This window comes from Rutidosis leptorrhynchoides, chromosome 3 (genome assembly GCF_046630445.1).
Source record: "Rutidosis leptorrhynchoides isolate AG116_Rl617_1_P2 chromosome 3, CSIRO_AGI_Rlap_v1, whole genome shotgun sequence".
NCBI classification, from domain to species: domain Eukaryota; kingdom Viridiplantae; phylum Streptophyta; class Magnoliopsida; order Asterales; family Asteraceae; genus Rutidosis; species Rutidosis leptorrhynchoides.
In genome coordinates, this window is record NC_092335.1 from 79,959,363 (window position 1) to 80,031,451 (window position 72,089).

At 35.1% G+C, this 72,089-nt stretch overlaps 1 protein-coding gene across 3 annotated transcripts; it reads right to left on the reverse strand.

The window, feature by feature from the left end:
* Positions 1 to 23,489: 23,489 nt before the first annotated feature.
* LOC139896397 (exocyst complex component SEC6-like) lies at positions 23,490 to 36,618 on the reverse strand. Of its 3 annotated transcripts, none has more exons than XM_071879032.1 (25): positions 36,487 to 36,618; positions 35,347 to 35,480; positions 35,051 to 35,089; positions 34,847 to 34,935; positions 34,615 to 34,705; positions 30,080 to 30,169; positions 29,902 to 29,978; positions 29,488 to 29,580; positions 29,189 to 29,215; positions 28,815 to 28,940; positions 28,579 to 28,714; positions 28,458 to 28,502; positions 28,296 to 28,351; positions 28,106 to 28,214; positions 27,850 to 27,990; positions 27,563 to 27,739; positions 27,291 to 27,374; positions 27,008 to 27,139; positions 26,851 to 26,929; positions 26,673 to 26,742; positions 26,504 to 26,591; positions 26,298 to 26,387; positions 24,143 to 24,250; positions 23,991 to 24,053; positions 23,490 to 23,853 (listed from the first exon to the last, which is right to left on the reverse strand). In XM_071879032.1, exons 2-25 carry the CDS (start codon positions 35,473 to 35,475, stop codon positions 23,719 to 23,721), a joined length of 2,274 nt encoding a protein of 757 aa, XP_071735133.1. In that variant the 5' UTR covers positions 35,476 to 35,480; positions 36,487 to 36,618; the 3' UTR covers positions 23,490 to 23,718. The 3 variants fall into 3 exon arrangements, with proteins under 3 accessions (XP_071735133.1, XP_071735131.1, XP_071735132.1); XM_071879030.1 differs by having other exon boundaries at positions 26,504 to 26,600; XM_071879031.1 differs by lacking the exon at positions 36,487 to 36,618 and adding an exon at positions 36,403 to 36,464 and having other exon boundaries at positions 26,504 to 26,600.
* Positions 36,619 to 72,089: the final 35,471 nt, after the last annotated feature.

Genomic DNA, 72,089 nt, shown 5'->3' on the forward strand with positions numbered 1-72,089 from the left:
CATTATCACCTCATAATTGTCATGAAAACATTCCTATTGTTATTTATGACAACCTCTACCAAATTTCGAGGACGAAATTTCTTTAACGGGTGGGTACTGTAACGACCCGGAAATTTCCGACCAAATTTAAACCCTAAACTCTATATGGTTCCGACACGATAAGCAAAAACCCTAAAGTTGAGTCTAGAAAGTTTGAAATTGTTATTCGGATGATTAGTTACCCTTTGACCATCTATTTGTCCGACGATTCACGAACATCATAACTTGTATTAATTATATACTTATGTATATATACGGATATATATGGATTATATCTATCTTGAATATATGATAATTAAGTATCTCATTAAATATATTAACAATGGATTATATACATAAAATTGGACTACTAACTTAAGGACTTCGAAACGATATATATATATATATAAAGCTTAACGACGTTATAACTTCTAAGTTAAAATAAATATATATGTATTGTATTAAGATGTATTTACTATTGGAATATACTAGTAGGAAAACATCATTTTCAACCTTTTATCATGGAAAATGACATCTTTGTCATTATATATGATTCATGAAACATCTTTATATATTTTATACCCGTATTATACTCGTACTATACACAGCTTCTAGAAGTATTTACTATTGGTATATACCAATAGAAATCTTCAATTATTGGTGTAATATGTCATTCATGACATAATATATTTTAACTTATCTTAGATATTTTCACTAAAAACCAAATTTTCAAGCCTATAAATAAGCACCATTTTTAACTCATTTTTACACATTCATTTTCCAAATTTTACTTTCAATTTTCACACACACTTGCAAGAACTCTCTCAAATTTATTTTACTACTTCTTTCCAGCAACTTTACATTTTAAACTTAAGGTAAAAACTCTACTTCAACTCTTGTTCAATTCATATGTTTATAGTTATCTATATAAGAATTTATAAACTAGAACATAGTTTGAATGATTTCAAACTTATTCGCAAACTAAATAGATCCTTCTAACTTAACTTTTAAAACACTTCAAGACCTGTAATATATCATAATGATATGCTAACTTAACAAGATACAACTTGTTTTTACAAAGAACACCTTAAAACTGAATTTACGGCGTCGGAGTGTAACCGGGAGCTGTTTTGGGTTGGATAATTAAAAACCATCTTGAACTTTGATTTAGAAGTTCATGTTCTGGAAAAATGATATTTCTTATGAATATGTTAACACATAAAAATTTCATGGTTTAATTCAAAGTATAAGTATTTTTAGAAAAATGACCATTAAATGTTGTTTTTATGACAAAAATGATTACTTTCATAAGATTCACCTAGAGTATGGACTATAACCTGTGATCACGAATATAAACCATGGTATTTACAGTTCATATTATTAAATTTTGACTCGATCCAAGGAGATGGCAAGTTGAATCAACAAAAACGGAGTTGTAACGAAGAAACTACGACTAAAATAAGATCGGGTGTCCAAAGCTTGTTTAACAACGAAAATAATTGGAGAAAAATTAAATAAATCATATCTTTCCTAATTAATATGATATTTCATATATATTTACTCATGATTTAATTTTATATATTTCAGGACCACCCGTAAACAACACGAGAAGATTAATCATAAGACCTCATGAACGTACGCAACACGTCATTTGACAACACCGGTACTTTATGTACGCAATACGTCATTTGACAACACGGTACCATGGGTCAAGATTAATCTCGACCAATACATATACGATGGGGGTTTTATTTATTTCATTGGGGGTTTATTAAACAACTAAATATGAACCATTAAAATTGAATTACTAACATCGGACTGCTAACTACGGACTAAGGAATTATTAAAAGTATTATAAGTATATATATGTGACGATTGTTTAAAAAGAAAAGGTATTGATATATTATATATGGATAGGTTCGTGATATCAATCGGAGACCAAGTCGAAATTACATATCTTCAAGACAAAAGTGAGTATATAGTCCCACTTTTAAACTCTAAGTATTTCGGGATGAGAATACATGTATTTTATGTTTTACGTTATGGACACAAGTAACTGAAAAATATATTCTACGTTGAGTTGTACCACTGGCATACTTCCCTGTAGCTTGGTAACTAATATTTACAGCGGTATTGTAAACGCGAATCCTGTTGATAGATCTATCGGGCCTGACAACCCCAACCGGACTGGACGACCAGTATTCAACGGTTGCACAGTACTTCGTTTCGTGACTACACTTGGTACAGTGTAGTAAGATTTTATATTAAAGGGAATATGCGACGTGATTAATTGTTAAGTATGGTTACCAAGTGCTCAACCACTTAGAATATTTTTATTAAAATGTTTATATATGAAATCTTGTGGTCTATATTTATATCGCTGTCGACATTAAACCTATATCTCACCAACTTTATGTTGACATTTTAAAGCATGTTATTCTCAGGTATGAATTAAGTCTTCCGCTGTGCATTATCTCGTACTAAGGATACTACTTGAGGCCATTAAGGACTTATATCATAAGGCGTTGCATTCGAGTCATTGAAGTTCATAGAGACTATTATTAAGTAAATGGCGGTTTAGGTCATTTGAATATTATGAAATGTCAGGCGAATGTGTCAATTATGGATGTAACTATAGATTGTCTTTTAAGAATAAATGCAACGTTTGTAAGATGTATCATATAGAGGGCAAGTACCTCGCAATGTTATCAACTATTGTAATTCGTTTGTAATCAATATGGACAACGTCCGGATGATTAGTTTCGGATCCTTTCACTAGACGCCGTCTAGGATATCAGGACGCCGTCCCACCCTTCATTGTGGGACGCCGTCTAGCCATTTGGGACGCCGTCCCATTGTACTAAAACTGGCTGTTTGCTTTGGTCATTTGACATGAAAATGTTTGCTATGCTACGGACCTCCGATTAACATGAAACTTGGCCAACATGCTCATATATGATTATATAACTTAGAAAAATTGTCGGATACCCAACCCGACCCCGTTGACTTTTCCGTTGACTTTGACCCGACCAAGTTGACTTTTAATCAAACTTAACCAAATACTTATACAACCTTTCTAACATGATTATTTACTTGTATCTTGCATGAAACTTGACTAGTTGATTCACATGCTAATATAATCGAGTCGTAACGAGCCATAGGACTAATTGAACATCTTTACCCTTCGTGACTATCGTTATTGATACAACCTATTTGTTTAGGTCAAGACTAGCATTGTTCTTTGCACACGTTACTTGTCGAAGTACTTTTTGGTTCGTACATACAAGGTGAGATCATAGTCCCACTTTTACTCTTTTTGAACTTATATTTGGGATGAGAAAACATAAACAATTCTTTTGAACTAAGTGAACACAAGAACGGGAAAACAAACATTCTACATACGAGTTTAGAACAAAAATCCTCAATTCGATTATCATTAGTTACACTTGCCGGGTGTAAGCGAGAACTTATGTTATATGGCCATATGGGTTGACAACCCTCATCCCTGACGGTTCGCTACCGTCTACGGATGAAATATATTTTCGAGAATCAGTGTTTGTTCTAGCACTAATTGATGGGGTATACAATGGAAGGAATGTTAAGCTTTGATAATTGGGTGCTCGTGAATATTAACTTTTAGAATGTGTTACTATTATTTCAACTTTGCAAACCTTGTGGTTCGACTTACTTACTTTTACTCACTTACTTACTTAAACCTATGATTTCACCAACGTTTTCGTTGACAGATTTCTATGTTTTTCTCAGGTCTTGCACGATATGTGAAACATGCTTCCGCTTACTATTTGATACTTGCATCCGATGTCGAGTATACATGCATTTCATGGAGCGTCTTTTGACTTTACTTTAAACCGTGTCGCCTAAATTTCAATCGTACTTATAACGTTGTAACTTAACTTTTGGTTGAACAATTCTTGTAAACTTTGAAACAATCTTTATTTTGAAATGAAGGCGACATATTTTGGTCAAACGTTATCTTAAAGACTTATAATCAGGTAATGGGACCCACGTAGCCGACGCCGTCACTTGACGATTTGTCGGGGTTGCTACAAGTGGTATCAGAGCCTTGGTTGTAGGGATTTAGAGTTCATTTGTGTCCACCCCGAGTCATAGGGTACATAGGTGAATCTAGACTACAACCGGCATATAGACTGAAGTAGGAATTATTTGACTAATTGTGCATTTATACTCGAACTCTTCTATCATATCTAACTCGTATTCGATCTTGATCTTACGTTGATAAATTTTGTTGATGCGCCACCTTGACTTTATGAAGTAATGTTAAATGCACATGAGAATCAGGGTAATATGATTTCCGGGATTATATTACGGTGATTCACATGGACGTTCCGACATTATGACATAAAGAATTTAAGGCGAGTCAAGGAAAAATTTTCTCTCTATCCTTATTCCATATCACGGTTAGTATTGTTAAGAATACTAATCAACGGTATTCTTGTGTCATGAAGGAACAATGGCTCACCAAGGTCAACACAATACCCCTCTCGAAACTCTAGAACAAGCTCTTCAACGAATGATAACCACCGCCGTGGGTACGGCCGTGGCCGATCACTTTTCTAACAACAACAATCATGGAGCCGGTAATTCAATCGAAGGTTGCTCCTACAAGAACTTCATGAAGTACAATCCTCCCACTTTCGATGGAACCGGAGGACCGGTTACTCTCACCCGATGGTTTGAACAAATGGAGACCGTTTTTAACACAAGCGGTTGTCAGGACCAAGATAAGGTCAAGTTTTCCACCCTCACTCTTACCGGTATCGCTCTCTCATGGTGGAACACGTATGTACAATCAGTGGGTACCGATGAAGCCCTTACACTCTCTTGGACCGAATTAAGAGAAAGAATGATGACCGAATACTTCCCGCGCGATGAGACTCGAAGGCTCGAGCAAGGGCTAAGGAATTTAAGAACGGTCGGGAATGACCTCGGAGCTTATAATCAACGGTTTACCGAACTAGTCTCAATGTGTCCAAATCTCATGACTCCCGAATCCCTAAGAGTCGAACTTTACATGGATGGCCTCCCTAAGAGCATTCAACACGGGGTAATGGCATCCCAACCCACTAACCTACAAGAGGCTTTAGCAAAGGCCCACCAAACTTTGAAAACGGTGAATGAAATGGAAGCACCGGCACCAATGGTCGAGAACCACCCGAGTAACAACAAAAGAACATGGGAAGCCTCTCAATTTAGCAACCACAACAATAACAACAACCCCGCCAAGAAGCCTTTTACCTCCAACGACAAGAAAGGCTATGCCGGAAAACTACCTTTTTGTAACAAATGCCACAAGCATCACTTTGAAGGATGTGGCAGGTTTCGCCACCGGCGCCAAGGACCCGTCGCTCGAAAGATGCCCAACGCACACAGAACGGGTGCTTGCTTCGAATGTGGTCAAACGGGTCATTTTAGGAATGAATGCCCAAATAAGAAAATCAACCCCAACGCACGCCGTTGAACTTTCAACATCAACGCCTAGGATGCCCTAGACGACGATGGACTAGTCACGGGTACGTTTCTTCACAACAAACTGTATGTTTCATACTTATTCGATTCAATTACCGCTAGACGTTTTACAACCAAGACTTTGACTTGTACTCATTACCTCCCATTTTTTTTTCCCTTAGATACTATTTAGGCGATTTAAGCGACCAACGGAAAAATATTGTGTGCCTATAAATATTATCGGAGAATATACGTTAAGAAATTGAACTCGACACCATTAGAACTAAGGAACTCAAAACCTATTCATTAAGGAGAAATTGTTGCCCTACATTTATGTATAGATTATTGTGAACTAAGAAATTTTCGGTAGGAAACCGATACCCTCTCCCTCGCATCCATGACCTCATGATTATTTGCACGAATCCCGTATGTTCCAAATCGACCTCCGTTCCGGTTATCATCAATTGGGGGTTAAGTGAGACGATGTCTCCTAAGCCATTTCCGAACTCGCAACGTTAGTTGTAAATCTCTCTTAGTACCATTTGATTTATTTAGGACTCCGTCCGTATTCATGAACCTCCTAAACCACGTATGCAACTTATCTAGACAAATCTGTTATCATATTTATAGATGACATCTTAACTTATTCAAGTAAAGAAGGCAAACGAACAACATCATCATCTTACGCTCGAACTTTGAGAAAAGAGCAACTCTATACCAAATTCTCCGAGTGAGAATTTCTGTTAAACGAAGTCAAATTTTCTAGACCATGATGTTAATGGTCAAGGCATTACAATCAATCTCGAAATCAAGCCACACGTAATCATGAAACTCTCTCGACTCAGACTTGTATTCGTAAAATCTTAGATCTCGCCTGTTATCACCGAAGATTCATTTCTGACTTTTCTCGTGTTACCCGACTTTTAAACTCGTTAACTCACTAAGGGAAAACTTTAAACCTCTCCGTGTTCGAACCTTGAGCGTGATTCTTCACACCAACATTTCTAGTTAAAATCGTATAGCAACAGATGGAACTCAAACATGGAAATATTTCTACATGAACGCCGAAAGGCATACTCTCTCGACTCAAAATTTACGTAACTAAAATTCGTTATTTTGCACGAAGAATTCGAATACTAAACTGTAGATCCGATCAACTTTCTCGTCATCACGTACCACACACATACCTCTGTTATTTCACCGTTACTGTCTGATATTACTGGAATTTAAGATAACACACAATCCAACGATACTTTACTCTTCTTTGACTTAACGTTCTTGTGTTTCTGATAATCGGCCAACTATTATTCAACCCCGAACTATACAATTACGTGTACTATCTTGTTTCTCTTCCAGACTTCAATTTTCGACAACTAGAGGCACGTTATGGCAACCTCGAGATGTAAGCTCATCCTATTCTCAGTCCTCATTTCACTCCTATCTTTATCGCTCGCATTTCCGTTTAAGGAAACTCCTTGTAACATTTCTCCATGGATAGAGGAACTCCTCACATTACATTAGTATTCGCCACGAGGGTGAATAGTCCTAACGAACATTTTTTTTTTTTTTTTTTGAACCCTAACTAACTTGTTCAAACATATCTTAAGAGATTCTATTCCAACACGGTGTATCCTTATCAATTATTCCGTATCAAAATACTCGTTTCACTTCTAGTTTTACAAGAAACCCTGGAGACCCGCTTAGACATGAGTACCACGTACCACCCACAAACCGATGAACCGAGCAAACGAACGATTTACGTCTTGGAAAGACATGTGACAAACTCGTATTGTCACCTTTAGTAGATCACTCGTACAACAGTAGTTACCACTCGTGTGTTCACCCGCACTTTCCGAAACCCTATATGACCGCTAATGTCGTACCCCTGTTCATTTAACCAACAAATGTGGCAAACAAAACACAGAATCTGAACTCAATCAAGAAACAACAATTGAGATCATTCAAGTCCGAGAAGGGCTCGAGACAACCCATAGTCACCAAAAGAGTTATACCAAACTTAGATGAAAACCTCACAAAATCCCTGTAACAGTGTAATATTGAGAACCCGCACCTTGGAAAGGTGTAATCCGTTTCGGGAATCAGGGAAAGTTAAACTCGCGACACGTTAACCCTTTTGAAACCTTGGGGAGTATTGGAACCGCTTCCTACCGTTTGGAACTTCTGACTCAATTAAGTTTCCGCTTACCCTGTGTACCATGTAACAAACTTGGAAACGTGTCCTGCGGAACAGGAACGTGCAATCCTGCTAGATACATCAACTATCGATGACAAACTTCTCTTCATAGGAAAACCAGTTGAAACCAGGGATCGTAAAAACCGAACCTTAATACAACGAAATACCCTAACTATCCAAATTCATGAGAACACTCAAGGACGTGCCTTCACTTATTCATAACATTGACAACGTAAAGTCTCGAGTAAGAGATATCGACTACTACTTCCAACTAAATTTCGGGACGAAATTTCTTTTGAGGTGTGGATAATGTAACATCCCGCATTTTTCCGTTAAATTATTTTTAACACCGTCTTTTTCTTTTTAGATAATATTCCTCGTATCTAGATTCGTAACCTCCGTTAGCTAACATTCTAAATATTCTCGTTATCGGATTTTAATATCTCCCGTTAATACGCGTTTTAAAATATTCCGTTTAGGTATTTTCCGCACCCGACTACAAACTCGAGGGACTAAAATTGACACGGGGCAAACTAGTTGACTAGGTCACCTAGTCCACCCCAATCACCACCATTCAACCATCTCCCTCTCTCTCTCTCTTTCTCTCTAGCAAGAACACACCCAATTTCCAAATTCATTCATTCATCATCTAAATCCGGATTAGGGAGCTAGCAACCAAATAAATTACATATTCGTGATCCTCTCTTCATCCTCTTCGATTTGGTACCAACTTCATCTTGTTTGGGTAACATTTCTAAAACACTAGTTTTCTTTAAATTTGTGTTCTTGACTTATAAAGTTGTTAATTAGCGTCTATGGCTCATTGTGATGTCGTGTATGTAATTTGTATGCTCGATTCGATGTTTTTGGTGTAACTAGTTCAATATGAAAATTACTTGCTAAATCCTTGATTTTGGATGATCAAATGTTGTTAGATTGTTAAAGTGCATGTTTTAAAAGTGTTACTAGTATCATTAGCTTCGTTTTGATGTATAGGTTGATTAAGGAAACTCCAAGAACATGATTAGTGATTTTGTGAACTTGGATTAGGGTTTGATAAGCTTTACATGAACTTTTGATGCGTCAAATGCTATGAGATATTGTTGTTAAGTGTTTTGTTGCAATGTGTGTTTGATCACCTTCGAAACGGCATATCATACATGTAAAACGGTTGCCCGAATCATGAAATGCATATTTGGAACTTGAACTTTGATTATGGACGTTTAAATGCGGTTTTGGGGTGTGTAGGTGTTGAATTGCTTGATGAAATGTATCTAGGTGTTTTCCTCGTCAAATTACCTTTCCGGTGATATAAAATACATATTCTAATTGTTTGCGGTTTGTAATTTGGGTTGGTTTGATTGTTGGTTCGTGCACTTAGAGTTGCAGCAAACAGGGCCTGGAAACCAACCAGGACGCCGTCCAGAAACTCAGGACGCCGTCCCACCTTTTGAACCTAGACGCCGTCTAGGATATCAGGACGCCGTCCCACCCTTCATTGTGGGACGCCGTCTAGCCATTTGGGACGCCGTCCCATTGTACTAAAACTGGCTGTTTGCTTTGGTCATTTGACATGAAAATGTTTGCTATGCTACGGACCTCCGATTAACATGAAACTTGGCCAACATGCTCATATATGATTATATAACTTAGAAAAATTGTCGGATACCCAACCCGACCCCGTTGACTTTTCCGTTGACTTTGACCCGACCAAGTTGACTTTTAATCAAACTTAACCAAATACTTATACAACCTTTCTAACATGATTATTTACTTGTATCTTGCATGAAACTTGACTAGTTGATTCACATGCTAATATAATCGAGTCGTAACGAGCCATAGGACTAATTGAACATCTTTACCCTTCGTGACTATCGTTATTGATACAACCTATTTGTTTAGGTCAAGACTAGCATTGTTCTTTGCACACGTTACTTGTCGGAGTACTTTTTGGTTCGTACATACAAGGTGAGATCATAGTCCCACTTTTACTCTTTTTGAACTTATATTTGGGATGAGAAAACATAAACAATTCTTTTGAACTAAGTGAACACAAGAACGGGAAAACAAACATTCTACATACGAGTTTAGAACAAAAATCCTCAATTCGATTATCATTAGTTACACTTGCCGGGTGTAAGCGAGAACTTATGTTATATGGCCATATGGGTTGACAACCCTCATCCCTGACGGTTCGCTACCGTCTACGGATGAAATATATTTTCGAGAAATTAGTGTTTGTTCTAGCACTAATTGATGGGGTATACAATGGAAGGAATGTTAAGCTTTGATAATTGGGTGCTCGTGAATATTAACTTTTAGAATGTGTTACTATTATTTCAACTTTGCAAACCTTGTGGTTCGACTTACTTACTTTTACTCACTTACTTACTTAAACCTATGATTTCACCAACGTTTTCGTTGACAGATTTCTATGTTTTTCTCAGGTCTTGCACGATATGTGAAACATGTTTCCGCTTACTATTTGATACTTGCATCCGATGTCGAGTATACATGCATTTCATGGAGCGTCTTTTGACTTTACTTTAAACCGTGTCGCCTAGATTTCAATCGTACTTATAACGTTGTAACTTAACTTTTGGTTGAACAATTCTTGTAAACTTTGAAACAATCTTTATTTTGAAATGAAGGCGACATATTTTGGTCAAACGTTATCTTAAAGACTTATAATCAGGTAATGGGACCCACGTAGCCGACGCCGTCACTTGACGATTTGTCGGGGTCGCTACACTTTTCGCGTTTCGGGCTTCCAAAAGCCTTGATTAGTGATCGCGGTACACACTTTGCAAATCAACTACTCGAGAAGGTGCTTAAGAAGTATGGAGTAACCCACCGTTTCTCCACGGCTTACTACCCTCAAACGAGTGGCCAAGTTGAGAATACTAACCGCGCACTAAAACGCATTCTTGAAAGAACGGTGAAAAACAATCCTAAGATTTGGAACCGGAAGTTGAATGACGCGTTATGGGCATTTCGAACTGCGTATAAAACGCCCATTGGTACTACACCATTCCGTCTCATTTATGGAAAAGCGTGTCATTTGCCGGTTGAAGTGGAGCATAAGGCGTATTGGGCACTTAAACAGTGTAATACGAACCTTAAGGAAGCGGGAGAACATCGGTTTTTGCAAATTCATGAACTTGAGGAATTGCGAAACCATGCTTATGAGAATTCGCGCATTTATAAGGAGAAAACAAAGTTATGGCATGATGCGCGTTTGAAGATGAGAAAAGAATTTGAACCGGGCGATAAAGTTTTGTTATTTCAATCTAAGTTCAAATTCTCCGCCGGAAAGCTTAGGTCACGATGGTCCGGTCCATTCGTGGTAAAGAAAGCTTTTCCGGCCGGGCACGTGGAATTGTTAGATAACGAGGGTAGAAGCTTTAAAGTGAATGGTCATAGGTTAAAATTGTATCATGAGGCATTCGATAACACCGAGAGGGAGGACCTCACCTCTACCCGAAAGACGCATGAGCATGGCCATGAGTCGAGAAAACGACTCGTTAAAAATCAATCTTGTAGAATTTGTATTTGTTAGGTAATGTGTGTATTTTTGTTTTAATTGGTAAACCATGAAAAATCCAAAAAAACAATATAAAATCTGGAAAAAAAAAAAAAAGTCACCGAAACGCGACAAACACCACCAAAACGCGACAGATTGATCAGCCCGGACCCCATATGTTGTCGCGTTTGGGTCTACCTTATCGCGTTTGAATACAGCGTGTCGCGGAATGCGACAACTTGTCGCGAAACGCGATAGTTGCAGCAGGTCGGGGTATTTTAATTGTTTCCAGCCTGATTCATCACCACCACTCTTATATTTTTTTATCTATCTCGACTTTTCTGCTCTCAATACACTAAAACCCATCCATTAATCTTCGATTTACTCACGATTCTTCATCTAATCAACACTAACATCATGGCTAGGGTATGATTTAACCTCTTCTTGCTTGTTTTTCTTTCTTCCTCATGCTTAATTTTAATTTTCATTAGGGTTTTTGTGAAAAACAAGTGTGGGGGTGTGTTTATGTGTTATTGTTCGATTTTTTGTTGAAGATTATGTATGCTTAACATGTTATTGCTTCGATTTTCATGCCTATTATTCTATAATTTCATTCTTTGATTTCTAGGGTTCTTAGGTATGATTAATTGGGGGTTTTGAATTTGTGAGTTAAATTGATATGTTTTGAATGTTGTATGATTGTTAGCTGAGTATGATTACCATGAATTCATGTTTAAATTGTCTAGATTTTGATTTTGAATTCTAGGGTTCATGTGTAATTGAGGATTTTGACTTGATTGACTAGGTTTGACTCAGTTGACTTTTGGGATTATGTTTATCATGTGTTGATGATATGTATGCTTTAACTACATGTTTTGATTGTTGAATTAATTGGTTAAAGTTACATATATTGTTGAGAAGATGAAGTTTTTGAATTGAGTCATGTTAGATTGATTTATTTGGTTGAAGTTACATAATTACTATGAGGATTGTCATGATGATTAATGATGTTACATGGTTTTGTATTTATGAAAGTTGGGAAATTTGTTCTAAGGGCATGATAATTGTTTGAGCTTTATATGATTTATGCTTTTGGAATGTTTTTAAAGTGACCATTGACATTATGTGCCTTAGGTATAGTTTTGAAAGAATGCAGGTTATCGCTAACGCTAACATGTCCTTTGGGATATATCTTTTTGTTTGCCATTGTGTTTGTTTTTCAGACAGGAGGACGTGGTAATGCTAGGGGTGCTTCAAGTTCCGGTACTGCAGCCGGTGCAGCTGAGGAGGTTCAACCGCAACCTCCAATTCCTCAAACAGAGTTACATGTGAATTTACGGTTTAATGGTCGATCGGAGGTTATTAAGCAAAGAAAGGCGGATGTTCAAGAATTGATTCGGAAAGAATTTGAACCGCATCGGGTGGTTGATTGGAATGGTTTGCAAAGGGGTGGTTTACATGCTACGGTTATGGAGTATTTGCAGTTGGAATGGCGTGGTAATGTGTATAATGATTGGGTTGCTTTCTTTGGGATTCATGAAGTAGTTTACCGGGAGTTGGTTATTGAATTTTACGCTACATATGTGATGAACCTTCACCCTGAAAACGTTGATGATCCAACATTTATGACTTTTCGTTTGGGTGGGGTTAACCGCTCTATGTCATTATTTCAGTTGGCTACTTGTTTGGGAATTTATACCGATGAAGAACGCACACGAGTTAGTTTTCGAGATTATCTTTGGGGTGCTGAAAGGGTAATTGATATGATTGATCCTCGTGAATTTGATGCAGCTAGAGTTTGGGAGGATATTGCTTCTGATTCTGAATGGAGCCCGAGTAACTGTCCTTGTGTTCATATCATGGATCTCGCTCTTCGTGCAATTCAACGAATGGTTGCGCATACTATTACACATCGAAGAAGTGGGAACGAGAAGGTCTCTTTACCGGACCTTTGGTATGTGAACCAATTCCGAACCAAGACACCTACTTCGGTTGATTATGGGGTGGCTTATTTTCTTAAACATCAGGGTAGTGGACTTCGTTCTGCGGGAAGTCCGATTCGAGGTGGTCATTTTATCACGAGGATTGCGTCGGTTTTTGAGATTGATAGATCGGATATGGAGCGAATTGTTACTGAGGCGGTTGTGTTAGGAGAAAATGTTTTTCGAGGAGCAAGAGTAATATCTATTGAGCACGGTCAGGTTATTCCGTATAGGGTTCGTCGTCGTCGTCACCGAGATGCGCAAGGGGCACAGGAGGAGGATGAAGAGATGGCCGAGGGTGGTCAAGATGTGGGTCAAAGTGTCGGGGGTCAACGTTTTACAAACCGGGATTTAATGGAACAGATGCGTAATATGCAGCTTTATAATGAGGAAACCCGAGCACGCTCGGAAAGTCAGATTGCATATGGCATTAGTGAGGTTACGTATCATCACGATTGGCATCGACACAACATGGAGCTTGTTTCTCCTAATACCATCTTTACTCCTTATGGCACTCGTGTTCCATGGACTCCGGAGTCGACAGGTCCTTATCGGGTGTATGATCGCACAGCAGCTCAGGAAGTTTGGGAGGATATGGTCCGGCGAAGAGGAGCGGGTTCTAGTTCTCAGTATGATGAAGGTAACCAGGAAGGTCAGTCAGGTGGTGGAGGTCCTTATGGTGGGCAGTATGATGGCTCTTATGGAGGGTATAACCCTTGGTGATTGGATGCGGTGGTGATCGTGTGGTGACAAGCAAAACAATAACTTTTTAATATCGTTTAGTTGTTTTTCTATTTTAGATGACTGTAATCTTAATTAGGATGATGGTAGTTGTTAGTGTTTAAACTTACTACTTTGGATTTTTAATGGGGCGTTTCGGTACCATGGTGGTACCACCCCATTAGTTATGGTTTATGGTATGTATGTTTCGTTTCAGGTTCCACGGTGGTTATGCTTTAATTTTTCAAAGTCTGGCATTAAGTTCAGCAACTTACTTGATTATGATGTTTTGGTGATCGAGTGGATGCCGATGTTCTTATGCTGGCAGTAGGTTCAGCGCCATCGTGCACCGTCTTTTCGCGATTTACGGATCTAAAAATTCGGGTTTTTCTTTTCTTTTCCCTTTTTCACTATTTTGTCCTCTCGAATTTATTTTTGATTTTTTGATTTCATGTAAATGAGGGCATTACATGATCTTAAGTGTGGGGGGAGAGATAAATTCTCGCGGATTTTTGAAATTTTTGCATGTTTTAATTGCCTAGTGGTCAAAATTTTTGGAATTTTTAAACTTTTTAAGGTTATAATTGAGATGTTTACCCATGAGAGCACCCGTAGTGATTAGGGATTGCCTTGGAATTTTTGGTTTTGGCCGGTGAGGTTTATTAGTTTTAAGCAAATTGTTAGTGGTTTGTTATTTATTAAGGACCTTTTTGATCATGACTTAGGAATTTTGAGTATATAAGTGCTTGAGGAAAGATAATTGATGAAAGGTGAAAGTAAAAAGGGATAAATGTTGGATAAATTTGGTTAAAAATGTTAAAAATTTAATCTTATCTTATCTAGTTTAGTTTTTGTTTCAAAGATGACAATGCAACTTATTTGTGTCAAGAAATGAAGAATAACGGTATTTAGGGCTTTAGGGTAAAATGCGAGAAAAATGGTTAAATTAGAGATTAGGATATAAATGGCTTCATATTTTGTGTTTATGGCTTTTTGACACTCTTAAAGAAGTGTTATACTCATAAGTGCTAGGTATGTAAGCTTGAAGAGGAAAAATCATAAATCTCTGACTCCAATGGACCCTTTAAGGGGTGGCTGTTACCAAGTATGGTGTGAATGATATTGCTTTATGTCATGAGTTAAAGATTTCCTACAACAAATCATTCATCATCATCGATCACATCATATATCCATCCGCTACATCATATATTGCGGGTTCTACAAAGTCACAAATTGAAGACGAGGAAGACATTCAAGGAGAGTACTATTGCAGTTTAAAAAAAAAAAAAATATGCTTATGAGATCCGAGCTTAAGTAGTAGTTTCTAAGACTCGAGCCGATAGATCCTTTGGGGTGCTAGATCACCTAACCACCTAAGACCTTTTTCCGGTTTGGGATCGGTTGGTTGAAGGTTCGCTACACGGGTCGAGGACGTTACTATCTCAAGGCAAGGTGATCATCTTTAGGTACTCGTCTCATACTTATGCAGCAGTGATCATCTTTGGCTCATGATGTGGGAAATACCTAGTAAGACTAGACCTTGGGAAGAGTTACCTTTGCGGGGTACGTTGGATAAGGGAGATGTGACCAGTATGTGGATAGCTTGCATATTTAGAAATTATCAGCATGAAATGGAATCAAGAGAGTTAAAAAGTTAAACGGATTTTTCTACATAAACACAGGTATGAATTTATTTATAACTGGATCTTTGATTAAATTGTGAAGTATTGGTATTTGCAATAGCGCCTTAAATATTGTTAGTAGGCTATCTTGATGCGAATAAGGGTCATGATTACAAATACTAAACCTTATAACGTAAGATTGTTTTTACCATTTGTAATCATTTTACACCAATTGTATTTGAATGTTTATTGGTGATTAGTTATTGAGGTTGGAAAGTTAGGTCTTAAGGGTTGATTGATGCAAAGAAAAGAAGGATATTGAAAGCCTAGTAATGTGATTTTTAGGGAAATTTAAGTGAAAAAGAGTTTAGGCTTTGAGATGAAAAGGTTTGTGTTAAGAAGTAAAGTTATGGGAATTTTTGAAGTTTGAGTTCTCAACCCAAATTGTCTTTACATCTCAATTCATGACCTAGAAAAAAATGTTTATTGAAACCATCAAACCTTAGGATATTATTGAGGAATTGTTTGCGATAATGGCCACTTAGGATATTATTTTTGAAATGTGTTTGAATGAAAATGGGGGGAAGAAGGGGGGTGCGTTTGATGGTTTGTATGTTGTTTTTTTTATATAAGTGACAGGAATGTGAGGAATTGTTTTGTGAGGAAATAAGCTTATTCGTGAAAAGATGAAGAGTACGAGAGCTTGTGGAGGATTGGCTTGAATCTTGCGAAATTTTGTTGAAGATTATACGTACAGTTATTGGTTCGAGATTGACTTGCTTGAGGACAAGCAAGGTTCAAGTGTGGGGGATTTTGATAACGCCATTTTCATTCATATATTTTGGGCGTTATCTTGTTCCATTTGTTGGTATTTTGAAGACTTTGATGGAGATATCGAGTTATTTGAGTTTAAATTGAAGAAAGTGTCAAGATATGGTTCGTTGGCTCATTATTGTTGATTTTATTGAAGATATAGCCAAAACGAAGTTAGAGTTGAAGATAAACGTGCCCCGGGTGAAAAAGTCAGTTTCCATCGCTTCAGGATGAGTTTTATCGCGTTTTGGTCATCATGATACGTGATGAAGTGCATCAGAACACGACATGGAAAAGGGGCCGTTCTGACCATTCTGTCGCGTACTAAGCACCTTTGTCGCGTCCTGTTTATCGCGTAACGCGATGAGTTTGTCGCAGATCGCGATGGTGTGTCGCGGAACGCGACATAGGTCGGTTTCAGCTGTTTTCTCAGCTTCTATAAATAGACGAATTTTACCCCAATTTAGGGTATGCAGTTTTTATTCCGAACTTTAGCCTACAACAACTTTAGTTACGAATTTCTTTGTCTTTCTTCATTATTTTACAAGGGTTAAACTACAATATCATTCTTGGTTAGTTTAATTACTTTTATTTAATTTGTTCTTCATTCAATTCAATGATTATGTTTAATTGTTCTTCTTATTTATTTGTTCTTTGCTTTACCATGAGTAGCTAAATATTTTAGTATTCACTTAGATGCATGAACCTAGGTGATGGATTGCGATCTTTTGGTTAATAACAATTAATTAAAATTACACAAGTTTATATCTAGCTAAGATCCACCGTTATTAAAGCTTATTGATTGTTAGATCACGGAAGTTATTGATTAACTAACGACAGTTAAATTGATTAATAGCTTTTACTAGATTATTGAACGTGAATAATTTAGGAATACGTGAGATTTTATGAGGGACACCGATAATAAAATTAATCGTATAGTGGTTGAGCTTGAAATTAGTTGCAATAATTGTGAGGTTGTAAGAGACACCAAACCAACCTAAGTTAGATTATAATCTTGAGTAATATCATTGTGAATTGGTTAGTAACTCTAGGTTAACGACAGTTATACTTAGGTTATTAGTCTTAAACGGTAGGAATCGACAGATAAATACAGTGTCACATCATTGTAATTGTTTAATTAACGGGTTTTAAACGAGCAATCCTAGCCTAGGGAATTGTAGCTAAGTGGATACCTTTGTTTCTTATTGAGTTAAGTTTAGTTTACTTTCGCGTTTAATCAGTTTTACAACAAAACCCCCCTTTTAAATCTTAGAATAATTAATCGTTCAAGTTTTCAATTGACTGCTCTCTGTGGAACGAATTGGTCAAATACTTGTTTATTTACTACACGAACTGGTTATAGTTGCCTGTATTGTGTGATAATTGATAGGTATTTAGCTAATAATTTAAAGTACGAAATTACACATCAGCAATAATTCCAGTAACATAACATACTGTTATTACTATCTTTTTAGCTTAATGTTTTGTTACATAATGTTTTCTTTAATGATTTGCTTATTTACAGTGAATTATTTAGTGTGTAGGTGAGTTTTGACCCGTGTCCAGAAACAAAAACATTGATAAAGCCGCAATCACTTATTTAAGGTATTTACTCTTTTAGTCAAACGATTGTTATATTCATTATCATGGATGTTGTAAACATGGTTGAGTATGGTCTTCTAGAGCGGTAGACCCACCTAAAATAATGAAGAATCTCATTGTCAACAACTTCTTAGAAAATATAATAGATGGATTTGAAGGTTTCCTCCCTTTTGATAGATGTTTGACATTTACACTCCTTGAAACATTTCAAACTTTATAGCACATACAACCTGTTTAAGGACATATGTAGTAAACAACTCGATATATCATGAATTTTATGTAATTCGTATTAATATCAAACACTGATGTTGCAACTTGATTAGTAACAGTTATAGATTATAATGATTGCTTCATATGTTATATAAATATTATTTGCTTTCGTACTTGCTCCGTGTGTTTATTTTTTCTCTACATCTCATATTGTGCAAATCCTTATGTTACTTCTTACTTTGTATCTTATAAACTGACACCGTTGTACAAGTTACCGTGTGACATGAACAAGCCGTGAATTTTAACATGGAGGATTTGTGCGTCTACATCATCTAATTATGCAGAAAATTTGGTACTTGAAGGTATGTTGACTAATTGAAAATTGTGTGTTCGTTTTTTGTACATAATAATTGAATTTTATTAACGCACACTTTATCCAACTAACTTTTGTGAACTAACTTATACTTTTGACGGTGTTTTGTAGTTGATGGAAGGAAAGTTGCAGACCATCAATCCAATTTGATGCACATCGTAACCGAATTTATACGTGTGACATTTGTACTAACACATGTATTAGCAATTATGTACCAACAACAATGCAATATATGAAAGGGTCCGTCTTTTTAAAGAGAGAAAGATGGAACAGGAAGAGGCTTAAGAGACCAACGATTGCTTTTGTTTCAACCAACGGTACATGGATCCAGTAAGTTTACTACGATCTATATGCAGAAATATACACCTATTTTGACTTTTTAAGTGTAACTTAGTGGGTAATATTTATGGAAAATACATGTTTTGACCATCAAGTGCAAAGTTTTGATAACTTTTGCAACGTACTAAAGGCATTTCAATCAGTAGATCTTTGCCAAAAAAAAAATCTAAAATTATCATTTAGTCTTTACTTTCATAGTGTTAAAGTAAAGGTGGCAATTTCAACCCATGTTTTTGTATAACTGAGACATGGAAGCCTTAGGTTTTATGGCTGTTTAAAAGGAAATCATGTTAGAAACGTCGTTTTTGATAATCGGCTAAAGTTATCTGTAAGTTTATTAATTTTATTTTGATTATGGCCTTTAAGTTTGGAATTGAAGCTATCTATTAGTAAAAAAATTTATTCTGGTGTATTGTATGTTGTTTACATTGTTGGTGAATATTATGTATCATAATCTTGGTGTTCCATACTTTCTAAAGTGGGACTTCAATTTTCTGGTGTAGTGTAGGTTGTATCCACTACCCACCATGTTCACTACCCACCATGTTCTGACTAAACAATTGTTACATCCATTTCCTGTTATCGAAAATCAGTTTATTCACCTGTTAACCAAGTGTGGTATGCTTTGTGATTATATACAGTTTGTTATGGTTAAAAGTGATTATTTGACTTATAATTTTTATTTATCTAATGTTTTCAATATGTGTTCAACATGTGTGAACAAGTCAAAGAAAAAGAAAGACTAGCCCAGCAATAACCAACATTTTGTAGAAACCATATTATGCTCACAACAAGCAATGTTGCCAGGTCTTTTGTATCGAGGGTTTATATTGTGGTTTCGATGAATTTCAGGCCGAAAAATGCGTAACCATATAGTAGCGTTAAAATGACACTAATCCGCTGCGAAGCGCGGACCACAAACCTAGTTAAATATATATTGTGTGTAATATACTAATATATGTAAATGTATGCGTCGTCATTTGTAAAATTGATGCATGGCTGAGTAAAGATTTAAAATCATATACATTATATGCATCCTTGTCGTTACTCGTTGTAGAATCTCGTGGAGCAAACGTATTAAATTAATTGAGCCACTAATATAATTAAGACAAAATTTTATTCCCCGTCCCTGAAGTTTATATCGAATTTGACTCCATGTCCTTTTTCTTTTTTTTTGCATTCCTCGTCCCTAATGTATCACAATTCTACGTCACTCGTCCTCCCGTCTAGATTCTGTCAATTTCAGCCGTTTGTTCAGTCATGTGCAAAGCATGTGAGGGTAATTTAGTCTCTTCATTTTATTTATTTTCTTTATTATTTAATTTTTCTTTTCACCATCATCATCTCATCTTTATCATTCCCAAATTAAAAACCCTAGATTCTATAAAATCTATAAAATCAAGACCAAACCTATCTTAACCCCCACCACCGCCACCATCTTCAACACCACCACCACCACAATTTTCTTAACCCCCACCACCACCGCCATCTTCAACCACCGCCACACTCAAATCAGTTAAAATGAAACACAAACTTACAAATTTATATAAATCAATTCACATACTGAACAAACATGTGAAGAAAAGAATAAGATTCATACCAGATTTACATCATTTTAAAATCATTTACTTATAATTGCAGGGAAAAAAAACCAAATATAATAAATCATTTTAAGATCATTTACTTATGTACTGTGTCGAAATTCATTTTAAAATCTCACCCGGTACCGTTAACCCATAGTTCAACAAATCATCTGGGTCAAGATCCGAACTTGAATCAGAGGGTATTCGTAAAGTGAAAAAATAATGCGACCCAACTAATTTAACAGCTGCTTCATCTTTAGCCAACGGAAACTGTATGACGTCACCAATACGAGCAAGAACGGCGACCACGGCGGTTCCTTGTCGGAGTTGGATTATTTCAAAATCGCCGGAAGCAAGTTCGACACTTTGGTGTTTATCGATTAAATGAATGATTGACTTTGGGATCTTGATGATAATTTCTTCCGATGGTTCTAATGATGTTAATATGTTTGGATCGTAAAACTTATGATGAGTGTCAATGAGTAGGTTTTCATGGTCAAAATCAAAAGATGGGTATAGAGATGGAGCAGATGGAGTGTATAGTGATGAAGAACCGAGGTTTGATTGACCGATTTGTGGGTACAGATTATTGATGGGTTTCTCTATGTAAAAGATAAAAACTTGTAGATTAAAGGGTAAATGGATGAAAGAGAAAGAAAGAACTAAATACCCTCACATGTTTTGCACATGCTTGATTTAACGGTTGAAATAGACAGAAAGTAGATGGGAGGACGAGGAATGTAGTGTTTTGATACATTAGGGACGAGGAATGCACACAAAAAAAGGACATTGAGTCAAATTTGATGTAAAGTTCAGAGACGAGGAATGAAATTTTGTCTATAATTAATTCATACATCTGTTGATTAGTTACTGCATCTCTTTTTCGTCTTATCTGCATCACAAATTGATTATAGGCATCCCCTGCTCGTTGGGTTTGCATCTCGTTCAATCTTTGAAATCATGAAAATACTTAATGCATTTAATGGTTTTTTGTAAGCATCCATTCCATTTTATGTTTTATATGTACGAGAAATAAGAGGAAGCAGATGTATTTTAGCAAGGAGAAAATTCCTTTTGTACACTTTTTGACTTTGTTCAAGTATTTTTGACTAAATAAAATGTGTGGCCAATAATTGTTCTCACTATTCCTTAAAATGAGAACATTAATGGGGAAGTAACTAATCGGGAGAAGCAAAAAAAAAAAAAAAAATCGTTTTTTTTGGAAAAAATTTTTCAAGCATTAAGAGCACACGAAAATACGAACATTTAAAAGAGACACTTCGTGATAAATGTTATTATTTAGGCGGGAAAACGATCGACAAAAATAACATTCAAGATAATATTGATCGTGAAGATTGTTAACGTTTTTTTTTTCATGTTTTGTGAAGTAAAATTTAGCCCGATTTTGAGTTTAGAGTTTAGGGTTTAGGGTTTGGTGTTTTGGGTTTAGTCCCTAAATTCAAAACCTCAAACCCTAAACCCTAAACTCTAAACCGTTCTTGTTAAAAACTCAATCTAAATTTTAATTTAAACCCTAAATTTAAACCCTAAATTTCTAAACCCTAATATCTAAACCCTAATATCTAAAACCTCAACATACGCTCGAAAAACACGATAATTGTTATATATTACTTCTTCGGGCATTTTTCGGCCAAAATAAAAACATTTATCACAAAGTGTCTTTATTAAATTTTCATATTTTCATCCAATCTATAATGTTCGTGAACAAAGTTTTTTCAAAAAACGAAAAGAAAAAAAAATTGCTTCCCCCCGCTTTCACCCGATTGGTTACTTCCCCCTTGATCCTACCACTATATATATATATACACACACACACACACACACACACACGATGTATACAGCAAAAAAAAAAAAAACACTTCACACACACTTCAAAATAAAACATATACTTCACACACACATCTTCAATAATGGTGACAATTCCCCCGATGATCGTCTCGTTCGATGTTTATTACGAAAGTGGATTCGACTACGAATCCAAATTGTACGACTATGGACGTGGTTCAAAAATTTCGTTTGAAGACATCGACATTCGAGACGTTTGTTTAGACGAGTTGCTTGAATTTTTGAAGAAAAATGTACCGTTTGAACATACAGACGTGTTATATTATGACGACGACTGTGTCCTGAAATTGTCCGCTCTCTACCTTCGTACCGAGGAACAATGGAACGGTATAAAAGAAACTCTGCTCTTCCGTTCAAATCGAATTTCTCTGTATTTGAAATTTGATGATGATGATGATGATGATGATGATGATGATGATGATGTATCATTTGACCCATATGAAGGTGATCCATCTCATCTAGATTCTCGTTGGAAATAAATCGTACGTTTTAAGGTTTATGATTTTAAAATAAAGTAGTAATTGTATTAGGACTTTCGAATTATTGTAATTTTTAATTTTTTAGGACTTGATAATTATTGTAATTTTTAATTTTTTATGACTTTTAATAAATTGTAATCGTTTTTTCATTAATTTAAGTGTTTTTTAGTTTTATAATAGTATTATTTATAAAAATGAATATAATATCGTAATTTAATAATAAAAAAATAATAAAATTTGAGAAAGTATATCATAGTTGGCAATGATGTATTATGAGAATGTTATGAGAGAAAATGGTGAGAAATAAAGAGAGAGAAAGCTGACGTGGTGCTGAGGAAGTGTTTGAGAAGGCATCATGATTAAGATTGATCTAACACCTCCCATTTTACATTTTACTTGAGCAAGGTGAACTTGATATTTTCACTTTCAAAATTGATAGATTCACCTCACTATTCATTATGTATCTATACACTACAAGTAGATAATGGACAGTTGTCAGTAGATGTATATCGGTGATTTGCCCCTAGTTTAAACAGTGTGTTTAATATTATCACTCTTTAAAGTACGAAGTACTAAATAGAACACTGTTTGAATAGTAATACTATGGATACAAATTGCAAACATACACAACACACATAATGTGACATGGATAACAAAATTACAGCACAAAACAAAGAATCAAATCATAAATACCCACAATATGTTCTTATGTTGCAAAATTCCAGTAACCAAGATTCTATGTTCATATGAACTAATTTTAAGTAAAGAAGATACAATATAATATTAATATTTAATATACAAATTTAAAACTTGAAAGGAAAAGTAATATGAGAAACATACAGGCATAAATACCTGCAGCAAACGAAATAAGGGCTGGCTGTAATATAACACCATTTTAGCCGCTGCACTAATGCAACTTCCGCCAAATATTAGCCTTGTTTGACGAGTTTAGTGACTTCAATTTGGAAAATACAAAACCTGCCCTCAGAGGATTTCCATCAATGAGGAAATGTTCAAATACTTCCTTGCTTTCTTGTACAACCTGGTTCCATAATCACAATAAAACGTTCATCAACACTTGATTGGATTACGTGACATTTAGGGGTTCAGAGCTGATTATCTGATTCTCGTATCATAATTATCACTTTTTAACGTTTAGATCTTTGGGAATTTTCATACCTCTTTCGCATACTTCCGCATAATTCCTTCTCGCAGGCCGACAATTCTCTCAATGACATCAGGCTGCAATCCCCACAACAATGGCCCAAGTTATAGCACCTTACATCCTAGACACATTAGGAAAACAAACACTATTTAAAAACAGCACTTACAGGGCAATCAGGTTGATGTTCAAGGATGTGTGTGTAAACAAGAGTGAATGTGTCTAGGCTCTCAGCTGACGCAAGCTCCCTTAAGTCAATGAGTATCCTCAGCACTTTCTGCCAATACCAAAGCACACGTTTAATATAAGGGCAAATAGCCCAAAAAGGTAACGTAAAAGACCAAAAATTTTCCCATAAAGGCAAATAGCCCAGAAAGGACTCTGTTTTGAAAAAGAATCCCAATAAAGGTAATCTTGGTCCACATGTGCATTCACATAGGTGCCACATCATCATACTCGATGAGGTGGCTCCACGTCATCGTCTTCTCCATTTGAAATTTTTCTAGCGACTTTTTCCGGCCAAAAATTCAACTTTCTGGTGGTGATGACGTGACGACACCTCATCAAATATGATAACGTGGCACCTATGACATGGTGTCACCTCGTCAGATATGACGATGTGGCACCTATGTGGATGCACATGTGGACCAAGGTTAACTTAACTTTTTACAAATCAGTCCTTTCCGGGCAATGACAAAAGCGATATTCCCTTTATTCGCAAAATTCGGGTTTTAACGTTATCTTTTTGGGCTATTTACCCTTAAAATAAAGAAGCAACAAAATCAACTTTCTACGGTCCACGGTTAATTAAAAGGAATGGGTTGGCAAATGTGGAATAAGCCCAACGTTGCTCCAAGCTTATTGCTGATGACTAAACCTCCTAATCATTTTTACTTAAAAAATAGACTTTTTAGCTCCGTTGGTCCCTGTATTATACCCCATATTGCTAACAGTGTCCCTCGAGTTTTTTTTTTTTTTGCCTTTAGAATCCTTTGTTTTTCAAAAACTTGCAATCAGCATCTGTCCGTCTAAATTCCGTTAGAAAGGTCCGTTAACCCTTGACATGTACCTTTCATGTGAGGGTAAATGCGTCTTTTTACCTTATCTTCATATTATTTTATTTATTTCATTATGATGTTCAAGATCTGGTTCTGGTTCTCACATACGGAGTACTTCCACAAACCCCCAACCACCTAATCGACTTAAAGGTGAATCACTACCCTTTTCAATTGTGGTGCCACAATCGTTATCGAGTGATTCATGTCACTGGACCGTCGAACAACTAAAGCCCCCTACAATAACCGGCTCACAATTTTACAGACTCTCTCCGTCGACGAAGCTCCCGTCACCTGCAACATCTACGGCCAGGTAAATCGATTGTAGTTGAAGCCCTAATTTCCGTTGACGAATCTACGTCGACGCATCCAGATGAACGACAATTAGGGTTTCGATTTAGGGGTTTTGTTGTTTAATCTTCACTGAAGTTGTTGTCGGCGATTGAAGAGAAACAAAGGATTATCTTACGACAATGGTGATATATATAAGTGATTTACATTCATTTTTAATTATTATACTATTGATTTTTGATATATTTGTATGCTTGAATTAGATATGTAATTGTATCTTCTAATTTGGTGTAATTGTATGTAACTAGAGTTGATGAACTCAAAAAAGAAGCAGCTGTCATTGTATCTTTTGAGTATCAACAGCAAGATGTTTTGAGTATCTTTTGTGGGTAGTCATGGTGTTGATGGTGGTTGTACTGAAAAGAAATAGAGATATAAACCCCGTATATATATATATATATATATATATATATATATATATATATATATATATATATATATATAGAGAGAGAGAGAGAGAGAGATAGATATATATATATATACCCTATTTATATATATATGTATGTACAGAAAAGAGATATAGATATATACCACGTATATATGTTTATAGATAAATTTGGGGAAGAAAAAATTAGGGTTTGATGGTGAAGATGATAAATTTGTGATGTAAAAGAGAGGAGGGGAAAATGACCATAATACCCTCACATGTATTGCACATGTCAAGACTTAACAGACTTATTTCACGGATGGTTGACGGAGGGACTCGGTATGTTTAAAGGGATAATGGAAGGATGCTGTTAGCCAAAAAAAAAAAAAAACCAAAGGGACACTGTTAGCTTTTTGGTGTAAAATGGAGGGACCAACGGCACAAAAAAGTCAAAAAAAAATATTACGGAAAAAATGCGTAAAGTTTTTGGAATCATACAAAGTTACTATCTGTGCATAAATTATAGACACAAACAAGGGTAAGTAACTTACATCAACACTTGTGTATTCCCTGAAGAAATCCATAAGAACCTCTGCATCAAGTGTCATTCGTTTGATAGTTTCCTCCTTAATGTAAATTTTCTACAACACAGCACACAATTCGTTCAATTGACATTGACATCCTAAATAAGGTAAGGTACAAAGTACTTCCGGTTAAGCATTTTGTCTGAAAACACAAAAGATTATCCATATGAAACCTGAGACATAAAATGGTCAATATAAACAACGACTGTTTGTTCAAGGCAAGACTCAACAAATCCCCTGAAAGATCTTTCTTCAATGTACCTGACAAAACTTAAAATCATGACAAATTAGTCTCCAATAGAAAGAGTAAAAGTTATTAATGTCGAGACTTCAAACACTTACATGTTCACGTCAGTAAAGTAATCACTGAATGTCGCAATTAGGTATTCAGTAACCTGCCCTTCATTCCATTCTGTAAACATGATGCAACAACCAAATAATAATCCAATGAAATACAAACCAAATAGCTACGGAAATGAAATAAAATACAAGTTTAATAAACGATCAATGCAATATTTACCTTTATCATAAAGCTTTACCAGTAGTTCCTGCACTCCTGGATCATCAAAAATGACATTGACGGTTTGAACCACGGCTTCCTATATCCATTAAAGAAGGTCAAAATATAGAAAACAATTACATTTGGCTAACATAATACTGAATTGCCGATAACAAACCTTTGCAACCTCCAGAAAGCCTTTGCACGTGTCATCAAAATTAACCTGCCCAGCATAATTTTCTGGAAGGGCTTCAATGATGCTAGAAGCTAGCTCCATAGAGAGATCATAGCAGCGCAAATTGTTGTTAATCTGTCATTAAAAAAAGAGCAGATATATACATGTTTCAAACTTCTGGGAATTTTAATCACCTTGAATACATATAGTTTTTCCATACCTCACTTTTGTGGGATTGGGTAATGTTGTTGTTGTGAATATATATAGTTAAAAATAAATTACAAACCATGGCGCATATTGGTTCCAAACCAATTTCGGAAGCAGGTTCTTCTAATATCCTCTTTTGGGCTGCTTGGAAACCAATCATTACCTAAAACCAGTTTTCAAACAAGCTGCATTCAGATTCATTCTACAACATGACACAAATTTCATATTGAAATATAGCTACGCAACATCTATATGAGTTGTTTTGTACTTAGACTCCGGGTGACAAATTGCTCTTCTATTTTCTAAAAATTTTTGAAAGAAATTCTAGTAAAGGTATAAAACTATAAATACCTGAATGACGGACAAAGCGATTCTGTAAAGCATTTCAGCGTTATTTTCTTGAACGAGTTGTATTTGGTCTTCAAGTAATGTAAAAAAGTCAACAACAACTGAAGTATATAGCTTTCCCTTCGGTGTCGATTTTGGTGGTTGGAGTTTATCAGACTCAAGCATTATCAAATACCATTTCTATGTAAAAGAAAAAATACAAAAAGGAATCAGAAGACGCATATACATAATACATTCCTGTTATACAGAATAAAAAAAAAAAATTAAACATTAATACGTTTCTAGCTTACCCTTGTTGACGCTTGCATTCTCTCAACATACAAATCCATTAGTGGATCCATTGCACCACTCTCTGAGCAAACTTGAGCTAGTGACTCGTCCACTCCAAGTGCAATCAGGTTATCTTGGTACTTAACCACCCACCCAGTTACCTGATTTAATAATTATAATTAATAATATAAAAGGCAATTATAAGACTAAAAAGTCCATCACATACAACAATGTTTCAAGATTCAAGATTCATAGCACATTAAACACACAAAATACCATTAAGATTTCAGTACTGGAGATATCATTGGCACGGTCACTCAGCAGTCTAAGCCACTGAACAAACCTCTCTGTGTACAAATTCACCATTAGCAGAAATATTTCATACCTGTAATATTAATAGTTTTAGAAATAATTAGAAGCTGAGAGACTGGAAATCAAATAGCATAAGAAATATCTAATAACAAACCGTGGAGGAAAACAAGGAGCCACAAAATCGTATATATCTCCGAGCTCTTCCCCAATCTGGAAATTATCAACAAATAAATGATCAGATGGCTTAAGGATAATACAACCTCCCACCATGGCAACAGATTATCATCTTTTAATTAAAATAAATCGCCAGCCATACCTTTTTTGCCTCCTCTATGGCACCTTTCAAGTCTTCAAAGACAATCTGACACACAAATACCGTTACTATGGTAAAAATAGAGTAACATGATACAAAAATGAATTATAGGTTGAAGATATACTTCTGATAGAAGCTTGCTGAATCTTGTTTCAACAGCTTTCGTGATAAGCTCATAACATTTATCTTTGTAGCCTTTTCCCTGTTTTGCCTTTTGGACTGCAAGGTTTTTAGACGATGCGATTGCAGTAGTAGATTCACTACACGTCACAGAAAAATAAATTAAGATAAAAACAATTTGACATAAAGCCCTAATGAAAGAATATTTACAAACACTTAAGATCAGGTTAAGGGACGCACAAACTTGATTTAGTCACAACGCCAGCTATACGAGGATTTGCAACAGATGTCATTGCACAACCACCTTCAGCCTCAGCTGCTTCTTCGGCATTTAGCTCATCGAGTTTTTCTTGCATTTCAACAACCCTAAAATTGTGATAAGAAGTATGATGGGATTTAGTTTCAGAAAAGTGTCTACCTGAATGAATAAAAAGGAATATAATTAGAACCATGAACCCCACTACACAATTAAAAGTTTCTTGAACGTGTTGATTAATTGAATAAAATTTCTTTGGTCAATATGATCTAACTATCAGGATATTCATCTTTGTAATGAAAAGCTCCCTCAATATATTTCTTTTCCTTGTTTTTCATCCACAAAAAAAAAAACATACCTCAAAGCACGTACAAGTGTCTGTGGGCTGCAATTAAGACACATGATGGCACTCGTGAATAACATATCTATATATCTATCTATATATATATATATATACACACACACACAATATATATATATATATATATATATAGTTTTACGTTTTAAAAAGATTAAGAGGAAGAGGGTATAGAAGCCGGTATAAGTAGCAACTTGATAACATCATTAAACTAAAAAAAAAAAAAAAAGAACTAAAATTACAAGGCACTATACACTATATATAATTCTAATGATGAATTGAAAAGTAAATGAGCATACCTTTTTCTAGCAAGTTCGAAAAAGTTAGAAAGATATGACCATAGGGTGTGCTCAAACGCCTCCCAAGTCCTATCTATTTCTTCGAAATGTTCTCTGTAAAATATCAAAGTCAAAACCTATTTTAGGCTGCCATTTTGTACGAAACGTTTCCAGAAATCATTAAATTGTATTCCCTCCGTCCCATATTAATAGTCCCCTCACAAAAACCACACACTTTAAAAAATATCATCATTACATTATACTTTTTTCTTATATGCAAAGGTTAAGGGTATGAAGGAACTTTACCTTGTTATTTTTATCTATTTACGGAAGTGGAATTAAAATTTGGGACATTCCAAAATAGAATAGTGGATTATTAATATTGGACAGAGAGAGTAACATTTTATGCCATTTGAAAGGGCATAGACGTCTGACCTTAGTTTGTTAACCTCCTTATGAGACCCTGCAGCAGCTATTGCACACCTCCTCTTTGCATCCAGAGCTATTAACCTCTGAAAATCAGCAGGTTCATGAAAGAACAGATGAACTGTCAAGATAACGAGTTGGAAAATGAGTATACATTTATATACTTTGTGTAACGTTGAGTTCTTACCTCATACGTGTTAACGATCTCCTTATCATCACTCAAAGATTCATGGGCTGCAGCAGCTTCCAAAGAAATCGACATCATTCCCTCGACATCCTAATAGTGGTACAAAAACATTGTATTCACAAATTTACATAGGTCAATGTATTTTCTATTCATAATTGCATAAGCATTCTCGCACCCATTGCTGCACAAAAACTGCCAGTCTAATACTCTGTAACATTTTTATTGCATCTATAACTAACTGAAGCGGGAGAGTTAGGCGATGAAACCAGCAACACAACCAGCACAGACTCAAAATTAGATACACCCGACAAAGGATCAGCAACCATTGTGCTGCCATCTCTTTCTCATCACTTAAGTTTGTTTGGAGCTGGTTATGGAAGCTCAGGGGTTACCCTACTTCAGTACTTGAACTGAAGTAGTTGTTTTCAAGAATAAGTATTTTGATAGTTGTTGGCAAGCCAGCTGGGAAGAAGAACCAGCAGAAGAGGCGACAGAGTTTCTACTTAGCCGATAAAACTATTTCACTCAGCCGAAGAACTTTAGTTCAGCCAGCGGAGGGGTCAGCATAGTTTAGTCAGCAAAGTTCAACCAGCAAATCTCAACCAGCAGACGTTGTAATCTTTCTGAAGGGCCAGCATGCTGATACGATTCAAAGTTTAACTTATGCTTTCCGATTCATGTGCTTAACACGTAGGTGGCTGTTCTAGAATGTTTAGCTGTCCAAGGAAGATTCTCATCTATCATTGGCTGCCTTCTATCATGAGAGAAGCATTACAAGATGATAGGCTTTTGTAGATTATGTCTTTTATTCTTATTGGTTGATTTGTACTTGATTGTCCTTTTTATCTCCTTTTCCTTTTTGTATTTTGTCTAATCTAGAAATATAGCTGTTAAGCTTCTATTATAAATAGAGAGCTCTTGTAATGTAAAGCTTGATTCATGAATGAATGAAAGTTTTATAGAGCTTATCTATTTACAAAATATATGTGTCCTTTACGAACCTTCGACTTCGGAGGCTAAGAGTGGTTTCTTTATCAGCGTTTGTGGTGTTACTTTATCAAATACTGTGGTTAAATCCCAAATCTTCATTTTTGATTTTATAGTTGTGGTAAAATCTTTATCAACTATATTTGAAGGGTTGGAGTGTTTCTAAATCTCTGATTGTGGTGGTATCTTTATCAATTAGAAGTTTAGATTCTTTATCCTTGTGTTCTTATTTCCTGAGTTTTATACTCTGTTTTTCTGGGTTTCATTACTCGATTTGGGGGTTTCTGTTCAGGTCTGATTGTTGAAGAAAGCTTGACTGAAACGTGTGGTTAACCAGGTAGGATTTCTTGATTAATCAAGTGGTATTTCTTGGTTATGTGGTTTCTGAAAAGGGCATTTCAATGGATCCATCTAAGGTGGAGGCAATCAAATCTTGGAATATCCTACTTCCATCACTGAAGTTAGAAGTTTTCATGGCTTGTCTTCTTTCTACAGAAGATTTATCAAAGAGTTCTCCACCATCATTGCTCCACTGATTGCTTGAAGAAGGGAGAGTTTGAATGGTCAAGTTCTGCCCAATCAGCATTTGAATCACTGAAGGAAAAGCTAAGTTCAGCCCCCATACTTGCTTTACCTAATTTTGATGTGCCGTTTGAACTTGAATGTGATGTCAGTGGTGTTGGCATTGGTGTTGTGTTGATACAAGGAAAACGATCAGTAGCTTATTTCACTGAAAAGCTTAGTGGGTCAAAGCTAAATTACAGCACTTATGATATAGAATTTTATGTTATCATTCGAGCTGTTGAGTCTCATTATTTAAAGCCAAGGCAATTTGTTCTCTTTTCTGATCATGAAACTTTAAAATACATCCACGGTCAACATAAATTGAATCCAAGGCATGCCAAATGCGTCGAATTCTTGTAGATGTACTCCTTTGTTTCTAAACATAAGGTTGGTACTTCTAGTGTTGTTGTTGTGCTCTATCACGGAGATATTCCTTGTCTATTCTCGAAGCTAGGGTTTTTGGATTCTCATTTATTAAGGAGATGTATGAAGTTGATCCAGACTTTGCCCCAATTCTAAATTGTTCTCCTGCTGAGCTCAAAAGAGATTATGGTGAACAAGATGGAATTTCTCTTTAAGTCAAGAAGCTATGTATTTTAAAATATTCCATCAGGGAGTTGCTGGTTCGAGAAGCACATGGAGGTGGTTTAGCTAGCCACTTTGGGAGTAACAAAACATTATTATTAGAAATCCTAAGTGAACATTTTTACTTGCACTACATGGTCAAAGATGTTCAGGCAGTAATCAATCGTTGTGCTATCTGCTGTCAAGCTAAGTCCATTTTTCACAAGGGTCTGTACACTCCTCTTCCTGTTCCCAGCCAAGATCTAAGATCTGAGCATGGATTTCATTGTTGCTTTGCCAAGAACACAACGAAGAAAAAATTCTATCATGGTTGTTGTTGACAGATTCTCAAAGATGGCTCATTTCATAGCCTGCAACAAAACCAACGATGCCACCATTGTTGCAGCTTTGTTCTTAAAAGGAATAAATCGTCTTCATGGAGTGCCCAAGACCATTGTATCTTATCGAGATACAAGATTCTTAAAGTTATTTCTGGAAGACATTATGGAAGCTGCTTGGTACTAAGCTTTTGTTTGGCACTTCTCATCACCCCCAAACAGATGGCCAAACTGAAGTGACTAACAAAACATTGGGAATGCTGTTGAGAACACTTGTGAAGAAAAGTTTGACGGAATGGGATCTAAAGCTTTCTCATGCTGAGTTTACTTTTGACGGAGCTCCTAATTACTCAACTGGAAAGTCGCCGTTTAAAGTCCGCTATGATGTGAATCCACTTACATCAATTGATCTGGTTCCTCTAACGATTGAGCCTAAAGCATCTGTTGAAGCAGCAGCATAAGTAAAAGAAATAAAGAAGTTGTATAAACAGGTAAAAGCACAGATTGAGAAGGCCAACCAGCCTTACAAGGCTAAGGCAAACCAGCACAAAAAGCAGTCCACTTTCAATCCTGGTGATCTTGTTTGGATCCATCTAAGGAAAGAGAGATTTCGAGTAATTTCAAAGTTTTGGAAAGAGTTGGTGACAATGCTTACAAGGTCGAGCTGCATGTGATACTGGTGTACCCAGTACTTTCGATGTTGGTGATTTGATGCCCTACTTGGAGGATGATAACCTCAAGAAGGGGAGAATGATGCAGGAGAGTTGGGCGATGAAACCAGCACACACTCAAAATCGGATACACCCGACTCAGGATCAACAATAGTTGTGCTGTTATCTCTTTCTCATCACTTAAGTTTGTTTGAAGCTGGTTATGGAAGCTTAGGGTTACCCTACTTTAGTCCTTAAACTGAAGTAGTTGTTTTCAAGAATAAATATTTTGATAGTTGACGGCAAGCCAACTGGGACGAAGAACCAGCAGAAGAGGCAACAGAGTTTGTACTTAGCCGATAAAACTATTTCACTCAGCCGAAGAACTTAAGTTCAGCCAGCCAATAGGTTAGCATAGTTTAGTCAGCAAAGCTCAACCAGCAGACGTTGTTTTCTTTTTGAAGGGCCAGCATGCTAATACGATTCAAAGTTTAACTTATGCATTCAATAAATCGGTCGACTCATGTGCTTAACACGTGGGTGGCTTTTCTAGAATGTTTAGTTGTCCAAGGAAGATTCTCATCGATCATTGGTTGCCTTCTATCATGAGAGGAGCATTACAAGATGGTAGGCTTTTGCAGATTATGTCCTTTATTATTATTATTATTTGTTGATTTGTACTTGATTGTCCTTTTTGTCTCCTTTTCCTTTTTGTATTTTGTCTTATCTAGAATATAGTTGTTAAGCTTCTATTATAAAGAGAGCTCTTGTAATGTAAAACTCGATTGATGAATGAATGAAAGTTTGATAGAGCTTATCTATTTACAAAATCTTTGTGTCCTTTACGAACCTTCGATTCCGATGGCTAAGAGTTGTGTCCTTGTCAGTGTTTAGGTGTTACTTTATCAAATATTGTGGTGAAATCCCAAATCTTCATTTCTGATTTTATAGTTGTGGTGGAATCTTTATCAACTATATTTGAAGGGTTGGAGTGATTCTAGATCTCTGATTGTGGTGGTATCTTTATCAATTAGAAGTTTAGATTCTTTTTCCTTGTGTTCTTATTTCCTGAGTTTTATACTCTGTTTTTCTGGGTTTCATTACTCGATTTTTAGGGTTTCTGTTCATATCTGATTGTTGAAGAAAGTTTGATCGAAAACGCGTTTTTAAAGTCAAAAATACGCATCAATAACCATGATAAGTTATTCCACCTTACAACAAGATGCTAATGTTTAAACGTAACATACATCATAGATCAACATTGGGGATTGAAAAGAAGTGTAAATGCAGGCCATCTTTGTATTAAAAAGAATTGACGTATCCAAGAATGACAGTACTTCTTTTTCATAATAATATGAAGAAATGGGAAGAAAGGGAGAATGAAAAGAAGACAAAATTCTATGTTAAAAAAAAAAAAAAATTAAATGCATACCTTCAATGTCGTTTTTAAGTTATTTCGTGCATTGCTAAGAAGCTTAATCTGATCATGATTCTCAATGAAAGTTTGACATTCTAGACATAACCTGAACAAGTAAACCATTATATGATCAGTCCTTATGCATACTATACATATCCTACTTGAGCCAAAAATCTCTATATTTAATCAAAGAATTATAGATATGTATAAGAATCATAAAAGTGACATCATGTGCCATCAAAAGCACCTCTCAATATTAACAAAGTTTCCACGAAGATGGTTTACAGTCTTCTCAGATGAAGCAAGTGCTTTTAGGCCAGCTTGTGCTTGTTCAACCTTCAAAAAAACATGCAGAACGTTCACAAATTATAAATCCAAAAGAACATCGTATTCAACAATCAAATTATTTACATTATAACATTCAGAAATGGCAACACAACAACTACTTCACCTGTTCAGCAACTATGGTACTAAGTTGTGCATCATTCGCCTGAATAGAGTGAAAGGAACAACAGGAATTAATAAACGAAATCCAATATAAAATCTCGGCCATTTGTGTACGTTGTCAATGATATTAGACTAGAAGCTCTACCGGTCAAAACAAACATACAAACACAAATCAAAATTTTGACAAATAGAAAACGTTAATACCGCTGATGTTCATTCAAATTTGATACTACGTACGTACGAACGCACTTCAATAGTTCAGCTAATAGGTAGTACACACAAATGAGAAGTCAAAATAACCTGTTGACGGGCAATGTAATCTGCTTTGATTGAAGAGATGGATAACAAAAGCTCAGGAAGCGGTAAGAGCTTCATAACCTCACGAACCGCCGACTCCATAGCTTCGATTCTTAGATCTTCGACCATCATCTTGCCTAATATCATAAACACAATGTGTTAAAGTCGATTCGAGTTGGCTAGACTCTGAAGAAATTAGAGATGAAACAGAAAGCCTTTCAGCAACTTTTCTTTCATAATTTCATTACTAACTCTTAGGTTGTCATGTAAGAAACTGTAAACTACAACTGAATGGAAACGTATGAGAGCAGTGGCAAACTTATGAAGGGGGAGGGTGGGGCGCCAGCTCCAGTGGATTTGCAATTTTTAGTGCAAAGTTTTTCAATTTTTCGAATTTGACCCTAGTGGATTTTTTATTTTTTTTCCCCAAACCCTTCATGTTTTGCCCCAAAACCTCCGTATTTTGCCCAAAAACTTCCAAATTTTGCTCAAAAACTCTATATTTTGCCTTAAACCTCCATATTTTGCCAAAAAAATATCTACATTTAAAAAAAAAAATCGCCCTGGTGAAAAAAATTTCTTCTCCACCAGTGTGTGAGAGCAATTGTAAACATGCTTAACTACCCACCATGCTAACTACTAAAGGAACATGTATGAAAAGTGAGCTGTAACTTCCACAAAATGAATAACAGACTTCAATCACACAAACTAATACGTGTAACCGGCCAATATCACAACTAATCATCGTGTTGTTTTTTTAGAAAGGCAAACTCACACCTCAATACTGACTGTGCGAATTTCCTAATTTTTTAAAGTACAGTAATTCTAGAGATCTCTCTAGTGTACCTGATATATTAGATCAATGTAGAAATATCAACATATACAAGACAAAGGGGTATCCCCAGGCTCGATTTGATAAAATAAAATTTACACTAAAAAATAAATTTTACTAAAAAAATAAGATTTTAGTAAATAAGATTTTTTTCTAAGTGTTTAACCGTTCATTAGTTTCACCCCATATCAGTTAGGGTTCAAGTTCCGCCAAAACTATAATACGACCTGAATTCCGTGAAACTTTAGGTATTATATATACTCCGGTTAGGAATTCGATTTGATCGAACGTAGGTACTGCAAGGGACTTACTTATAAAAAAGAGTATATATATATTGACACAACGGTGGCGCAATGTAGGACGCGGGGTGGCTAATTTCCGTCGATAATGAGTCTGCTGTGGTCTGTGAAGAAAACAAGATATATGCGCGTTGGATTTGACCGACATGGTCAATCAAATTAAAAAATCTCTATTTCTCTCTTGCTTATTAAAACAAAACTTTAAATAAGAATAGGCTCTATTTTTTAGTCAACAGCAAGCGTCGATTTATTGGCATCTTAACTGCCGTTTAGAGCCTAAATTGAATTGCATGCAGGATTTAAAACCCATGGAAATTTGATTCTACCATTTTCATAGCGTCTCAATTTTATTTTTAATTTTATTTTACTTTTTTTTTAAAAGAATTTACTACTTATTGGCCGGAGGTCCATTCGAAAGCAATCTCTTTATCCGTCGAATAGAAAGAGGGATGACTTTCTCTACTTTTGAGAGTGTTTCACTCTGAGTGGAGAAATGACTTGTTTTTATTCTCGGATAGGGGAATGATTGTCTACATCTCACCTCCTCATACACCACTAATGTGGTATTGGGTTTTGTTGTTGTTTAAATAAGAAATATATATATATATATATATATATATACTAGTGAAATGACCCGTGATGTAGTGACCCGAATTTTTCCATGTTTATATATATATTAAATGAAATTGCTATTTACATGATTAAGTGTTTCCAACATGTTAAGCAATCAAACTTGTTAAGACTTGATTAATTGAAATAGGTTTCATATAGACAATTGACCACCCAAGTTGACCGGTGATTCACAAACGTTAAAACTTGTAAAAACTATACGATGACATATATATGGTTATATATATAGTTAACATGATTTTATTATAAGTATGTATCTCATTAGGTATTTTAACAATGAGTTATATACATAAAAATGAGACTATTAATTTAAGAAACTCGAAAACGATATATATAACGATTATCGTTATAACAACGTCTTACTAGGTACATATGAATCATATTAAGATATTGATACACTTGGTTAATTATGTTAAATGATAAGTAAATATATTATTAAGTGTATTAACAATGAAATACATATGTAAAAATAAGACTACTAACTTAATGATTTCGAAACGAGACATATATGTAACGATTATCGTTGTAACAACATTTAACTGTATATATATCATACTAAGATATATTATATATCATAATATCATGATAATATAACAATTTAACATCTCATTTGTTATAATAAACAATGGGTTAACAACATTCAACAAGATCGTTAACCTAAAGGTTTCAAAACAACATTTACATGTAACGACTAACGATGACTTAACGACTCAGTTAAAATGTATATACATGTAGTGTTTTAATATGTATTCATACACTTTTGAAAGACTTCAAGACACTTATCAAAATACTTCTACTTAACAAAAATGCTTACAATTACATCCTCGTTCAGTTTCATCAACAATTCTACTCGTATGCACCCGTATTCGTACTCGTACAATACACAGCTTTTAGATGTATGTACTATTAGTATATACATGTGACGACCCCGTCAAAACACTTAACGGATCCGTCAGTTGGTCCCATAGCTTGATCGGACTTAAATGAATTAAATAAACAAAGTTGCATTCTTTTATTTCAAAATGTTGCCCAAAAAGGAAACAAACCCAATTAAGTAGTTTAAAATCAACCAACCATAGTAATGAACCAAAAGTTGACACAAAACATTGCCAACAAACCCACAATTTAAATTATTCAAAATAGAATGTAAACTTAAGTTTCATAAATAGTTTCATAAAATCTGCCCAAATGCATGCAGACTCTTCTAACGACAGCGGAAGCATCAAATAACTCAAGTACCTGTGAAAACATGCAAGTAAACTGTCAACACAAAGGTTGAGTGAATTATAGGTTTAAATAAATAAGTAAACTTTAGACCACAAGATTTAAAAATGTTAGAAAACATTAAACATTATTCCATTATCAATGAGCCACCTGATAACCACTTAACCCTTTATTTACCCTTACCAAACACAATAAAAATATACACTTGGACAGTGTATCTACAACAAATTACGAAGTACTAAACATTCCGATTATGAATTTGCTAGCGCGACTAGCTCGAAATGGGGTTGTCAAACCCGATAGATCTATCCGTAGGATTCGCGTTCACCGGTAGAAACCAATGATTACAGTTACCAGACTAGGGAATATTTTTGTCCAACTCACAATGAATAATTAAATTTAACTGTTACTTGTGTCTAACCGTAAATAAAAATATGCATGTAATCACATCCCAAAAAGTATACTTTGAAAAGTATGTAAAAACGGGACTATAACTCACCTTAAATAGCAACTGAAGAAATCTCACAAACAAGCGAACAGCAAGTAAAGTAAAGTGATCAAGAAAGATCACAACGCCGACCTATAAATAAAGCAGGTCGAAATAAATAACTAACTTAGGTCAAGTCTTAGTATGATAGCTATTGTACATGTTACAAGTAGACATAGAACATTACTCAGCAAGCATCGGTTTGATTGGAACAGCATAAGGACACACGCTTTCTATTTTTAGAAAGTTTCTATTTTTGGAAAGTTTCTATTTTTGGAAAGTTTCTATTTTTGGAAAGTTTCCAAATTTAGAAAGTTCTATTTTTAGAAAGTTTTGAAGTTAGGAAAGTTTCCTTATTTAGAAAGTCAACAGAAGTCAACTGAAAGTCAAAGTCAACCGAAAGTCAACTCAAAAGTCAACCTTGGTCAAACATAGTCAACATTAATTTTAAAAGTGTAAGTTATATTAATAACATAGGTTATAATGTTATTTAAAGTCAAAAGTGTATAATAATGTCTTAACATAAGTTTAATTAAATAAAATGAATTATTAAAGTTAATATAAGTTGAAATGTTATAATTAGTACGACATAAGTATTTAAATAAATTAATTAAATACTAATCATAATATAAGTATTATTAATAATAATAATTTTTAAATTATATCATAAGTATTTTTAATTAATAATGAATTATTAATCATATCATAAGTTTCTAATTAAAATTATTAAATCATAAGTATTTAATAATTAAATCATAATTAAATAATAATTAAGTCTTATAATAATTAAATAATTATTTAATCTTTATTATAAGTCTTTTAATAATTTCTCAAAAACAAATTTAATACTTATCATAAGTATTTTCCTTTAATAATAAAAGTATTATTAATCATAAGTTTAATTAAAATGTTAATTAAATCATAATTAATAATTAAATGATATAATAAATATTTATATCATAAGTTTTAAATAATAATAATTACTTCTTTTATCATAAGTAATTAATTAATAATGAAATCCATAAATTTTAACATAAGTTTAATCATTAACCATAAGTTTTAAGTTTAAAAGTTCATCGGGTCGTATCTTGAGCCCCGGGTGTCGGTTTCGGGCGAGCCACATATGCATTTCCGCCTACTCAAACCACCCAACACAATTATGAACTCAAGAACACTTCAAGAACAGTCCCTAGGTCGTGGATATCAGCCATGACCACACTTGGGAAAATCAATTTACTCAAAACAGTAATTTAGGCACAACGGGTGAACCGTGGCTCGGATTTAGGTGACCCGAACATGAAAATTCATCCCACCATCAGTCCTAACCAAATGACACACCCTAAAGACACCAAGGATGGTCACAAAGTCGGACCCAACCTTGTTCATGCCAAGAACACCTTTCAATCTTTAACAAAAACCAAATTAAGCATATCTAGGGCTCCGAGAATCGAAACGACATGAATCCGGAGTCTAAAATTAATGTCTTGATGAGAGGAACTCATTTATATACTTTATTTTAACATTTATATCAGTTACAAAGTTAGAAAACACGAATCAAACTGCTGTCCAAATTTTACAAACCGAAAACATATGCAAACGAGTAATTCTACGCATCCAAACAACATTACAACAACTAATAAACATCATACTAATAATATAAACACAAAATACAGAAATATGAATAGAAATTAAAAGTTCTAGGGTTAGGGTTTATACCCAAATCGAGAATCAAAGAATGTAATCGCGTAGAGAAATACGAGAGGAATCCGATTATGCAAGCCAATTGATGATCCAAGCAATAAAAAGTGGTGATTTTGGTGATGTATGGTGGTGGTGGCGACGGCACAAGAGGGAGGAAGAGGGAGAAGAGAGCAAAAATAGAAAATTAGGTTTTAAAAATAAATGGAATGGAGATAATGATCAAAAAAATAAAAATCAAGGGAGTGTTACTCCCTCCCCTTGGAGCTTCGGCCGAATGGGGTCATGGGGTGGGCCCCATGGCCCAAATTTGTTAAATGCTAATTTCCTTGTGGCCCGAAATCCCGAACGAAGCCCGAAACGCGAAAACACGTTTACGCGAATAAAAATCCGGAAAGATAACAAACGCGCGACGAAAAATAAATATAAATACACCTATTAATAATATGATCATAAAATATCATATTTAAAATATTTAGGATTTAAAAATCCCGAAAGCTCGACCGTTGGTTTTAAAACCGAAAAGATTCGCCGGATGGAAATCCGCGAGACGTAGAAACGTATAAATTAAAATATGAATACATATATTCATATAACACATAATAATTATTATATATATATTATTACAAAAATAATAATATAGGTCATAGAAATGACGTGGCATACTAACAGTTAACGGTCGTTAAATAATTAACGGAAAAAGATAACGGAAAAAGTAGGGTCGTGACAGTACCTCCCCGTTACGGAAATTTCGTCCCGAAATTTAAGCAGGCGCAGGGGTTGACTCGGCATCTGAGAACAAATGCGGGTACTTCTGCTTCATTTGGTCTTCACGCTCCCAAGTGAACTCGGGACCGCGTCTAGCGTTCCATCGGACCCGAACAATAGGAATTCTGCTCTATTTAAGAGTCTTAACCTCTCGGTCCATGATCTCAACTGGCTCCTCAATAAAATGCAATTGCTTGTCAACTTGAAGTTCCTCCAAAGGAATAGTCTGATCAAATTCGGCCAAACACTTCTTTAAGTTCGAAATATGGAAAACATCGTGAACAACACTGAGTTCTTGTGGCAACTTCAAACGATAAGCTACCGGTCCAACTCTTTCAATGATCTCAAACGGTCCCACGAAACGAGGACTTAACTTCCCTCTTTTACCAAAACGAATAACACCCTTCCAAGGCGAAACCTTTAACATAACACGATCACCAACTTGAAATTCAACATCTTTCCTTCCCTTATCGGCATAACTCTTTTGCCGACTTCTAGCAGTTCTCAACCTTTCCTTAATTTGCACAATCTTCTCAGTAGTCTCGTGAATAATCTCTGGACCTGTAAGTTGAGCATCCCCAACCTCATTCCAACAAATAGGAGACCTACATTTCCTACCGTACAAAGCTTCAAACGGTGCGGCTTTAATACTTGCGTGATAACTGTTGTTATAAGAAAACTCAGCTAACGGCAAATACTTATCCCACCCATTCCCAAAATCAATCACACAAGCTCGCAACATATCTTCTAATGTCTGAATGGTCCTCTCACTTTGACCATCCGTTTGAGGATGATAAGCGGTGCTCATATCCAATCTAGTGCCCAAGGCTTCTTGCAACGATTGCCAAAATCTCGATACAAATCGACTATCTCTGTCGGAAATAATAGAAACGGGAACACCATGCCTCGAAACAATCTCTTTCAAATACAAACGGGTGAGTTTCTCCATGGAATCAGTTTCCCTAATCGGCAAAAAGTGAGCCAACTTAGTGAGTCGATCTACAATCACCCAAATCGCATCATAACCACCCGAAACTCTTGGTAACTTAGTGATAAAATCCATAGTGATACCTTCCCACTTCCACTCGGGAATTTCTAGTTGTACCAACAATCCGGACGGTTTTTGATGTTCAGCTTTGACCTTAGAACAGGTCAAACACTTAGACACATACTTAGCTATGTCACCCTTCAAATTATGCCACCAATACAGCTCCTTAAGATCTTGATACATCTTCCCTGAACCAGGATGAATAGAGTATCTAGACTTATGAGCCTCATCTAAAATCAACTGTCGAAGACCTCCAAACTTCGGAACCCAAAGACGTCCCGCAAAGTATCTAGTTCCATCAGCTCGAACTTCAAACTTCTTAGCTACTTTGGCTACATTCTCTTTCACGAAATTCTCTTCCTTTAAGGCTTCTTGTTGTGCCTCAAGAATCTGCCTAACGAGGTTTGATCTAACTGTCATATTCAAAGCTCTAACCCTTCGTGGTTCAGCCCTTTCTTTACGACTCAAAGCATCAGCCACAACATTGGCTTTACCCGGATGATACAAAAGGTCACAATCATAATCATTCAACGTCTCAATCCATCTTCGTTGTCTCATGTTCAAATGTTTTTGATCGAGAATATGTTGAAGACTCTTATGATCGGTGTACACAGTACTCTTAACACCTAAAAGATAGTGTCTCCAAATCTTCAGTGCAAAAATAACAGCTCCCAACTCTAAATCATGAGTTGTATAGTTCTGTTCGTGAACCTTCAACTGACGTGACGCATACGCAATAACCTTCTTTCGTTGCATCAAAACGCAACCATAGCCTTGTCGTGATGCATCGCAATAAACAACAAAATCATCATTACCCTCCGGTAGAGACAATATCGGAGCGGTAGTCAGTTTCTTCTTCAAAATCTGAAAAGCATTCTCCTGTTCATCCTTCCACTCATACTTTTTCCCCTTATGCGTTAAAGCAGTCAGAGGTTTCGCTATACGAGAGAAATCCTGGATGAACCTTCGATAGTAACCTGCCAATCCTAAGAACTGACGAATTTGAGTAGGAGTTTTCGGAGTTTCCCACTTTTCAATCGCCTCAATTTTAGCAGGATCAACTTGTATTCCTTGTTTGTTAACAATGTTGTAACGACCCGACCAAAACCGTTATTGACGGCGCCGTTAACTTAGGTCCCGTTGCGTGGTCGTAGTCCCTATATGAGACTCGTTTGACCAAAATTATGTCGCATTCATTTGAAACGTGCATGACTTGCAAAGTTTAGTTTACAAAACCGTTCGACAACAAGTCTATGTTTACAAAAGTCATAAAGTATAAATGAAATAACTTGCGACATAATTAGTTTAAAAACACAGTTGCTATAAATAGCGTAAGTATGTAAACAATATGTTTGAATCCAAAGGTGCTATCACTAGCGTATGCATGTATGTATGCTTGACTCCAAGCAAGAAATCAGAGTGTATACATGTATGCTTGACCCCAAGCAAGTATGAATGTACGCGGAAGCATGTATCAAATAGCCACGTATGAACCTGAGAAACATATAGAAAACTGTCAACGAAAAACGTTGGTGAAATCATAGGTGTTTGTAAACGTTGTTTTTGAACCACAAGATTTTGTATTTCCATAACGTTGATTATCTAAATCGTTTGCATTCCAAAAGTATTGTTTGCGAGCACCCAATTATCAAGACTTAACGTTTCCTTCCATAGAACCCCATCACAATAGTGTTAGAACATACACTGTTTCTCGAAAATATATTTCATCCGTAGACGGTAGCGAACCGTCCGTAATGAGGGTTTGTCAAACCCGTATGGCCACACAATATAAGTTCTCGCTTACACCCTGCAAGTGTAACTAATGATAATCGAATTGAGGATTTTTGTTCTAACTCGCTGTGGAATGTTTGTTTCCTTGTACTTGTGTTCAAAGTATAAAAGTATGTAGTATAAAACTGTATATGTTTCTCATCCCATAATTTAAAAGTATAAAAGTTGTTGAAAGATGGGACTATGATCTCACCTCGAGTGCACGAGTATAAATGTACTTCACAAAGTAAACGTGTGCATGAATGTTGCTTAGCCTTGACCTAAACAAGTAAGTTGTGTCAATTAACCGGTTACGATACAAGGTCGGGTGAAATGTGTTCAATTAGTCCTATGGCTCATTACGACTCGATTATATAGCATGTGAATCACGTTGTCAAGTTTCATGCAAGAATCAAGTATAAAATAAGATTAGAACAATTGTATAAGTGTTTGTTAAGTTTGACTAAAAGTCAAACTTGGTCAAAGTCAACGAAAGTCAACACGTTCGGGTCGGGTCCCGAACTATTTTTCTAAGCTTAGAAGTCATATATGAGCATGTTGGCCAAGTTACATGTTAATCGGAGGTGCGTAGCATAGCAAACATTTTTCAAAATTTGACAAAGTAGGTCAGAACCCAAACACGGCTATTGCCGCGCCGCGGCCTGAGGTGTCGCGCCGCGACATTAGGCGTGGCCTGGTACCTGGTCAGTTTCAAAAGTTCAAGTCTTGATCCAAAATTCAATTTAGCACAAAACGCAAACCGTAAACACTTAGAATACGCATCTTATATCATTGGAAAGCTCTTTTGACAAGGAATACAATTAACTACCTTTCACAAGCAAAAACATCAATTACAATAACCGAAAACTCGTCAATTGATCAAGAAAGGTTTATTTTCATAGTTTCAAGTTCGTAAAACGTATTTTATGATTCGGGAATCCAATTTACACATACGATATGCCGTTTCGAAGGTAATTAAGCATACATTGCATCTAAACACTTACTAACAACATTAACAAGCATTCAACGCATCAAATATTCATTTCAAGCTTATCAAACCCTAACCAAAATCCGCAAAAATCAATATTCATGTTTTTGAAGTTTCCTTAATCAACCTACGCATCAAAACGAAGCTAGTGATACTAGTAACACAATTAAAACATGAACTTTAACAATTTAACAACATTAACTCATCCAAAATCAAAGATTTAGCACACCCATTTCAAATGTTCAAACTAGTTACTCAAAACAACGAATCGAGCAAACAAAACATATATTCATGTTATACACGAGCCATAGACACTAACTAACACCATTTTAAGTCAAAAACACGAATTTAGAGAAATTTAGAGTTTTAGAATTGTTACCCAAAAGAGATGAAGTTGGTATCAAATTGTAGAGGATGAAGAGAGGATTCCAAATATGTAATTTGTTTTGTTGCTAGCTCCCTAAACCGAATTTAGATGATGATTTTGTGTTTGAGGTTTTGAGAGAATAAAAATGGAAGTAATGAAATGGGGAGGTTGAAATCAATGGAGGAGGGTGAAGGTTGACTAGTTGACCTAGTCATATCTTTGCCCTCTTGGCAAGTTTAGTCCCTCAAGTTTCAAAGCGGGTGCGGGAATTAACGAAACGAATATTTTAAAAACGCTCGAGTAAATGAGTGATGTTATAATTAAATAACGAGAAAATTAAGAACGTTGGTCAACGGAAACTACGAATTTAAATAACGAAAGATATTATTTTAAAAAAAAATAGTGTTAAAAATAAATTTAACGGAAAAACACGGGATGTTACATTACCTACACTTTAAAAGAAATTTCGTCCCGAAATTTAGTTGGAAGTAGTAGTTGTTGTTTCTCCCTCGAGATCTTGCGTTGCAAATTCTACGGATATGTGAAGGTACTTCCTTGGGCATTTCAACGAACTTTGACAATCGGGATTTTACGTTGGTTTAAAGTTTGGTTTCACGATTTATAGTTTCAACCGGTCCTCCTAGGGAGCGAAGTTTATCGTTGATAGTAAGTTCATCGAAGAGGATAACAAGTTCTTGTTTCACAAAACTCGCCTTTAAGTTTGATACACAGAATGTAGGATGAACGGAATTTATTTGAGTCAGAAGTTCGAAGCGGTAAGCAACGGGCACAACACACCCCAAAATTTCAAAAGGACTAAAAATATCGCGGATTTAGCTATCTACGTTTCCCGAAACAGATTACACCTTTTCAAGGTGCGACTTTAACGTTACGCGGTTACCCACTTGGAATTCGAGAGGTTCACGTCTAACATCGGCATAGTTCTTTTGGCGACTACGATCCGCCTTGAGCCTTTCTTGGAATTGAAAAATTTTCCGGTTGTTTCATGAATGATTTCGGGTCCGGTGGTTCGCTTGTCACCTACTTCGGTTCAACAATTTAAGAAAACGACAATTACGGCTATACGGGTCCTCGAAAGTGTGACGTTAAGACTTGAATGATAACCATCGTTGTAAGAGAATTTGGTTAAAGGCAAAAACTTTTCTCAAGTACATTTGAAGTTGATGACACAAATTCGTATTACGGTTTCCAAGGTTTGAATTGTATGTTTGCATAGTCCGTCGGGTTGTGGTTGATGTGCGGTACTCATGTCTAAACGTGGTCCCGAGACTTTTTGTGAGGCACTCCAAAATCTAGAAGTGAAACGAGGATCTCGATCCGAAACGAGGTACATCTCTTTAAGGTATATTTGAAAGAGTTTGTTAGGACGTGAAAACGTTTGTTGGAACAAGTTTTTGTTTCTCAAGAATTTCGCGCCGCGGAAGATTTATCGGTTTCCGAAAATGTTCGATAGGACTATTCACCCTCGAGGCGAATACTAGTATAGTGTGAAGAGTCTCTCTCTCCATTGAGAATTTAGATAAAATATTTCCTTAAACGGAAGTACGAGTGTAAGGCGAGAGAAGTTTTAGCCTCGATGTGAGCATACCAAGCATTTTGTAGTTCGTCTATAAAAACTATAAGAAAACGAGATAGTACACACGTGTAACATATGTTTGAAGTCGAAAGAATTTGTCATTCATTCGGAAGCATAAGTATGGTTTGATAATAATCGATGATGTGTCCCGGGTATGGTTGTTATCAGTATTCTCGGAGTTGACGGATGTTCAAACAAGAAAAATGAAGTCATGTACATGGCACATGGTGGTGATTAGGTTGATCGAGTCCAACCACCATCATGTGTCATTAGAACTTTGGTGTGAATTACCGTAATATAACCACGTTGATCGATTGTCGTTATATTACGCTAACTCATACCTCCATTCCCACATCACTCCATAGATTCGAGTTCGTGTAACCGTGAAGATCTAAAATGAACAAAGTGCAACGGCATCTCTAACGTGACTCGTATTGAATCGAAAGAATTAGTGCAACTATAAAGAAGCGTTCCCCGAGGGAAATGTATAAATGATTGTTCACGTCAATGCGGTTCAAGTCAAACAATAATGTCTTTAGGCGCGAAAAGAGCAACGAATCATGATAACGAGTAGTACGCAATCGTAGTGATAAGTAGTGACGACGATACTCACCTAGAGTTGTGATGGCAGTAACAAGAAGTGGTAGATAGTAAGGTACACCGGTGTGACACCGATAGTAAGTTGAAACGGTGGCGAATAACAATCTGGGAGACAGAGTTCCCGAACAAGTGTGACTAATGAAGTCGTCGTTATCCTTACGCGTATGAATCTTGAATTTACGTGTGTTACTAGAAAGTGGCAGAATACAGATTCGTATGATGAAAGTTTGGTACCATTAAAAATTTGCCTAAGAATGATTCAAGTATAATGCACAAGTAGTCAAGTAAGTGCTATCTATAGCAAATGTATGTCAGAATGCAATGGCTAACTATCCGTTTGCAGTCTAGATTCACTAATGCGTCCTAACGACTCTGTCAGACACACTAATGCACATCCTAGTTCCCTACAACCAACGCTCTGATACCACTTGTAACGACCCGACCAAAACCGTTATTGACGGCGCCGTTAACTTAGGTCCCGTTGCGTGGTCGTAGTCCCTGTATGAGACTCGTTTGACCAAAATTATGTCGCATTCATTTGAAACGTGCATGACTTGCAAAGTTTAGTTTACAAAACCGTTCGACAACAAGTCTATGTTTACAAAAGTCATAAAGTATAAATGAAATAACTTGCGACATAATTAGTTTAAAAACACAGTTGCTATAAATAGCGTAAGTATGTAAACAATATGTTTGAATCCAAAGGTGCTATCACTAGCGTATGCATGCATGTATGCTTGACTCCAAGCAAGAAATCAGAGTGTATACATGTATGCTTGACCCCAAGCAAGTATGAATGTACGCGGAAGCATGTATCAAATAGCCACGTATGAACCTGAGAAACATATAGAAAACTGTCAACGAAAAACGTTGGTGAAATCATAGGTGTTTGTAAACGTTGTTTTTGAACCACAAGATTTTGTATTTCCATAATGTTGATTATCTAAATCGTTTGCATTCCAAAAGTATTGTTCGCGAGCACCCAATTATCAAGACTTAACGTTTCTGATAATGCTAAAAACGAACATATATTTCATAGCATTATTCCTCAAGAAAGACAAGCTTTTAGTTGCAATTGTTCTATTTACAAGTGATATTTGTTTAAATAATAAAAGGTGAAGACAAAAGACAGATTCGACGAACTGAAGACGCAAACGACCAAAAAGCTCAAAAGTACAAAAGACAATCAAAAAGGTTCCAATTATTGATAAGAAACGTCTCGAAATTACAAGAGTACAAGATTCAAAACGCAAAGTACAAGATATTAAATTGTACGCAAGGACGTTCGAAAATCCGGAACCGGGACCAGAGTCAACTCTCAACGCTCGACGCAACGGACTAAAAATTACAAATTAACTATGCATATAAATATAATATAATATATAATTAATTATATTAATTATATATATATTATATTTATAAATAAAAAACCGTCGGCAGAGAAAACTCCAAGGACCGAGCTGTAAATACATCCTCCGCGACTCGCGGAGTTTGAAGAGGTTTTCACCGCGAGTCGCGGAGCCCCAAAATTGAAAACTGCCTATAAAGCCAACCGAATTCTGATCAAAATAATCATCTTTTTCTTCTCTTATCATACGTAAAATTTATATTTATATTTATAATTTATATTTTAATTTTAATTTTAATTCTAATAATAAGGGTATGTTAGCGAATGTTGTAAGGGTGTAAGTCGAAATTCTGTCCGTGTAACGCTACGCTATTTTTAATCATTGTAAGTTATGTTCAACCTTTTTATATTAATGTCTCGTAGCTAAGTTATTATTATGCTTATTTAAAACGAAGTAATCATGATGTTGGGCTAATTACTAAAATTGGGTAATTGGGCTTTGTACCATAATTGGGGTTTGGACAAAAGAACGACACTTGTGGAAATTAGACTATGGGCTATTAATGGGCTTTATATTTGTTTAACTAAATGAAAGTTTGTTAATGTTAATATAAAGATTTACAATTGGGCGTCCCTATAAATTACCATATACACTCGATCGGACACGATGGGCGGGGTATTTATATGTACGAATAATCGTTCATTTAACCGGACATGAGAATAGATTAATAGCCACTAGAATAATTAAAACAGGGGTGAAATTACATTCAAGGGTAATTGGTGTAATTGTTAACAAAGTAGTAAAACCTTGGTTTACACGCAGTCGATAACCTGGTGTATTCATTAAACAAAGTATTAAAACCTTGTTACAATTCGAATCCCCAATTAGTTGGAATATTTAACTTCGGGTATAAGAATAATTTGACGAGGACACTCGCACTTTATATTTATGACTGATGGACTGTTATGGACAAAAACCAGATGGACATATTAAATAATCCAGGACAAAGGACAATTAACCCATGGGCATAAAACTAAAATCAACACGTCAAACATCATGATTACGGAAGTTTAAATAAGCATAATTCTTTTATTTCATATTTAATTTCCTTTATTTTATATTTAATTGCACTTCTAATTATCGTACTTTTTAATTATCGCAAGTTTATCGCACTTTTATTATTCGCAATTTTATTATCGTTATTTACTTTACGCTTAAAATTAAGTCTTGTATTTAGTTATTATTTTACATTTGGTTTTAACTGCGACTAAAGTCTTAAAATCGACAAACCGGTCATTAAACGGTAAAAACCCCCCTTTATAATAATAATATTACTTATATATATATTTGTATTTTTATAAAAGTAAACTAATATAGCGTTGAGCTTTGTTTAAAGATTTCCCTGTGGAACGAACCGGACTTACTAAAAACTACACTACTGTACGATTAGGTACACTGCCTATAAGTGTTGTAGCAAGGTTTAAGTATATCCATTCTATAAATAAATAAATATCTTGTGTAAAATTGTATCGTATTTAATAGTTTTTCCTAGTAAAATATAAGCTATTTTATATACACCTCGCATAACATCAAGTATTTTTGGCGCCGCTGCCGGGGAACTTTCTAAACGCCGAAAGCGCAACGCTAATAAAAAAAAAAAGATTTTTAGCTTACTTCTATTAAAAATTCGTCTTTGTAAAAATACGTTTTAAATATTCGAAAATATAAAAAGAAAAACAAAAATATAAGTGTTTTTAAGATTTTGTTAAATATTTAAGTTTTATAAGTTTCTTTATTTTTATTTTAATTTATAAAAATATAAGTTTTATTAAATATCTTTTATTTATAGAAAAAATTAAAAACAGAAAATAAAAAAAAACAAATAAAGAAAAAACGCGTCGAATATGGATAGCTGTCATCTGAATTTCTGAACCCCGCGACTCGCGGGGTTTTCTTCATTAATTACCGCGACTCGCGGAGACCATCTGACACGCGAACAGGAAGCCCTAATTCAGCATTAATTACGGGTATTAATTAATTATAATTATTATTTAACCCTAATTATTATTATTATTATTATAATTACTTTTACTTTTTATTTAATTTATATATTTTAGTTAAATTAGTTTTATTAAATTGTAAAATTAGTAGTTTTAATAAAATAAATAATATAAAAATAATATTTTTATAAAAATTGTACTTTTTACAACTTTTTGTATATTTTTATATTTTGTTCCTTTTTAATCGTTGTAGCGTAATATTTATATTTTTAGCTCATATTTAATTTTAAACTTAGTTTTTGCCATAGTCATTTTTACTCCTAGATTTTTAGGCTTTGCCGTAGAATTCCTTAAGTGCTTTTTCTTTAGACTAAGATTTAGGTACTTTAGAATTTTGCGACGCCTTTTTAAGTTTTAGTTTCTTTTTAAGTTATTTTCATTTGGGATTTAGTTTTTCCTGTAAGCTTTAATATTTTTAGACACCTTTTACTATGTATCAATTATAATTCCAATTAGTAATATCAATTTGCGATTATAATTTTAAGTTAGTTGTAGTAATAAGAATAGGTTAGTCAAGTATTTTTAAGTTTTTATAAGTTTCGTTTATTTTTTCCGTCACCTTTTATTTTTCAATCATTTTTCTTTTTCCACCTTTTTCGACGAACTCTTTTTCTTTCTTATTTCTCGCTATTCTAGCTTTAGGACATAGATTTTTATTCTACTTCTTATCTAAATTTCTTAAAATTACGAAAATTTATTTTAAGTGGTTAAATTGATAGACATCAAAATTTTTTGGTTCGTAGTAATAGTTGGATTTGTACGTGGACCGGGTTATTGGAGCCAAACAGTCCTCAATTATATTGAGACCAAACGAATCCTGCCCCTCTGCTGCATCTTTTGGCTATTCGAAACGTGGGCAAAATCAGAAAAGTCTATTAATTGGATAACTTATTATAATTTTTCTTTCCTTTTTAAAAAACTAATAGGATATTCAGTGAATGCACCGAGCAAGACGTTCACCACCTGTAACTAGATCAAGACATTTAGCAAATATAACCGCCGTTGATTTTTCTTTAGAATCGTCATCCAGTCTACCAAGTACTTCAGTTCAAATTTCCGATAATCCATTTTTTGAACCCAACCTCACAATTGAGAATCCAGAGAATATTCAGGAACGGTTCGTAGATTCTGAACCATTAAACTTTCCTCCGAAACCACCAATCATTCAAACAGAGATTGTTGAGGAACGAAGCATTAAATCAGAATCATCTAGTGATACCGATTTAACAAATTCAATTATGGATAATCTGGAACCTATAAGTATGGAAGACTGAATGAGAGCTAAACGCACTGGCCAAGGTCACGCAATTACTTATCCAGACATTAATGCGCCAGATTATGAAATCAAAGGACAAATTCTACACATGGTGACTAATCAATGCCAATTTAGTGGTGCGCCGAAGGAAGATCCAAATGAACATCTACGTACCTTTAATAGGATCTGCACACTATTTAAAATCCGAGAAGTGGAGGATGAACAGATATATCTCATGTTATTTCCCTGGACTTTAAAGGGAGAAGCCAAAGATTGGTTGGAATCGTTACCTGAAGGGGCGATTGATACATGGGATGTTTTAGTTGAAAAATTTCTTAAACAATTCTTTCCTGCATCTAAAGCCGTAAGACTTCAAGCAGAAATTGTAACGTTCACACAGAAACCAAATGAAACTCTATATGAGGCGTGGACAAGATATGGAAAGTTATTAAGAGGATGTCCGCAACATGGTTTAGACACCTGTCAAATAGTACAAATATTCTACCAAGGATGCGACATCACTACAAGGAAAGACATAGATATAGCAGCTGGTGGTTCTATTATGAAGAAAACCGAAACTGATGCTTACAAAATTATTGATAACACTGCTTCCCACTCACATGAGTGGCACCAAGAAAAAGATATAGTTAGATCATCTAAAGCAGCTAGAGCCGATTCTAGCCATGACTTAGATTCCATTTCCGCAAAGATCGATGCTGTGGAGAGACGAATGGAAAAGATGACTAAAGATATTCACTCAATACGAATTAGTTGTGAGCAGTGTGGAGGACCACATTTGACAAAAGATTGTCTCAGTATTGAATTAACAATGGAACAAAGAGAGAATATTTCATACATAAACCAAAGGCCTGGAAATAATTATCAGAATAATTATCAACCGCCAAGACCGATTTACAATCAAAACCAGAATTATAACCGAAATATTCCATACAACAACCAACAAGGTCCTAGCAATCAACAAGTATCCAATAATACTTATAATCAGCAAAGACCTAATTTTCAAAACAAACCACCACAACAAACCGATGATAAAAAGCCGAATTTAGAAGATATGATGACGAAGCTAGTTGAAACTCAAACGCAGTTTTTCACATCTCAGAAACAAACTAATGAACAAAATGCTCAAGCATTTAGAAATCAACAAGCTTCTATTCAAAATCTGGAACAAGAAGTAAGTAACCTAGCAAGGTTAATAGGTGAAAGAAAACCGGGAAGTCTACCTAGTGATACAAATACTAACCCCCGGAATGAAACAGCTAAAGCCATTACCACAAGAAGTGGTACAACACTTAAACCACCTGAAATACCTGTAACTTCTGATGAAACTATTCCTACTCCACAAGAACCACAACCTGATCAAGATAAGGAAGAAGAACCGGTAGTTGAAAAGGTTACTGAAGATAACAAAGTTAAGGATAAACCTTATGTTAAACCATACCAACCACCACTTCCTTATCCGAGTAAAATGAAGAAAGAGAAACTTGAAGCCGAGCAATCCAAATTCTTGGATATGTTTAAACAGATAAATGTAAATCTTCCTTTCATTGATGTGATTTCAGGAATGCCAAGATATGCTAAATTCTTGAAAGATCTAATCTCAAATAGAAAGAAAATGGAAGAACTCTCGGCTGTTACTATGAATGCTAATTGTTCAGCAGTGCTGTTGAATAAGATACCAGAAAAATTATCTGATCCAGGAAGTTTCACAATTCCATGTTTTCTGGGTAGTCTTAGTTCAATAGAAGCATTGGCAGACTTAGGTGCTAGTATAAATCTAATGCCGTATTCACTATACGCTAAACTAGACCTTGGAGAATTGAAACCAACCAGAATAAGCATACAACTAGCCGATAGATCAATAAAATATCCTAGAGGGATAATGGAGAACATGCTAGTTAAAGTTGGTACTTTCGTATTTCTAGTAGATTTTGTTGTTTTAGACATGGAAGAAGATTCTCAAGTTCCTCTCATATTAGGAAGACCATTCTTAAACACGGCTAAAGCAATGATAGACGTGTTCGGTAAGAAACTGACCCTAAGTATAGAGGATGAGAGTGTACCTTTTCAGTTGATAGAGCAATGCAACAACCACAATCTGCAGATGATACATGTTATTATATTCAAACTATAGATGCACATGCAAAATTATTAGAAGAATTTCCAGAATTACAAGGAACAGGAGAATGTTCTTTAGGAGAAGGTAATGAACCAATTGATGAAGCAGAAATGTTAGCTACACTTATAGCTAATGGATATGAACCAACAACAGAAGAAATTCAAATGCTAAAAGAAGAAGACAGATATCGATACAAATCATCGATAGAAGAACCTCCGAAATTAGAGTTAAAGCCACTTCCAAACCATTTGGAATACGCTTATTTACATGGTGAATCTGAATTACCTGTAATAATATCGTCTTCTCTTACTGAAAATGAGAAATCACAACTCATTTCTGTGTTAAAAGCTCATAAACCAGCAATTGCATGGAAGATTCATGATATTAAAGGAATAAGTCCTTCGTATTGCACACATAAAATCCTTATGGAAGAAGGTCATAAAACGTATGTGCAACGCCAAAGAAGACTAAATCCTAATATGCAAGATGTAGTTAAGAAAGAGATTATTAAACTGCTAGATGCAGGTTTGATATATCCAATTTCTGATAGTCCATGGGTAAGCCCAGTTCAATGCGTGCCTAAGAAGGGTGGCATGACTGTCATCACAAATGAGAAAAATGAGCTTATTCCTACTAGGACTGTAATAGGATGGCATGTATGTATTGATTATAGAAAATTAAATGACGCCACCAGAAAAGATCACTTTCCCTTACCTTTCATTGATCAAATGTTGGAAAGATTAGCCGGAAATAGTTACTATTGTTTTCTAGATGGATTTTCCGGATATTTTCAAATTCCAATAGCACCCGAAGATCAAGAGAAAACCACATTCACGTGCCCTTATGGTACTTTTGCTTACAAACGCATGCCATTTGGACTTTGCAACGCCCCTGCAACCTTTCAAAGGTGTATGATGGCGATTTTTCACGACATGATAGAAGAATGCATGGAAGTATTCATGGATGACTTTTCAGTCTTCGGTGATACATTTGAATCATGTCTAGTTAATCTGGAACGAATGCTTTTTAGATGCGAACAATCAAATCTAGTACTTAATTGGGAGAAATGCCATTTCATGGTCAAAGAAGGCATCGTTCTTGGACATAAAATTTCAAAAGAAGGAATTGAAGTGGATAGAGCTAAAGTAGATGTAATTGCTAAACTTCCACATCCCACCAATGTTAGAGGAGTTAGGAGTTTTCTAGGGCATGCCGGTTTTTACCGACGTTTCATAAAAGATTTTTCAAAAATTGCCACTCCTATGAATAAACTCCTAGAAAAGGATGCGCCATTCATCTTTTCAGATGAGTGTATCAAATCTTTTAATATTCTTAAAGAAAAACTCATTAATGCACCGATCATGATAACACCAAATTGGAATCTACCATTTGAACTAATGTGCGATGCAAGTGATTTTGCAATGGGAGCCGTTTTAGGACAAAGGATTGAAAAACGATTTCAACCTATATATTATGCTAGTAAGACGTTACAAGGAGCACAAACAAACTATACAACTACTAAAAAAGAACTCCTTGCTATTGTCTTTGCTTTTGACAAATTTCGATCATATCTCGTTCTAGCAAAAACGGTGGTCTATACCGACCATTCTGCTCTTAGATACCTATTTTCAAAACAAGATGCTAAACCAAGATTAATCCGTTGGATCTTACTCTTACAAGAGTTTGATATTGAAATCCGAGATAAAAGAGGAGCAGAAAATCTCGCCGCTGATCATCTTTCTCGTCTTGAAAATCCTGAGTTAGAAGTTCTAAATGAATCGGCCATACAAGACAACTTTCCTGATGAATATCTATTGAAGATAGATTATAAAGAAATCCCATGGTTTGCAGACTATGCAAACTACTTAGTTTGTGGATTCCTTGAAAAAGGATTATCGTACCAAAGACGAAAGAAATTCTTCAGTGATATAAAACACTATTTCTGGGAAGATCCACACCTGTTTAAAAGTTGTCCCGATGGAATAATACGCCGATGTGTATTTGGAGATGAAGCTAGTAAAATTTTAAACCATTGTCACACAGGACCAACAGGAGGGCATTATGGGCCTCAACTAACAGCAAGAAAAGTTTATGAAGCTGGATTCTATTGGCCTACAATTTACAAAGACGCACACCTTCTTTGCAAATCCTGTGATGCATGTCAAAGGTCCGGAAAAATAAGTCAACGTGATGAAATGCCACAAAATGTCATCCAAGTATGTGAAGTATTTGACATTTGGGGTATTGACTTTATGGGTCCATTTCCAAAATCTAATAATAATCTATATATACTCGTAGCCATTGATTATGTATCTAAATGGGCGGAAGCACAAGCTCTCCCAACTAACGATGCACGAGTTGTAGTCAACTTTTTAAAACGTCTTTTTGCAAGGTTTGGAACACCGAAAGCTTTAATAAGTGATCGGGGTACTCATTTCTGTAATAATCAACTTGAGAAAGTTCTTAAAAGATATGGAGTAACTCATAAAATCTTCACCGCATATCATCCACAAACAAGTGGACAAGTTGAAAATACCAACCGAGCTTTAAAACGTATTCTAGAGAAAACCGTAGGATCAAATCCGAAGGAATGGTCCATTAAATTGGAGGATGCACTCTGGGCTTTTAGAACAGCCTACAAAACTCCAATTGGAACCACACCTTTTAGACTTGTTTATGGAAAAGCATGTCATCTTCCTGTAGAAATTGAACACAAAGCATTTTGGGCTTTGAAGACATGTAATCTTGATTTACATGAAGTCGGACGTCTACGATTAAGTCAACTAAACGAATTAGAAGAATTAAGACATGAAGCATACGAAAATTCGTTAATCTATAAAGAAAGAACGAAGAAATGGCATGATAAAAGAATCAGAAGTTCAAAAGAATTTAAAGAAGGAGATAGAGTTCTTCTTTTCAATTCACGATTCAAGCTATTTCCTGGAAAATTGAAATCAAGATGGTCTGGACCATTCATAGTCAAAAGAGTTTTCCCATACGGAACGATAGAATTGATAAATTCAAATGGGATTGAATTTAAAGTTAATGGTCACAGAGTTAAACATTACATACATGGTCCGATGGAAGTCGACAACGAAGTTAATCACAATTTCGACACCACGGCTAACTAAGTGTGGGGAGAATCAAGTCTTTAAAGGATAATATGTATTTCTGTTAGAGTTAGATTGTCTGTTTTTGTGTAGTTCTCGAAAATGGAACCCGAATGGTCTTTCCCTAGCAGACCCTAAAGAACTAGTCTTCTCCCCCCATTCTGAATTTTTATTTTTTTTAGGTTTTTACAAAATGAAGACTGCCTGTGAACTAAACCATGGTCTAATGCTACACGCTTTGATCACTAAACGTAATAATGACATACTACCGAGTGAATTAGTATCAGTAATCAGAGAAAGAATGGACGGAGTTAGAAAAGAATCCAGATGCGAAGATAATAAGTTACAATTTGGTAAAGGAAAATCAAAATCCGCAGCGAAAAGAAGAGCACGACACCTAGAAAGATGTCACAAATGCGGAAAATGGTCACATGGAGGTAAATGTTCAAATAATCAAACCTATTCAAATACCGAATTTGTTACTTTATGCAGAGACGGACCGTTCATATGTTTAGAAGAAAAGACACTGAATGCTCGAGGTTACGCCTATGTAGCCATGGAAAATCAATTAAACCGACTATCTTATGAATGGGATAGATCATATAACTAAGAAATCTATTCCACAGGTATGTCTGTACAGTTTTTATTTTTATTTTTATTTTTAACCTTTTGATAATAAACGCTAATTTGTTCGCTAAAAAGTATTAAATTGGTATTAAATAAAATTAGGTTTGGCGACCGAAATTATTGATATCATTCAAAAATTTATTACATCACTGCGAAATTTAACGTTTATTCTTAAGGTATAAATATCTTTAAACAATCAACCCAAAATATTTCAAAAATTCGTCAGTAGTTAAATTAGGTTTTGGAACCGAAATTACTTTACCGAAAAGAGGGGCGCATATTTTTGATAATATTTGATTGATTAAAGTGGGATAAAAAGACAAAAAGATTTTTAATTTTATTTTTACCATGTTTTTAAAATTAATATTTAAACCTTAAATTAATATTGTAAACTTTGTAAAAACAATATTTTTAAAATTGTAAATATTTGAAAAATTAATATAAGTTTGGTATGAATTTATAATATGAATTTTTAAATTAAATTTGGTGTGAATTTTTAATTTTTAAAAATATGAATTTTTAATTTTATGCATTTCAAATTTTGAGTTTGGTGTGAATTTTTAATATTAATTTTGAATTTTATATTTAAGTTGTGTGAATTTAAAAACAAAAATTTACTTTATCTCATTAAGTTAAAAATATGATTTTTAAAATTCGTCGTAAGTTGAAGACTAGGTCATTGAACCGAAATTGCTTTACCCGAGGGAGGGACGAGAGTTATTATTATCATTATTTTTAATCTTATTGAATTAAAGTACGCCAAAAACATTTAAAAAAAAAAAAAAAAAACCCTAAAATCTTAGCTTTTAAAACAATCGCTACAAAAAGACAAATTTTAAAATTTTGTCGAGGGACGGACTAGGGCATCGTTCCGAAACGCCCTCATTCTTAAAAGAAACAAAATTTTAAAATTAATTAATATTTGTTTTATAAGTTAAAGGTTTTATAAATAAATAAAAAAAATAGTATGTATATATTTGTTTGTAGTTTATCTTACAAGACAGGGTAAAACAACGCGTTTTCAAAGACTGGCATTAAGTTCAGCAAAAGCAAGTAATTTTGACGACAAGATGCAAAATATGTGTGAAATAACAAACAAGACGGAATAAACAAATGACGTGCACCATTTATCATTCAGCAAACAAATGCCAATATATTAGGAAACTTTGGTAAAATTTAATCATTTTCACACAAATCACCCTCAATAATTTAAATTGTTACTGATTTCTTGCAAATGAGGGCATTGCAAGATCTTAAGTGTGGGAAGGGGTTAAATTCTTTCGGATTTTAAAATTTTTATTTTAAACACTTGGTTACCATTAAAAATACTAGTAAAGCAGTAGTTGTATTAGAATCTAGTGCTCTCTGATAAAAAAGAACAGCCCTAGTCTTATATACTGACTACCCAATTCTAGTAAAATTTTCAATTAAATGAACTCAAATTCATGTTTATATATATTTATGAACGATAAAACTAGGTTTTAACACCGAAATTATTGTTACCTCGAAAAGGACATAAATTGAGAAACAAACCAAAATGTTAAAATTCATTTAAAATGGAATAGAGGACGATAAAAAAAGAAAAATAAAAGCCAAGTGTGGGAAAATTTACCAAGTTATCTTAAACATATGTCACATATATCTGTAACAAATAACTGAAAATACTTTTGCTTTGGACTAAACTAAACTGTTTTACCCAATGAAAGAAAAGAAAATATGGATCTACACGATGAATCAATTCCATCATTAAAAGGAAGTAAAGTCTTCCGAAAAAGAAACGCGCTTCTTGATTTAGGTCAAGAAGTTGTCGTCCAGACCAGCTGTAGGTTGACGAAAAATCTAGAAAAGTCATCACTAAAATCAGCAGGAAATCCACGGACCTCAGCATTAAACAGGGTCGCCAAGTGGTCAGATTTATCCTAACCATGAGAAGGATTTATCTCGTACAATGGGGGGGCACCATGCAAATTAGCTGGACAAGACTAATGAATCAGATCCCCAGAAAGGATAATCTCCTTAAAGATTAAAAATCAGCTTTTAAGACTGATATTACTCAATCCTAGAGATTGACCTTAAAGATTGAGAATTACAAACTCATGGAATTCAATGATATCTAAACTCGAGCTTGAACGAGAAAATATTTTGATCAAAATTATAAACCGATTTGTTTTCTGAAAACCTATTTTCAATGCGTTCATTACCATTGAACGTAAAATCCTAGGAATTCACTTGGAATTCATTAGGTCACCTGAACCAAATCGGGTGTCAACCGTAAGAACGGTGGTTGCATAGCATGGTCAAAGACAGGACCTTGTGCCAGACCGAAAAATTATAAGGGTGAGCTTTACTATTGCTCCTACAAAGGATAGTAATTGCGTCCGACACGTTATAGACCATAATCAAAAGCATGTCACGGGACATTGCCTTAACAGTTGCTTGTTCAACGCTTTCCTTTACAACCGGACGGTAGTTTGCCGAAAGGTAATATACGGAACAAGTAAACTGGACGTGTTGCTTTCCTAATACAAGGTTAGCAAGTGGGTAACACAAAACCATAAGTGTTGAGCTAAAATTTTCAAATCTGAAACCCACCAAACCCACAAAAATATTTTGCAAATACCGGTAAAGGGTTATTCCGGAAAACTTATCTAGGGTAAAAACTAGATTTAATTTTCAAAAGATCAAATGTTTTCATAAAGATCCAATTTCCTTAATGGATCTAAATTTTTATAGTCATGTGGGACTGTAAACCATATCGTTACTACCATTGTTTATACCGCCGTATAGAAATCACTGATGTACAAAGTGTGAAGAATAAAGAAGTGATTCTAGTATTTCAAGACGATATTGCTTGAGGACAAGCAACGCTCAAGTGTGGGAATATTTGATAATGCTAAAAACGAACATATATTTCATAGCATTATTCCTCAAGAAAGACAAGCTTTTAGTTGCAATTGTTCTATTTACAAGTGATATTCGTTTAAATAATAAAAGGTGAAGACAAAAGACAGATTCGACGAACTGAAGACGCAAACGACCAAAAAGCTCAAAAGTACAAAAGACAATCAAAAAGGTTCCAATTATTGATAAGAAACGTCTCGAAATTACAAGAGTACAAGATTCAAAACGCAAAGTACAAGATATTAAATTGTACGCAAGGACGTTCGAAAATCCGGAACCGGGACCAGAGTCAACTCTCAACGCTCGACGCAACGGACTAAAAATTACAAATTAACTATGAATATAAATATAATATAATATATAATTAATTATATTAATTATATATATATTATATTTATAAATAAAAAACCGTCGGCAGAGAAAACTCCAAGGACTGAGCTGTAAATACATCCTCCGCGACTCGCGGAGTTTGAAGAGGTTTTCACCGCGAGTCGCGGAGCCCCAAAATTGAAAACTGCCTATAAAGACAACCGAATTCTGATCAAAATAATCATCTTTTTCTTCTCTTATCATACGTAAAATTTATATTTATATTTATAATTTATATTTTAATTTTAATTTTAATTCTAATAATAAGGGTATGTTAGCGAATGTTGTAAGGGTGTAAGTCGAAATTCTGTCCGTGTAACGCTACGCTATTTTTAATCATTGTAAGTTATGTTCAACCTTTTTATATTAATGTCTCGTAGCTAAGTTATTATTATGCTTATTTAAAACGAAGTAATCATGATGTTGGGCTAATTACTAAAATTGGGTAATTGGGCTTTGTACCATAATTGGGGTTTGGACAAAAGAACGACACTTGTGGAAATTAGACTATGGGCTATTAATGGGCTTTATATTTGTTTAACTAAATGAAAGTTTGTTAATGTTAATATAAAGATTTACAATTGGGCGTCCCTATAAATTACCATATACACTCGATCGGACACGATGGGCGGGGTATTTATATGTACGAATAATCGTTCATTTAACCGGACACGGGAATGGATTAATAGCCACTAGAATAATTAAAACAGGGGTGAAATTACATTCAAGGGTAATTGGTGTAATTGTTAACAAAGTAGTAAAACCTTGGTTTACACGCAGTCGATAACCTGGTGTATTCATTAAACAAAGTATTAAAACCTTGTTACAATTCGAATCCCCAATTAGTTGGAATATTTAACTTCGGGTATAAGAATAATTTGACGAGGACACTCGCACTTTATATTTATGACTGATGGACTGTTATGGACAAAAACCAGACGGACATATTAAATAATCCAGGACAAAGGACAATTAACCCATGGGCATAAAACTAAAATCAACACGTCAAACATCATGATTACGGAAGTTTAAATAAGCATAATTCTTTTATTTCATATTTAATTTCCTTTATTTTATATTTAATTGTACTTCTAATTATCGTACTTTTTAATTATCGCAAGTTTATCGCACTTTTATTATTCGCAATTTTATTATCGTTATTTACTTTACGCTTAAAATTAAGTCTTGTATTTAGTTATTATTTTACATTTGGTTTTAACTGCGACTAAAGTCTTAAAATCGACAAACCGGTCATTAAACGGTAAAAACCCCCCTTTATAATAATAATATTACTTATATATATATTTGTATTTTTATAAAAGTAAACTAATATAGCGTTGAGCTTTGTTTAAAGATTTCCCTGTGGAACGAACCGGACTTACTAAAAACTACACTACTGTACGATTAGGTACACTGCCTATAAGTGTTGTAGCAAGGTTTAAGTATATCCATTCTATAAATAAATAAATATCTTGTGTAAAATTGTATCGTATTTAATAGTTTTTCCTAGTAAAATATAAGCTATTTTATATACACCTCGCATAACATCAGTTTCCTTCCATAGAACCCCATCACAATAGTGTTAGAACATACACTGTTTCTCGAAAATATATTTCATCCGTAGACGGTAGCGAACCGTCCGTAATGAGGGTTTGTCAAACCCGTATGGCCACACAATATAAGTTCTCGCTTACACCCTGCAAGTGTAACTAATGATAATCGAATTGAGGATTTTTGTTCTAACTCGATGTGGAATGTTTGTTTCCATGTACTTGTGTTCAAAGTATAAAAGTATGTAGTATAAAACTGTATATGTTTCTCATCCCATAATTTAAAAGTATAAAAGTTGTTGAAAGATGGGACTATGATCTCACCTCAAGTGCACGAGTATAAATGTACTTCACAAAGTAAACGTGTGCATGAATGTTGCTTAGCCTTGACCTAAACAAGTAAGTTGTGTTAATTAACCGGTTACGATACAAGGTCGGGTGAAATGTGTTCAATTAGTCCTATGGCTCATTACGACTCGATTATATAGCATGTGAATCACGTTGTCAAGTTTCATGCAAGAATCAAGTATAAAATAAGATTAGAACAATTGTATAAGTGTTTTGTTAAGTTTGACTAAAAGTCAAACTTGGTCAAAGTCAACGAAAGTCAACACGTTCGGGTCGGGTCCCGAACTATTTTTCTAAGCTTAGAAGTCATATATGAGCATGTTGGCCAAGTTACATGTTAATCGGAGGTGCGTAGCATAGCAAACATTTTTCGAAATTTGACAAAGTAGGTCAGAACCCAAACACGGCTATTGCCGCGCCGCGGCCTGAGGTGTCGCGCCGCGACATTAGGCGTGGCCTGGTACCTGGTCAGTTTCAAAAGTTCAAGTCTTGATCCAAAATTCAATTTAGCACAAAACGCAAACCGTAAACACTTAGAATACGCATCTTATATCATTGGAAAGCTCTTTTGACAAGGAATACAATTAACTACCTTTCACAAGCAAAAACATCAATTACAATAACCGAAAACTCGTCAATTGATCAAGAAAGGTTTATTTTCATAGTTTCAAGTTCGTAAAACGTATTTTATGATTCGGGAATCCAATTTACACATACGATATGCCGTTTCGAAGGTAATTAAGCATACATTGCATCTAAACACTTACTAACAACATTAACAAGCATTCAACGCATCAAATATTCATTTCAAGCTTATCAAACCCTAACTAAAATCCGCAAAAATCAATATTCATGTTTTTGAAGTTTCCTTAATCAACCTACGCATCAAAACGAAGCTAGTGATACTAGTAACATAATTAAAACATGAACTTTAACAATTTAACAACATTAACTCATCCAAAATCAAAGATTTAGCACACCCATTTCAAATGTTCAAACTAGTTACTCAAAACAACGAATCGAGCAAACAAAACATATATTCATGTTATACACGAGCCATAGACACTAACTAACACCATTTTAAGTCAAAAACACGAATTTAGAGAAATCTAGAGTTTTAGAATTGTTACCCAAAAGAGATGAAGTTGGTATCAAATTGTAGAGGATGAAGAGAGGATTCCAAATATGTAATTTGTTTTGTTGCTAGCTCCCTAAACCGAATTTAGATGATGATTTTGTGTTTGAGGTTTTGAGAGAATAAAAATGGAAGTAATGAAATGGGGAGGTTGAAATCAATGGAGGAGGGTGAAGGTTGACTAGTTGACCTAGTCATCTCTTTGCCCTCTTGGCAAGTTTAGTCCCTCAAGTTTCAAAGCGGGTGCGGGAATTAACGAAACGAATATTTTAAAAACGCTCGAGTAAACGAGTGATGTTATAATTAAATAACGGGAAAATTAAGAACGTTGGTCAACGGAAACTACGAATTTAAATAACGAAAGGTATTATTTTAAAAAAAAAATAGTGTTAAAAATAAATTTAACGGAAAAACACGGGATGTTACAAATGTGACCAAGGAACTGAACTTCTTTTAACCAAAATGCACACTTAGAAAACTTAGCGTACAACTCTTCTTTCTTTAACAAATCAAGCACTAACCTCAAATGTTCTTCGTGCTCTTCATCACTCTTAGAATAGATAAGAATGTCATCGATGAAAACTATAACAAACTTGTCCAGATAGGGTCTGCACACACGGTTCATGAGGTCCATGAACACAGGAGGTGCATTCGTCAATCCGAACGGCATAACAAGAAATTCAAAATGACCGTAACGGGTGCGAAAAGCAGTTTTTGAAACATCAGATTCCTTAACACGCAACTGATGATAGCCAGAACGAAGATCAATCTTTGAATAAACAGAAGAACCTTGAAGTTGATCGAACAGATCATCGATTCTCGGAAGAGGATAACAATTTTTAACAGTAAGTTTATTCAACTCACGATAATCAATACATAAACGAAAAGAACCATCCTTCTTTTTAACAAACAGAACAGGAGCTCCCCAAGGGGACGAACTCGGACGAATAAAACCTTTGTCTAACAACTCACGGAGTTGACTCGACAATTCTTGAAGTTCGGAAGGCGCAAGACGATAAGGAGCACGTGCTACAGGAGCAGCACCGGGAACAAGATCAATTTGGAATTCTACCGCGCGTTGCGGCGGAAGGCCAGGTAAATCATCGGGAAACACTTCGGAAAAATCCCTAACAATGGGAACATCCTCAACGTTCTTCACTTCTTTACTAGGATCAACAACATGAGCAAGAATAGCATGACAGCCCTTACGGAGATGTTTACGAACTTTCATACAGCTAATAAGGTTTAACTGTGCGCATTTCTTATCTCCATAGACCATCAGTGGCTCTCCAATAACATCAGTAACACGAATAGCCTTATCATAACAGACGATCTCGGCACGGTTCGCGGAAAACCAATCCATACCAATAACAACATCAAAACTACCAAGTTCAATTGGTATCAAATCTATGTCAAAATCCCTACCACCCAAATTAATGTTACATTTACGGTGTACAGTCTTAGCAGTAAGTTCTTTACCATCAGCTACTTCAACAACATAAGTATTGTCTAAGGGAGTTAACGGCGTTTTGATCTTTGGACTTAACTTATTCGACACAAAACTTAAATCAGCCCCTGAATCAAATAGAACATAAACTGATAAATCGTTGACTGAGAACGTACCAGTAACAAGCTTAGGATCCTCTTCAGCATCCCTTGCATTAATGTTGAACGCTCGGCCGCGTGCAGTCTCGGCAGTCTTCTTATTCGGACAGGCATCTCGAAAATGCCCCGACTTCCCACACTCATAACAAACCCTTGGATTACCTCCATTATTCGATTTCCCATTACCGTTACCGTTACCACCTCTATTACCAACCTTATTATTATTACCACCAGTCGCGGGAGTAGCAGACCCCGGCAAAAGCACTGTACAATCTTTAGCAATGTGCTCTTACTTAGAGCACCTCTTACAAGTAACTGTGCAGTAACCATCATGAGCTTTATAGCAACGAGGACACACACGCTGATTTCTGTTATTAGCACCTGAGGTATCCTATTTCTTCTGCTGACCCTGGTTTTGATTGCGGTTGTTATCCCACTTTCGTTTCCCATTCTCAGCCTTCTTGACAACCTCCTCACTACTTTCAACAACTGTAGTCTTGCTTCTTCTCAACACCTTGTCATTAAGTTTGTGGGCCATAGACATAGCTGCCTCAATAGTCTGGGGTTCACTGGACTCAACCCCGTGTTCAATCTTCTCGGACAAACCATCAATGTAAGCCTCAATTTTGCGGTCCTCATCCGCATAAACCCTAGGACACAGCAAAGTTAACTCGAAAAACCTTCGTTCATAGGCATCTAACTCGGTGCCATGCATTTTCAAATTCTTGAGCTCAACCTCTAGCTTCTTAAGCTCACCCCGAGGTCTATAGTGGGTGATCAATCTTTCCTTAAAATCATTCCAGGCCAAACCATAAGCTACATCGCTTCCCAAACTACTAACCAGATTGTTCCACCATGTCAAGGCACTATCCTTGAGAGTGCAACTAGCGAAACTAACTTTGTCCTCTTCACGGACCCGACTGACCCTGAAAATAGATTCGATTTTCTCGAACCAACGAGTAAGCCCTATTGGTCCTTCCGTACCACTGAATTCTTGGGGTCGACCAGCCATAAAAGTTTTGTGGGAGCATCCCACGTTGTTGTTCACATTGGCGTTAACATTAGCATTTGCTGCCATAGCAGCAGCAATTCCTTCATTGATCAGGCGTTGCATACGCGCTTCAGTGGACTCTCTTGGAGGCATGATCTTCAAAATAGAATAACACATCCGTTAGTACCAAGAATAATACTAGTGTCATAAAGGAATAGATCAAAACACGAAAAGACTAACCATTAAGATATTAGTCAACTAACACTATGAGTAATAACATGACAGTTATGATTGTTATAGAAATAACCATCGCATGCATACATATTTTATGATAACATCATACAACATACATAGCACCTAACATACATGAACATATATTACGCATAATATAACATGCCAAGAGCCATAATATCAGAAATAAAACATGATAATAGACGTCATAAAAATAACCATCCATACATAATGAAAAAAATATCCCATAACAAAATCTTAATAAAATCCTCGGCAAAACGCCGTACATAACCCAAAATGTATGTATGAAAAGGACATTAAGTCTGATGAAATAGATAATCAAAATGAATAATCATATCACATTCGCTTAGAGCGGGTGTGATGAGCTGGTCCAGCATGAGTCTCGGGAGGATCCTCATACTTACGCAACTTCCCTTTCACAACTTCCAACTCTTCATTCAACACACGAACAGTGCTCTCGAGAGCCTCGAACTTAGCAGTAACTTCACGATCACGCTTGCGGTTCCCATCCTCAACCCTATGCTTGAAAGTGATAAATTTACCCATGTCGGCACGGATCTCGTTCATAACTTCATTATGTGGCAAAGTGCGCAAACAATCACTAAGGGCGTTAATACGTGTCACCTCATTATAAGCCCGGTTCATATGAGTAATGGTAGAAAAATAGTAATGAACAGGATCATCGATCTCTGGTTGATTAGCACGACGTCTAGCAGGAGACGGTGGAGCAGGAGCAGCAACAGAGTTATCGCTCGAAGTCGACATCTGCAAATAGCAAAACCGCAAACCACATACTAAAAAGATATGAAAGCTAATAGTATAACTTATACGAAATGAAATGCATAATAATGCTATAGCAAAAAGGTCGGGCTGTAGACTAGACTCTAATGCACCCTAATAACCACGGGTTGACCACATTAAGACCGCCTAGTTCCCTACAACCAGAGCTCTGATACCACATGTGACGACCCCGTCAAAACACTTAACGAATCCGTCAGTTGGTCCCATAGCTTGATCGGACTTAAATGAATTAAATAAACAAAGTTGCATTCTTTTATTTCAAAATGTTGCCCAAAAAGGAAACAAACCCAATTAAGTAGTTTAAAATCAACCAACCATAGTAATGAACCAAAAGTTGACACAAAATATTGCCAACAAACCCACAATTTAAATTATTCAAAATAGAATGCAAACTTAAGTTTCATAAATAGTTTCATAAAATCTGCCCAAATGCATGCAGACTCTTCTAACGACAGCGGAAGCATCAAATAACTCAAGTACCTGTGAAAACATGCAAGTAAACTGCCAACACAAAGGTTGAGTGAATTATAGGTTTAAATAAATAAGTAAACTTTAGACCACAAGATTTAAAAATGTTAGAAAACATTAAACATTATTCCATTATCAATGAGCCACCTGGTAACCACTTAACCCTTTATTTACCCTTACCAAACACAATAAAAATATACACTTGGACAGTGTATCTACAACAAATTACGAAGTACTAAACATTCCGATTATGAATTTGCTAGCGCGACTAGCTCGAAATGGGGTTGTCAAACCCGATAGATCTATCCGTAGGATTCGCGTTCACCGGTAGAAACCAATGATTACAGTTACCAGACTAGGGAATATTTTTGTCTAACTCACAATGAATAATTAAATTTAACTGTTACTTGTGTCTAACCGTAAATAAAAATATGCATGTAATCACATCCCAAAAAGTATACTTTAAAAAGTATGTAAAAACGGGACTATAACTCACCTTAAATAGCAACTGAAGAAATCTCACAAACAAGCGAACAGCAAGTAAAGTAAAGTGATCAAGAAAGATCACAACGCCGACCTATAAATAAAGCAGGTCAAAATAAATAACTAACTTAGGTCAAGTCTTAGTATGATAGCTATTGTACATGTTGCAAGTAGACATAGAACATTACTCAGCAAGCATCGGTTTGATTGGAACAGCATAAGGACACACGCTTTCTATTTTTAGAAAGTTTCTATTTTTGGAAAGTTTCTAGTTTTGGAAAGTTTCTATTTTTGGAAAGTTTCCAAATTTAGAAAGTTCTATTTTTAGAAAGTTTTGAAGTTATGAAAGTTTCCTTATTTAGAAAGTCAACAGAAGTCAACTGAAAGTCAAAGTCAACCGAAAGTCAACTCAAAAGTCAACCTTGGTCAAACATAGTCAACATTAATTTTAAAAGTGTAAGTTATATTAATAACATAGGTTATAATGTTATTTAAAGTCAAAAGTGTATAATAATGTCTTAACATAAGTTTAATTAAATAAAATGAATTATTAAAGTTAATATAAGTTGAAATGTTATAATTAGTATGACATAAGTATTTAAATAAATTAATTAAATACTAATCATAATATAAGTATTATTAATAATAATAATTTTTAAATTATATCATAAGTATTTTTAATTAATAATGAATTATTAATCATATCATAAGTTTCTAATTAAAATTATTAAATCATAAGTATTTAATAATTAAATCATAATTAAATAATAATTAAGTCTTATAATAATTAAATAATTATTTAATCTTTATTATAAGTCTTTTAATAATTTCTCAAAAACAAATTTAATACTTATCATAAGTATTTTCCTTTAATAATAAAAGTATTATTAATCATAAGTTTAATTAAAATGTTAATTAAATCATAATTAATAATTAAATGATATAATAAATATTTATATCATAAGTTTTAAATAATAATAATTACTTCTTTTATCATAAGTAATTAATTAATAATGAAATCCATAAATTTTAACATAAGTTTAATCATTAACCATAAGTTTTAAGTTTAAAAGTTCATCGGGTCGTATCTTGAGCCCCGGGTGTCGGTTTCGGGCGAGCCACATATGCATTTCCGCCTACTCAAACCACCCAACACAATTATGAACTCAAGAACACTCCAAGAACAGTCCCTAGGTCGTGGATATCAGCCATGACCACACTTGGGAAAATCAATTTACTCAAAACAGTAATTTAGGCACAACGGGTGAACCGTGGCTCGGATTTAGGTGACCCGAACATGAAAATTTGTCCCAACATCAGTCCTAACCAAATGACACACCCTAAAGACACCAAGGATGGTCACAAAGTCGGACCCAACCTTGTTCATGCCAAGAACACCTTTCAATCTTTAACAAAAACCAAATTAAGCATATCTAGGGCTCCGAGAATCGAAACGACATGAATCCGGAGTCTAAAATTAATGTCTTGATGAGAGGAACTCATTTATATACTTTATTTTAACATTTATATCAGTTACAAAGTCAGAAAACACGAATCAAACTGCTGTCCAAATTTTACAAACCGAAAACATATGCAAACGAGTAATTCTACGCATCCAAACAACATTACAACAACTAATAAACATCATACTAATAATATAAACACAAAATACAGAAATATGAATAGAAATTAAAAGTTCTAGGGTTAGGGTTTATACCCAAATCGAGAATCAAAGAATGTAATCGCGTAGAGAAAGACGAGAGGAATCCGATTATGCAAGCCAATTGATGATCCAAGCAATAAAAAGTGGTGATTTTGGTGATGTATGGTGGTGGTGGCGACGGCACAAGAGGGAGGAAGAGGGAGAAGAGAGCAAAAATAGAAAATTAGGTTTTAAAAATAAATGGAATGGAGATAATGATCAAAAAAATAAAAATCAAGGGAGTGTTACTCCCTCCCCTTGGAGCTTCGGCAGAATGGGGTCATGGGGTGGGCCCCATGGCCCAAATTTGTTAAATGCTAATTTCCTTGTGGCCCGAAATCCCGAACGAAGCCCGAAACGCGAAAACACGCTTACGCGATTAAAAATCCGGAAAGATAACAAACGCGCGACGAAAAATAAATATAAATACACCTATTAATAATATGATCATAAAATATCATATTTAAAATATTTAGGATTTAAAAATCCCGAAAGCTCGACCGTTGGTTTTAAAACCGAAAAGATTCGCCGGATGGAAATCCGCGAGACGTAGAAACGTATAAATTAAAATATGAATACATATATTCATATAACACATAATAATTATTATATATATATTATTACAAAAATAATAATATAGGTCATAGAAATGACGTGGCACACTAACAGTTAACGGTCGTTAAATAATTAACGGAAAAAGATAACGGAAAAAGTAGGGTCGTGACAATACACTCCAATGATCAGCTCTTAGCAGCCCATGTGAGTCACCTAACATATGTGGGAACCATCATTTGGCAACTAGCATGAAATATCTCATAAAATTACAAAAATATGAGTAATCATTCATGACTAATTTACATGAAAACAAAATTACATATCCTTTATATATAATCCATAAACAAACGACCAAAAACACCTACATACACTTTCATTCTTCAATTTTCTTTATCTAATTGATCTCTCTCAAGTTCTATCTTCAAGTTCTAAGTGTTCTTCATAAATTCCAAAAGTTCTAGTTTCATAAAATCAAGAATACTTCCAAGATTGCAAGTTTACTTCCAAGTTTTCTAAATCCATTCCAAGTAATCATTCAAGATCAAGAAACCTTTGTTACTTATAGTAGGTTATCTTTCTAATACAAGGTAATAATCATATTCAAACTTTAATTCAATTTCTATAACTATAACAATCTTATTTCGAGTGGAAATCTTACTTGAAATTGTTTTCGTGTCATGATTCTGCTTCAAGAACTTTCAAGCCATCCAAGGATCATTTGAAGCTAGATCTATTTTTCT

Coding starts and splice junctions, on each gene's coding strand:
- LOC139896397 (XM_071879030.1), bottom strand. CDS start 35,475: ATGATGGTCGAAGATCTAAGAATCGAAGCTATGGAGTCGGCGGTTCGT. Junction 34,936..35,050: donor GTACCATAGTTGCTGAACAG/GTGAAGTAGTTG, acceptor GTTTTTTTGAAG/GTTGAACAAGCACAAGCTGG. Junction 28,215..28,295: donor GCTCCTTGTTTTCCTCCACG/GTTTGTTATTAG, acceptor TTAATATTACAG/GTATGAAATATTTCTGCTAA.